The following is a 65,766-nucleotide window of genomic DNA, read 5'->3' on the forward strand; positions in this document are numbered from 1 at the left end:
TCTGGGATTGTAAAATCAACAATTAAAAACAAACAAAGAAAATATATAAATTATAACTCGTATAAAACGTCAAATAAAAACCAGACCTGCTGGATCGACCTGTCATCGTTAATTTAATACTCCCTCCGGTCCTATTTATAAGAGAAAGTTGACTTTTTAGATACATTGAATAATATAGGGTTAATTATGTTTCTAGTCCCTATAAAATAGCGACCTTGTAAATTTAGTCCTTACTTAATTTTAATAGCATTTTTAGTCCCTATAAAAAAAATTTACTTATAATTTTAGTCCCTGCTAAAATAAAGTTTGATTAATTATCATTAAACTCTTAAATTTTTGAACGATTTTTTTAAGACAAGATTAGAACACTATGAAAGGTTCGTTTACTAAAATTTAGAATTTTCTGACATGAAATGAATTAAATATGAATTTTTTAAAATGACAAAAGTTAAAGATAAAAAGTAATAAAATTTGGATGTAGAAATCAAATTTTGCGATAATTTTTTGCGGAGGAACTTTTAGTAATGTTCTAAACATGTCTGCAAAAAATTGTTCAAAAATTTAAGAGTTTAAGCATAAATTAAACAAATTTGAATTGAGTAGGGACTAATACTCAGTGCAGAAAAACAAAATTAGGGACTAAAAATGCTATTAGGGAAATGTTAACCGGTGCCCCCGAGGCACTGGTTAAGGAAGTAAAAGTAGAAGCTTTTGCATTGAAAATTGTGTAATCAATGCTTCAAAAGTCAAAAAAGTGTCTTTTTCAATTTAATTTTTCCTTTTTTAGATACCTTAACCAGTGCCCCGGGGGCACCGGTTAACACAACCCTTAAAATTAAGTAAGGACTAAACTCACAAGGTCGCTATTTTATAGGGACTAGAAACATAATTAACCCAATAATATATGTATCTAGTCAAGAACTTAAACCAAATACATAAATTATTTAATGTATCTAAAAAGTTAATTGTTTCTTGTAAATAGGACCGAATGGAGTATTATAATTTATAGAATTCGTTGTGTTTTTAATTTAATTATGTGTAGCTCAAAAAAAAAATTAATTATGTGTAAGAAGTCCAACCAACCATGAAATTCAATTCAACTTTTGAATGCCTGAAAGGGTTGTTGGCTTATCTTATCAACCAGACTACCACTCATATGCAGACACGGTCTCTTTTGTCTCATTCATCCAGTGGAATCTCAGTATCTCACATGCTCAAAGATTGGCTGGTTATACTTATATATTATGATATGATAAGTGCAACTAGTTTTAAATAAGTAATATATGTCCATTTTAATGAAGGGTTTTAGAGCATCATGGATGCTAAACGTATCAGCTTAGGAGTTTATAACTTATGGTTAAAGATTGTATTTGTATCATATAGGACCAATGGGCATACTTTAATCTATGTAAGTCTCAATATCAAATAGGTATTTCATTGCAATTCATGTGCAATGTAAGACCTACGAGAGCTGCTATATAGTACGAAATCAATATGACGAAAATTCACGAACGCAGCAACGCTTGTAATGAATTTGCATTGAATGAATTGAACTTGTCAATTGTATTTGGACTATTAAGCAAGATTAGTTTCCATCTCTAAATTGAACTTAGCAATATTATTATTGGACCAAAGGAAAAGGTAGTCAGCACCGTTTGAAAAGTCTAGCCATTAAAAAGAGAGAAAGATTACATAACTTTTATAAAAAGTTCTAGCCTTTAGAATCTCTATTTTATTAATTAAATCTCCCATTTTTTTAAAAACTAAAAACAAAAAAAAAACTAACATTACCGAGGTGAGAAATAAAGAATAGAATGGTTCGTGAATTTTCGTTGGCAAAGCTATTGTACTATTCAACATTTTCCAAGACCTAATTAGATGAAACAAATGCGAATTTGAGCAAATTTAACGTGCGATCGTATATATAGGGTCTTATTTTTTAAGGCACTAATATAAAAAGATATGTATAATTTTAAAAAATGAAATATAAGAAAAACTATAGGTGCTATTTTTTTAAAAAAAGAAATGTGGGCCCCAAATGTTGGGTCTTTTAAACCTCAACTTATAAGCAAAACTTGGACCTTTGTCAAAAAACAGAAAAACTTGGTTTAACATCGGAGATAAAGTGCACACCACACTTATTTTTCTTCTTAATTAGTTTCAATTACAATTTTCATAATCAATTAACGCAATTTTTTGTAAAAATATTGAATAGAATAAGTGGCCTGATTTGAACCAAAAAAAAAAAGAATAAGTGGCCTGATAGGAGTCTATATTCCCAGTTTGTTTAAGGCAATTGACTTGATCTATCTAACTTGTTTTTGTAAAAAGACAGTTTAGAATTTTTTAAAAACCTAATTGTATAAATAGAAATGGTTACCGTCACCCCTAATTTGAAGTAAAATTTTTGGGTTCAATGTGTACATATATGAGACCAATATTTGGGTTCAGTGATAGATCTTTTTAGAGCTGATTGGGCAGGTAACAATGGAGGGTGGCGTTGGAGAAGAAATTTTTTTGTTTGGAAGGAAGAATTGTTGTTAGAATTATGCTCTTTGCTTTCTACATTCTTTTACATGAACATGTTTTAGATATGTTGGTTTGGAGGCTTCATCATAATGAGACTTTTTATTTATGGGTATTTATCATTTGCTCACGCATAATGTGTTAGATGAATTTTTATCCTTTTAGGATTTGATTTTGATCAAACTGACTCCTTTAAAGGTTTTCCTATTCTTTTGGAGAAGAATTCAAAATCGGCATCCGATAAAGACGGATTTGATTCATCGTGACATCAATAATGCAAAGTCTTCGTTTTGTCTTCATGGTTGTGGATTCGAAGAAAGTTCCTGACTCTTATTCTTTAATTGTGTTTTTTTTTTTTGTGTGGAAGTGTTAGGCACGACAGTTGAATTGGTTAAGTACCTCATATCCATTGTCAAATGATTTCGTTCTTCATGCACAACAACTTATTGACTTTTTCCACTTAAAAAGGAATTCCGTAATTATTTCCAAGCCATTTGATTCACTTGCACTATGATCATTTGGTGATTTGGTCCAATTGTAATAAGAAGTTATTTAGTAGCAAGGAATTGTATCAAATCATTGACCGGTTGAAAATTCAGGCTTGGCTGTGGATTAAGGTCAAGTACACATAGTTTTCTTATTGTCTTAATCTTTGGTGGATTAATCCTTTTGGTTGTTGAGGCTTTTTGCTTCTTGTTCTTCGGTTTGATTGGAACTTTTTATCAAACTCTTTTGTATCTCTCCTATTTTCTATTCTTTGCGCTCCTTGTGCTAGCATATTCTTTTAATATATTCCTTTTGGCTTTCCGAAAATAAATAACATATGAGATTAAACAACCAGAACAATTTAAGTGCTTCTAACCTCAACCGCAATATCTGAAGCCAAAAGGTGGAAAAATTCGTCGCTGTTTTCTTGCAATGTATCAAATCTCATTTGATATTATTAGTGCAAAGGAAATTTAATTTCCATGGAGATGATAACATTTTAAGTACTAGGAAAACAAAACAATACCTCGAAAAATAGAAAAAATAACAATGACAAATTTTCTTGACAAAGAAAAAAGTACTATGAACATCCAAAGCAAAAACATTGTTACATTTACCCTAAACATCTAAATATTTTCTAAATGCTCTTTGAACACCTTCAAGATATTAGAAAAAGTAACAATACCAACTAAGCTGCAATCATCCTCAATAACCCACAAGTAGTTCACTCTATGAGCAATTGCTTGAATCATCACAGCAATCAAAGAGCTCTTGGGATGACAAACTATAGCCTCTACATTCCTCACAAATCTTGCCAAATAGTTCGATGACCTTGCGTGCTTTCCTGACCTCGTCGGACTCTCCTCGTCAGAGGAAGACGAGGCCAACGCCTCACTGGTCAAGGAAGTCAAAATTGTAAACTCTTGTAGCAATTTCTCCAAATTCTTCTCCTTCAACCTTGACTTTACAAGTCTCACAAGATCCTCTGGTGGGGCACCATAGTCAATGTAGGCCATCAAGTCCCCTGCAGACAAAGTTGTGATCGCGGCAGCAACCGCTTCATCACAACAAGCAAGCGTGAAGGGCGATATCTCACCGACGAATGTCCCATCACTGTCGACAATTGCAACAGAAGTTTGTTGTGCAAGCGACTTTGAGATTGCCTCAACGGACGAAGACGCAGGGGAATAGTAATCGATGGCGAGCACATCAGGGCTGATGATATCGAGAGAATCAATGGAGTATGCTGGGAGTGGACTGAAGTGGCCAATGGAACCAAGCAAGAACCTGATCACATCCTCTTGTGTTAACCAACAGAATTCAGCACCGTTGTGGTTGTTGGTTGTTGATGACTTTTGTTGATGTTTTCTCCTTGAAATGCCTCCTCTTTTTGTTTGCAAAATTGGCACCACAAGATTCTGTGCTCCCTGGAGTATAAGATCAATGGCTTCTAATAAGCTGAAACATCAAAATAACAATAATGAGGGTTAATTAATTAAAATTCTTAATCTTGATCATACTAAAACACATTAAAACATAATTTCAAGATTCAACAATAAATTCTAGATAAATAAAAAAAAGTACCTAGAAGAAGATTCAAGCTGAACAACAAGACCATCAACCTTAGGCAAAACTACAGAAACCAAAGCTTTAAGAGCTTTAGAAGGACACAAAAGATTTTCTGGTTTGCAAAGGTAACAAATAACATCGACCATGCAAACTTTCCCAACACATTGACAACGACCGCATTCAGAATGGTCACAGCTCCAAACACTGACGAAAGTTTCGTCGGAGCTTCTGAGGACTTCAATTGCCTCGGCAACGGTAGCCAACGTTGAAATAGACTTCAACGGGGGCTTACCGAGACAGAGTTCAGATAACTCATGTGTCAAAAAGGATACTGCCATACAAAGAATGAACGCGGAGGCGTTGAGAAAGTTGAAACGGCTGTTGATATTGAAACACGTTTTTGTTAGAATGAATGAATGAGAGGGAAATGAAAGCGTGTACTTATAGAAGAAAATAACATCGGAGTCAAGTGGAAAGAGAAGGCTATACCTCAAATAAAACATTTTAGAGTCATTCAATTAACATTAAAAAAAAATTAGATTCATTTAAGTAATGATATATATGATCTTTATTATAGAACATATACATTATTTAATGAATGAATCAAAAATATTGATTTTTTCTTATAATAATGATTAGATGATGTATGTGGCATTAAAATACATGAGAAATATATTTGTTCACTATTTTTGGATAATTTTTAAAACTTTCTCTCAATATTGTTGTTGTCCTTTCTTTTGAATAGTAATGCTAGCAAGACTTAGGACCCGTTTAGATTAAGCTTATTTTGAGCTTATGCAAATAAAAAAGTTTTTATTTATTATTCGTAAGTTTGTAAATATAATTTATGAGAAAATTGTTTATAAAACACTTTTTTATTAATGAGAACTTAATTATTAATATAAAAACTTATTTGAATAAACTCAAAATACAAACGAGTTACTCTTTTATTAAGTGACATACACGAAGGTTCCATCATTTTAAAAATGTGTCCTACATAAATTGGTATGGCTCATAGTCATATGTAATTTATTCAATAAGAGACTGAATATTAAAAAAAAAAAATGTGTTGAAAATAATGTACATTTATTCAATATGTACATTTGAAAATATATTTTGAGTTCATTACCAAAAAAAAAACTCACAATTTTAAAAATAGGGTCTTGCTAGCAAGTCCCTTCAGGGCAATGGTTAAAGAATCTACAAATAGAAAATTTATCTTTAAAATATAAGATGTTGCTTTTGATAAAATAATGATTACACAATTTTTTCATAAAAACTTATTTGTTTTATATGCTTAACTATTACTCTTAAAGCACTTGTTAGCATTCTCCTTAAAAATAAATATGGATTGTATGTGTTTATATGTGGGTCCCACATTGCCACATGTTGAATTTTTGTGTGGGGGTTTAAGGGTGTATGCCATGTATTGATGTCTACTCCATCCGGTCACTATTATAAGCAAAAGTTGACTTTTTAGGTTCATTCAATAAATGATGTATATGGTCTATATATAGACTACATACATCATTTATTGAATGAATCTAAAAAGTGCATTTTGCTTATAATAGTGACCGGAGGAAGTACGTATCAGCACTCATATATTATCGATCACAAACTTTGATCAACTTGCACAATATATTAATGTTTCTTACTAGGAATCATATTATTGTACGTGCATTATTAATTTACGGATAGTAAAAAACTTCTCAAGAACCAACAAGATATTTTAATTGAGTGGAAGGAGGAAAAATATGTGGGTAAATTTGTAGATGATTGGACGTAAAATTTGTTTAACAGTTAAATTTATTTTAAAATAAATGAATATAAAAATATAACATGACAATTAACAAGTGGATGATGATACTACACAACCAAACTTCATATTTACCAGTGTGTTCAACAAATATTTGTCCAAACTTTTTTATAATATATATTTAATTTGTCCAAAATTTGATAAATAATGAATTAACAAGTAAACTACTCCACTTGTTCAAATAAAAAAAAAAAAAAAGTACACTACTCCAGCTAATTTTCACGTTACTAATTAATTTTCAACCCTTATTTATAATTGTCATGCGTGATGGTGACTGATGACAAACATATTGTAAGCAAGAAGCATGTGCAATATATGTCACTGGCTCTCAAGAACTTTAGATAAAGAATAAACGAAAATCTTATACGTGGCATGTTTAATCAAATTGATGCCTCTAAAATTTAAACTTCGGAAGATCTATTACATGACGTGTATACATTATTTTATTAAAAATGATTATTATTAATTTGTCTTGGTGTTGATACTCTAATCAAAGCATCTTTATATAATATAAAAGAATACTTCTATGAGCCAAAGTACACATGTCATTATATTTTTCTTCTAGCATTTATTACTTCTCCAATACAATTCTACAATATTTTTATACTCATATTCAAATTTCAATCTCAATTCAAAATAAATGAAAATGATATACACCTTTACTTATCTTTTATGGACCTTTAATTTCACGATGTATATATGGAACTTTTATTTTGACCAAATATATATATATATATATATATATATATATATATATATATATATATATATATATGGAACTTTTGTTAAAAATGAAAATGGCATTTATAATCAATTATTGTTGATTTTTTTTTCGGGTATTGTTGATTAAGTAGATGGAGCAAAACATCTTCATCATTGATTATTTTCTCAACCAAAATCAAATCAAATATATTTTGTTTTATTTTTTTAACTAATCAAAGTTAAACAAATCATCATATTTTTTTTGGTTACATGAGAAAAGAAAAGGAAGAAAAAAGAAAAGAAAAGAAAAAAAAAAAAGGGATTACATCCTTACAAAGGACACCCCAAGAGCATCAGCTAGCAAAGCTAATGACAAACTAGAAGGAGGCGTTTGGAGCATAATTAAAGGATCTACGTTATTAGCTCCCAACTTTGCTAGCACATCTGCACAAGCATTCCCTTCGCGAAGGATGTCTTTATAGGTAGAATTGTATTGAGCCAATCAGTATAATGTCACTTTTTAAAAATAAATCAATTAGAGTGTAACATGTGTCACCCTTATAGGTTGTAAGTCAATCAAACATTTTATGATTAACCAATTTTGCATCATATTTTTTATTTCTTCATGATTGTTCATGATGTCGTTTGCTTTTATTATTTTCCTATATATAGCATATGTTTCTTTTATCCTTTTCACTTGCACATTTCTTCTAAATTGTGCTGTGAAACTCCAAAAAATCGTCATGACACTAAGATCTGATAACATCTGTGAGATCAACTCAATCAAAGAATTAAAGTAAGTTGTTCGAATCATTCATGTATTGTTTGTTTATAATGTCAACGGTCACATACACCTGTTCTATCTAGATATGATTCTCATGAAGACTTTTATTTGTATATAATGAATTTATTTATTTTTTCGACATTATAAATTAATCTAATTTTTGTATTTTTATTTCTTTGTACTTTCAAGGTAATATAATTCATTCCACTATGCGAAGAAGTTGTTATACAAATTTGGGCAACACCTACAAAAGAGAAAGGTGTATTCTATGAGTAACTTTGGTGGCGATGTAAATCTTGGACTGTATCGAACATAAACAAAACGAATACAAACTCAATTGTATAAGTTTCTCAAGAATTTTTATATTTTCATTTCAATTTCAATACGGATCAGTTATAATTATATTGTGATAGACAAATTGTGTATTTTGCAATCTCTTCTTTGTCGTTTGCTCATTTTAATAATTTAGTGATATGTAAAACGTATGTCGAACTAATTTAAATGATAAGAATCTTATTTTAACTTATAATGTAATTTATAATCTATTAATATGAATTTAAATATATTTAGCCTATTTTATTCAAGAGAATTATACGGTTCAATGTTTGGCCGATAATCCATCCCTCCCTAACTAATTATAAGCCCTATTTGAATAATTTTCGTGTCCTTAAATATAAAGCTCATTTGCAATTTACTAGGTGCATTTTTTTCTACTATCAAATATACTCCTTATTAATGTTATTTTTTTGTAGAGAATACTATTTGAATAACTTTAAATCCGTCATTGATCACAATTAATTTATATTGATTTTTAATATCACTATTACACATATATACAATGGTTTCTAAACGCTCTTCTACCATTGTACTTTTTGCGATGTATTTTTCAAGACCATCCTATATGATTGCTGCAAAAAAAAATGGTGAATTTATGATTGGGGCAAATTGGTTCTACTCTATACGGTTCAATGTAATAGATTTATGAGTTTCCATATTCTAATCATTCCCAAATAATATAGTTACTTCATGTGTGGAGTAGAATTTCTCTTTAATTTTTGTTATGGTTAGTGAGTAAATTTTTTACTTTCCACAAATTGAATTATTTAGATTGCAGAAGATATTAATCAATACACATATGCATTACATAATATTTGTATTTGATTGTGTACATTTTTTGAATAATATTTTATTTACAAAAGTTATTACCTTATTTACTACCAAATTTTTGAAATAATCTGCACACAATATATTTTTTCCCTTACATACATATATCATAAAAATAAAAATAAAATCATATGAGAGGTTTTTTTTTAAAAAAAAAAGACTAAAAATATGCTATTTTTTTCCGTACAAAACAATGCTAATTTCTTCGGTTTAAATTAAAATAAACCAAAAATACGAAGTGCAAATTAATTGAAATAATTCAAAAGAGAAAGTGCAAGTTAATAGCATTTATGTACCATAAAACCATTTCATTTTTTTTTAGTCAACTATTACAATTTAAATTAAGTTGTTTGGTGTTCAAATGAGAAGAAAATGCTTGATGAAAAACAATATGCCTAGAAGATGATTTACTTCATAAGGATGCATTCATAAATTAAAATACTCTGTAAAAAGTAATATTTTAATATAAAAACATTAATTGATTTTGTAAAAAAAAAACATTAATTGACTAATTGCAATTTTTTAAGTGTCCATATGTACTATTTCATGTTTACTTCAAACCAAATCCAAAATACAACCATGTTATATAATTTATAAACATCATTATTGCAATTAATTTTAATCAAGAGCAATGCGAAACAACATGACACTGATTATCCTCTAAAAAAATGACACTGATTAATCACAAAATTCGACGACGGTGTAAAGACACTTTCCATACATGGGCAACGTGGTAAAAAAAAACGTTTTAAGGGTAAAAGGTTAATAACAAATAAATAATAAGTTCATTCGTTGGTTTTTGTGAGTAGTAATAGTTTCTAATTAACCGTAGATAAAACATCAATAACAAATCAACTTTGCTTGATTTGTTTTAAATAAAAAAAATTATGTTCTAAACACATAGACAAAAAATCGATAAAAATTAAAAGTTTAAGAATAGTTAAAAATAATGGTTTTAGCACAAATTAATTTTTTTTATTTGGACAAAAAAGGAAAGTTGTTAATTTTATAGGGATGAAAAACATATTCAACTCTACTTTTAAATCCAATGTTTACAGTATAATATAGATTCATCAACAAAAAAAAAAATAATATAGATTAATTGAAAAATAAACATTCATAAGTACACTATAAAAAACGAATAAACACAATATAACCAACAAATAGTTAATAATTGGCTTAATTGCATGTTTGATCCCTTATGTTTATTTTAGTTTTTAAGTTGGTCTCTTATGTTTTAAAAGTTTCAATTTGGTCCCTTACGTTTTAAAAGTTTCAAGTTGGTCCAAAACGTTACTCACGTTGAGATAAGTTATTCCCTTCCGCGACATGATATTGAGTTTAAAAAAGCAAAAAATATTAAAAAAAATGTTTTAAAATTGATTTTCTATATAAGTTAAGTTCCATCACCGCTATTGTTAACCTGAATCTTTAAATGTTAAGTGATGGAAGGGACTAACTTACTCCAAAGTGAGACCAACCTGAAACTTTTAAAACGTAAGAAACCAAATAGAAACTTTTAAAACATAAGGGACCAACATGAAAACTAAGATAAACATAAGGGATCAAACATGCAATTAAGCCTTAATAATTAATGTATAACTAAGTAGAAAAATAAATTAATAGTAGAACCCTTAGATAAATTACATGGTGGTCATCCAAATAGTTGACACTATTAGGATAATATTAAAGTTTACAGTAATATGTTTTCGTTCACCTTGATATAGTGGTGGATTGTTTTCTTAAAAAAAAAAAAAAGATAGAGGTGGACCGTCACCACTCATTCTTATTGGTGAAAACTATAATTGCAATGGTAGTCTGATGTTAGGTTCTGATTATGCACCAACAATTGAGTTTAAGAGTCAAATGAACATTTTAAATGCAATATTTCTCTATACAGTGCGAATGTTGACGGTCAAGATCTTAATGTGTCTTTGGTTGAGAGCTTAAAAAATACATTGATGAGCATAATGTACTCGCAAAAATGATTTTCTATGTTATAGATCACGTCGAACAAAAAGACCCGACCAATTTGTATTTTAGATTATTATCAATCTTTCAAAGGGTGCTAGAATGCATAATTTACTTATGTTATGTGTGATGATGTTGCAAAACTAATAATCAACTATGGTAATGCAGTTGAAAAAGGTCGAGACATTAATATTGAAAGTGTGTGTGTAGAGTTCAAACAAATATATGAGACATATATTTTATTTGTGCCACTTTAATATTCATTGTTGTTTCCTTTATGGTTAAGATGAATATTATGTAGATATAAAAATTAGATTGGAGGACCACAAGAATGTTGAACATAAAGGAAAAGGGTTTCAATGATGGGGTTTATTTCGTATTGGATTGAAGAGAGATATGTTGAGTATGGTAACATCACATTCAACCAAGAGCAACCACATAAATGAGGATAACACTAGACATGACAACAAAACTCATACTCGCGGCTACCCGTCCAAATCAACCCCGATTTGACGAGTTTTCCCCTTTTTGACTGGGTTTGGCTATGAGTTTGTGTTTTCCCTGACTTCAAAACATGGGTATAACTTAGATATAGGTACTCACCCCGAACCCATACCCAAACCCATCCCATTGTAGAAAATTACTTTATCATCCATTGATATTTGACATTTTATAAAATTTGCAATTGATATTTAAAGAAGCAACCAACTAATTCACTCAATGAAATGTTAAAATAAGCATATTATTGGATAATGCATTACAACATTTTCCTCGAGGTTAAAAAAAACTTATTTTTTATTGAAAAATAATAATTCATTATGGGGACAGAGATGAGGCGGGGATACCAAACCCGTTGGGGACGGGGATGTGATTCAATTCCTCATCCCTGTTGGTATGGGTAAGGTAGTGAGTAAGTATATGAGAGCCAGGAATAGGGATGGGGAAGGTAAAACCCGTCCCCACCCCGCCCCAATGCCATGCCTAGATAACTCTATATCTTCACCCAAAGGCTTAAGACATTAAGTATATGAGCCACCTCACTTATATGTTTCTCAACATTTACTCTTGCATTTAATGTCGAATTTTAACTCACACTGGACACATTAACATATATACATTAAGTATGAGACTCTTTGTGTCAATGGTCCACCGCCAAGAACCACTTCTGCTCCCCTCCAATGTTGAACCGAGATATGATACCACTTTAAGTCCTTCTTAGGTAGCTAACATTAATGCGAATCGATACATTGCAAAAAGAGCAACCACATGTGAGAATGATACCGCGTCTTCTTTCAAAATATTTAGGCTTAATTATACGCGTTCATTTACTTATTTGTTGTACAACCTCTGCTCATTTATTCAATGATGAACTTTAACTAACAATTGATACATCACAATATTCTCTCCCACAAGTATGTGAAATTTTAGCCCGTGCTTGGCACGGGTGTCCATACTAGTAATTACTTATACGTGAAATATTCATATTTCATAATTGAAACCCAAGGCAATGTATTTACTCCCTCTGATCCTTATTATAAGAAATAATTGACTTTTTAGATTCATTGAATAATTAATTATAAGAAACAATTAATGTATCTCGTTATAAATGTAGACTAGATACATCAATTATACAATAAACCTAAAAAATCAATAGGAGGGAGTATAATTTATTTATAGCAATTTAATCTAATTTACCTACATGTTAAATGGACGATCCCAAGAGGAAGACATCGATGGCTAACCAAACTACATATATATATATATATATATATATATATATATATTTTGCACAAACCAAAATGATATATATTAATAACAACAATGATCCACCCTGCACAAGACGTGCAAAAAGTGAATCATCGATCGGAATTTACAAAGTCTAGGTGCCAAAAAAGAGGGGCACCATCATAACCAATCGAAAATAAGTTACCGGTAAACACCCATATAAAGTAACGGGTGTTTCCACCAATCATAATAATTGTAAACAAAGGATGGTTGTTTGGCTTTCACCCACAAAAAAGATGTCATCTTGATTTTTTCAATGAGAACATAAGGATGTGATGCCGCATTTTTAAAGATACGGTTACTCCGATCCTTCCAAATGACCCAAACACAAGCAAACCAAATACCTTTTAAAAAAGATTGAGTGCACCGCGGTAATCCCGCCATATTGGAAAACTGAAGATGATGTTCACGTAACTCACAAGGCGACACCGAGTATAAGCCTAACCATTTCCACACATGATACCATAAAGTAACGGATGTTTTGCATTCCAAAAATAGGTGTCGAGCTGTTTCCAAGACCTCACAACCAGCCGCACACAAAGAGTCTGTTGCTGAGAGTATATTCCGCCTAAATAAATTTGCTCGCTTCGGTAATCTGTTACGAAGAAGGCGCCACACAAAGAGAGATACCTTCGTCGGAATGGTCCTATGCCATACATCATCAACGAGACTCCTATCCGCATGATCCCCAAAATTGGTAATAAAGCGATAGGCATCCCGGACCGAATATCCATGTGTAGGATCTAGAAGCCAGCTCCACCTGTCATTAACATCAGCCTGCAAAACAATGTTATGTAATAATACTACACACTCCCTCACGCTTTCCTCCTCCCAAGCTAACAACCGACGTCTCCACACCCAAGTCCTTCCCCCATCACCCGACTCCTCTCTCACCATCTCCTCCACCGTGCACTCCTTATGAATATATATATATATATATATATATATATATATATATATATATATATTCATGATCAAAAGAAAACAAAAAATTAAATATTAATTTCCATTGCTTCTTTGGTGATTTATACATTTGTTTGAGTTATTAAGATTGATGGACTATTTTTTTTTCTCAACTCTTCGGGTTTTAAGAAAGATCGGTGTTGTAAACTGATCGGATGTCTACATATTATTTAATTTTTTTTCTCTTCCATATATGTTTACTCTGCATGAGTTAATATTATTTGAGACATTGTCAATACCAAATGCGGACACATTTTTCAGTGGAAATTTGAACTTTGATCATGTTTTAAGAGACTAACCCTCTCACTAGACTCAACCTTGATGGTAGTTCTGGTGTGGTGAGTAAACGAACGAGAATGGTTAATACGGAGGAGCAGGACGATCAGCTGCATATAATCCTCATGTTTTGGCGTGTCGGATTAGCCAACATAAGATCTTTTAGCTTTGAGCAACCGGATAAAGAGCTAGGCCATCTTTTATTTGATGATTTATATATCTAGAGCATCTATGCCTAGGAACGTTTTGATAATAGTTTGTTTTTGTCTCCTGTAACGCCTACTTTTAATATTTATTATTTAATTGATTTATTGCATTTTAGTACAATATTTTATTATTTATTATATATATATTTTGGTGGAATATATATTAATAGTAGATATTATAAGTATTAATATCATTATTATGTGGGGGAGGAGTATTATTTAGTTACTTTATGTTTTATAATTTGAACCATGTGTAATTATACTATATATATATGTGCACGTTTTTTTTATAGAGAATTATAGGTATAGTAATTAATTATTTTCTTATGATATAAATGGATTTATTTAGAAAAAGAAGAGATATAGATGAGCTGGGAGCGTTAGTTTATACATAGGTGTATACATAGGCTAATAGGTTGAAAATATGACCTAATTCTAGTTTCCTCTCCTCTGTTGTATACTGCGCCGCACCACAAACCTACAAATCATGATTCATGGCATTCTTTATTCTCCTCTAGCTATACACGTAAGTTTTGTTGACCCTATGGCTATCGCTTGAAGGCTTCTAGACTTTCTACTATCACCGTTTTGTATCACTAAACGAAAATCATCACATATGCCGAGCCAATGACTTATTTACCTCTCATATCACTATGGGCGGTGCCAAAGTAAGACCTCCTTGTCGGTGCTGCAATACAACAAACCAAGCTCTCTTTTGTTGAGTAGTCATGCGTAGGCCACGATGTCCATTGGAAAGGAGACGTGAACTTGCTTAATTGTTCGAGGCGTTGCTTCGATTCAGGTAAGGGTGGGACTAATTTTCAATATTATTAAGGGTATAATTCTATAGGATGAATTTAGCATGATTAGGTTAAGTTTTGGTGAGAATTGAGAATTAGGTTTAAGATCAATTTTGATGATTGAATCATGAACAGATGTTAGATTGATGCAAAATTAGTGTACAGACCTTAGATATTACTTAAGATGATAATTAGATGCTATTTGGATGAAGGAATCATGAATATAGGTGAAAAGTTGTGATTTTTAGGTTTCTGGCCGTACTGACATTCATCGCTCGCATCTGCGAACAAGGACACTCGCAACTGCGAGCTAGAACCCAGAGCTCGCAACTGCGAGCCAAGCAACTCGCAACTGCGAGTGACCTGTAAGCTCGCCCCTGCGAGCAGAATAACTCGCCACTGCGAGTAAGGACTTAGGAACCCAGAATGCACGCTTTGCTCGCCATTGCGAGCAAAGTTACTCGCCACTGCGAGTTAGGCTGATAGTTGCCCAAAATTGTCCCGATGCGATCCTTTTCGCACGTGTAGTCTTGAGTTGACCTTAGAAGTAAGTAAGAGAGCTGTTTAGGATACTTTCATAAGCGCCAGAAGTTTGTTCAGGTGACTGAGATTAGTAGTGTTGTTGCATGAATGTTATAATGATGCTTTATAATACTTATGTTGAGGTAATTCATTCCTTAGATGATGTTAACGCATTCAAGTGTTATTAAATGATGTATCTTGTTGCTGTTCCCTGCTATTGACTGTTAGTGTCCTGAAGTTGCATGAGTCGGTCTATGTTGTTGGAATTTAAGAAGTTGTCCATGATTATAAGTCGTATGAGTTGTTCATGTCGTTGTCTAAGTTGTTGGAAGTTTGAGTTCATTGCATACTCATTAAAGTTGGGGGCTTTAGGCCCGGCAGCCTTTGTGCTCATTAAAGTTGGGGGCTTTAGGCCCGGCAGCCTTTGTGCTCACACGTTGAAGAGCCTATTATGCTCATTTTGTTGTTGATTGGTACCACATGCATTTGCATATCAAGAAGTTTCATAATGTTTAAGTTGTCAAGTTGTTGTTGAGTTGATAGAGTTGCATGGTCTAAGATGAGTTGTGTTGTCAAGTTGTTGTTGGGTTGATAGAGTTGCATGGTCAAAGATGAGTTGTGTCGTCAAGTTGATTATGATTTGTGATGAAAATTAGTAATGATATTTGATGATTGTATTTGTTATGAAATGAAAAATATGCTAATTGTTAATTGTTGATATGATATTAATGTTTAAGTTGTTAAATGCATTTTATTGGATTATATGCTTAATGTATTGATTATGAAATCTCACCCCTTCTGCGTATATGTTGCCTCGACCGTGGGTAATGTGCAGGTAATAAAGATTAGAGGCGTTTTGAGTGGACTCTCAGTTGGTGTCTAGGTGCTCTGATACGTAACGGGATGGGGGCTTGCTTTTACTTCTGTTCCTTACGTGTCTCTTTTATGAACTAATTTATGAGATTTTCAATAAGGCCTGCGTGCCAAGACTTTTAATTGTTGAACTATTTTCCGCTGCAACAGTTTAAGATTTTTCATGATGTTGAATTCGAAGGATAATTATTATTATCTGTTTTGAGATGTTAAAGTAGTGTGTAGCATTCCGTTACGAATTAAATACTCTGATTTTAAATGAAATTTTTATGTTGGGAAAACGGGGTGTTACAATTGGTATCAGAGCAGGTCGGTCCGTCCGGCCAAGTAGTTGAGTCGCGTTGTGTCGTATTACAGTTTTGTACTGTATTTAAGTTGTACTTATTGTTGATTGTTATGTAGAGAACCAATACCTGGTATGAACTGGTTGGAGTACAACCATGTTCGTATTAATTATTTTAGTAAGTCGGTGTATTTCTCTTCTGCCGAAAAAGAAAGTGGAGCAGAGTTTTGTCTACTAAGCAGCTGAAGCAGTTAGCACATGATGGAATTTTGATGTTTTCGTTGATGGTGTCACTATCTATTGAGAATCAAGCAGTGAGTGATAAGTTGCAAATTGTGTGAGGATTTCCCGAAGTTTTCCTGAAGAGATTGTTGTTTGATCTTACCGGCACATCAGGAAGTGTCTGCCGCCGGAGAGAGATGTTGAATTTTCTATTGATCTAGTTCCGGGAACGAAGCCTGTGCCTATGACACTTTATCGTATGTCAGGTTCTAAGTTGGCAGAATTGAAGAAACAGTTGGAAGATTTACTTGATAAGAAGTTTATAAGACCGAGTGTTTCACCTTGGGGAGCGCCGGTACTGTTGGTTAAGAAGAAGGATGGTAGTATGAGGTTATGTATTGACTATCGACAGTTGAACAAAGTAACTATAAAGAATAGGTATCCACTTCCTAGAATTGATGACTTGATGGATCAGTTAGTGGGTGCACGTGTGTTCAACAAGATTGACTTGAGGTCGGGTTATCACCAGATTAAAGTAAAAGATGAAGATATGCAGAAGACGGCTTTTAGGACGCAATATGGACATTATGAATATAAGGTGATGCCTTTTGGTGTTAGTAATGTGCCTGGTGTGTTTATGGAGTATATGAATCGCATTTTTCCTGCATTTTTGGATCGCTTCGTGGTTGTGTTCATCGATGATATTTTTATTTACTCTAAGACAGAAGAAGAACATGCGGAACATTTGAAGATTGTCTTGCAAGTGCTGAAAGAGAAGAAGTTGTATGCTAAATTGTCTAAGTGTGAATTCTGGTTGAACGAGGTAAGTTTTCTGGGCCATGTTATTTCTGGTAGTGGTATTGCAGTCGATCCATCTAAAGTTGAAGCAGTATCACAATGGGAGACTCCTAAGTCAGTTACAGAGATTAGAAGCTTTTTGGGTTTGGCAGGATACTACCGAAGATTTATAGAAGGATTTTCTAAGTTAGCACTTCCGTTAACACAGTTGACGTGTAAAGGTAAAACCTTTGTGTGGGATGTTCATTGTGAGAACAGTTTTAATGAATTGAAGAAGCGTTTGACGACGGCTCCAGTTTTGATTTTGCCAAAACCTGATGAACCTTTTGTGGTGTATTGTGATGCGTCCAAGTTGGGCTTAGGCGGTGTGCTTATGCAAGATGGTAAGGTGGTTGCTTATGCATCGAGACAGTTGAGATTTCATGATCTTGAATTAGCTGCAGTTGTATTTGTGCTTAAGATTTGGAGACATTACTTGTATGGTTCGTGATTTGAGGTGTTTAGTGATCACAAGAGCTTGAAGTATTTGTTTGATCAGAAGGAATTGAATATGAGACAGCGAAGGTGGCTCGAATTGTTGAAAGATTATGACTTTAGTTTGAATTACCATCCGGAAAAAGCCAATGTTGTTGTGGATGCCTTAAGTAGGAAGACTTTATATATGTCTGCTATGATGGTTAAAGAGTTTGAATTGCTTGAACAGTTTAGAGATTTTGGTTTAGTTTGTGAAATGTCGTCTCGGAGTGTTAAGCTAGGAATGCTGAAAATTGATAATGATTTCTTAAAAAGTATTAAAGATGCGCAGAAAGTTGATGTTAAGTTTGTGGACTTGTTGGTTGCTAGTAATCAAACTGAAGATGGTGACTTTAAGGTCGATGATCAAGGTGTGTTGAGGTTTCGAGGTAGGATTTGTATTCCAGACAATGACGAGATAAAAAAGATGATTCTTGAAGAGAGTCATAGGAGTAGCTTAAGTATTCATCCCGGAGCTACAAAGATGTATCATGACTTAAAGAAGTTGTTTTGGTGGTCTGGATTGAAACGTGATGTAGCACAATTTGTGTACTCTTGTCTGATTTGTCAGAAGTCGAAGGTAGAGCATCAGAAACCTGTTGGATTGATGACACCGTTAGATGTACCAGAATGGAAATGGGATAGTATATCCATGGATTTTGTGACGAGTTTGCCGAATACTCCTAATGGAAATCACGCTATTTGGGTGATTGTTGATAGATTGACGAAGTCGGCACATTTCCTTCCGATTAATATTAGTTTTCCTGTGGCTCAGTTGGCAGAGATTTATATTCGAGACATAGTGAAATTGCATGGTGTTCCTTCAAGCATCGTGTCAGATAGAGATCCAAGATTTACTTCTAGATTTTGGAAGAGTTTGCAAGAGGCTTTAGGCTCTAAGTTGAGATTGAGTTCGGCTTATCATCCTCAGACAGATGGTCAGTCGGAAAGAACGATTCAGTCACTTGAGGACTTGTTGAGAGTTTGTGTACTTGAGCAAGGTGGGACTTGGGATAGCCATCTCCCGTTAATAGAGTTCACTTATAATAACAGTTATCATTCAAGTATTGGAATGGCACCTTTCGAGGCTGTGTATGGTCGGAGGTGTAGGACTCCGTTGTGTTGGTTTGAAACAGGTGAAAGTGTGGTTTTAGGACCAGAAATTGTTCAACAGACTACTAAAAAAGTGAAGATGATTCAAGAAAAGATGAAAGCGTCGCGGAGTCGACAAAAGAGCTACCATGATAAGCGTAGGAAGGACCTTGAGTTTCAAGAAGGAGACCACGTGTTCTTGAGAGTTACTCCGACGACCGGTGTTGGTCGTGCATTGAAGTCAAAGAAGTTGACTCCGAAGTTTATTAGTCCGTATCAGATATCGGAAGGAGTTGGAACGGTGGCGTACCGAGTGGGTTTACCACCGCATTTATCGAATTTGCATGATGTGTTTTATGTGTCGCAACTGAGGAAGTATGTTCCAGACCCGTCCCATGTGATCCAGAGAGATGATGTGCAAGTAAGAGACAACCTTACGGTGGAGACTTTACCAGTGAGGATCGAAGGTCGTGAAGTGAAGAAGTTGAGAGGCAAGGAGGTACCTCTTGTGAAAGTTGTTTGGGATGGAGCGACTGGCGAAAGCTTGACGTGGGGGCTAGAGAGTAAGATGCGGGAATCTTATCCAGAGTTGTTTGAACAAGGTACATTTACGAGGACGTAAATATTCTAAGTGGGGGAGAGTTGTAACGCCTACTTTTAATATTTATTATTTAATTGATTTATTGCATTTTAGTACAATATTTTATTATTTATTATATATATATTTTGGTGGAATATATATTAATAGTAGATATTATAAGTATTAATATCATTATTATGTGGGGGAGGAGTATTATTTAGTTACTTTATGTTTTATAATTTGAACCATGTGTAATTATACTATATATATATATATATATATATATATATATATATATATATATATATATATATGTGCACGTTTTTTTTATAGAGAATTATAGGTATAGTAATTAATTATTTTCTTATGATATAAATGGATTTATTTAGAAAAAGAAGAGATATAGATGAGCTGGGAGCGTTAGTGTATACATAGGTGTATACATAGGCTAATAGGTTGAAAATATGACCTAATTCTAGTTTCCTCTCCTCTGTTGTATACTGCGCCGCACCACAAACCTACAAATCATGATTCATGGCATTCTTTATTCTCCTCTAGCTATACACGTAAGTTTTGTTGACCCTATGGCTATCGCTTGAAGGCTTCTAGACTTTCTACTATCACCGTTTTGTATCACTAAACGAAAATCATCACATATGCCGAGCCAATGACTTATTTACCTCTCATATCACTATGGGCGGTGCCAAAGTAAGACCTCCTTGTCGGTGCTGCAATACAACAAACCAAGCTCTCTTTTGTTGAGTAGTCATGCGTAGGCCACGATGTCCATTGGAAAGGAGACGTGAACTTGCTTAATTGTTCGAGGCGTTGCTTCGATTCAGGTAAGGGTGGGACTAATTTTCAATATTATTAAGGGTATAATTCTATAGGATGAATTTAGCATGATTAGGTTAAGTTTTGGTGAGAATTGAGAATTAGGTTTAAGATCAATTTTGATGATTGAATCATGAACAGATGTTAGATTGATGCAAAATTAGTGTACAGACCTTAGATATTACTTAAGATGATAATTAGATGCTATTTGGATGAAGGAATCATGAATATAGGTGAAAAGTTGTGATTTTTAGGTTTCTGGCCGTACTGACATTCATCGCTCGCATCTGCGAACAAGGACACTCGCAACTGCGAGCTAGAACCCAGAGCTCGCAACTGCGAGCCAAGCAACTCGCAACTGCGAGTGACCTGTAAGCTCGCCCCTGCGAGCAGAATAACTCGCCACTGCGAGTAAGGACTTAGGAACCCAGAATGCACGCTTTGCTCGCCATTGCGAGCAAAGTTACTCGCCACTGCGAGTTAGGCTGATAGTTGCCCAAAATTGTCCCGATGCGATCCTTTTCGCACGTGTAGTCTTGAGTTGACCTTAGAAGTAAGTAAGAGAGCTGTTTAGGATACTTTCATAAGCGCCAGAAGTTTGTTCAGGTGACTGAGATTAGTAGTGTTGTTGCATGAATGTTATAATGATGCTTTATAATACTTATGTTGAGGTAATTCATTCCTTAGATGATGTTAACGCATTCAAGTGTTATTAAATGCTGTATCTTGTTGCTGTTCCCTGCTATTGACTGTTAGTGTCCTGAAGTTGCATGAGTCGGTCTATGTTGTTGGAATTTAAGAAGTTGTCCATGATTATAAGTCGTATGAGTTGTTCATGTCGTTGTCTAAGTTGTTGGAAGTTTGAGTTCATTGCATACTCATTAAAGTTGGGGGCTTTAGGCCCGGCAGCCTTTGTGCTCATTAAAGTTGGGGGCTTTAGGCCCGACAACCTTTGTGCTCATTAAAGTTGGGGGCTTTAGGCCCGGCAGCCTTTGTGCTCATTAAAGTTGGGGGCTTTAGGCCCGGCAGCCTTTGTGCTCACACGTTGAAGAGCCTATTATGCTCATTTTGTTGTTGATTGGTACCACATGCATTTGCATATCAAGAAGTTTCATAATGTTTAAGTTGTCAAGTTGTTGTTGAGTTGATAGAGTTGCATGGTCTAAGATGAGTTGTGTTGTCAAGTTGTTGTTGGGTTGATAGAGTTGCATGGTCAAAGATGAGTTGTGTCGTCAAGTTGATTATGATTTGTGATGAAAATTAGTAATGATATTTGATGATTGTATTTGTTATGAAATGAAAAATATGCTAATTGTTAATTGTTGATATGATATTAATGTTTAAGTTGTTAAATGCATTTTATTGGATTATATGCTTAATGTATTGATTATGAAATCTCACCCCTTCTGCGTATATGTTGCCTCGACCGTGGGTAATGTGCAGGTAATAAAGATTAGAGGCGTTTTGAGTGGACTCTCAGTTGGTGTCTAGGTGCTCTGATACGTAACGGAATGGGGGCTTGCTTTTACTTCTGTTCCTTACGTGTCTCTTTTATGAACTAATTTATGAGATTTTCAATAAGGCCTGCGTGCCAAGACTTTTAATTGTTGAACTATTTTCCGCTGCAACAGTTTAAGATTTTTCATGATGTTGAATTCGAAGGATAATTATTATTATCTGTTTTGAGATGTTAAAGTAGTGTGTAGCATTCCGTTACGAATTAAATACTCTGATTTTAAATGAAACTTTTATGTTGGGAAAACGGGGTGTTACATCTCCTGTCTTGTCTTTTATCTTTTATCTTTTGTTTGGGCTTTTGGCTCTTTCTTGTTACAAAAAAAATTTAAAACCTCTCCTACTTTGTTTGGTAGCTTTGTCTCCGGCAGGAGACCTTTTTTTTTTGTTTGCAAAATAAATATGGACCATTGGATATATACATATACATACATATAAAAGGGTTGCATAAAATTTTATAACCACACACAAGAAATTCTCATAAATTATTTATCTCTTCACACTCATAAAAAAAGGGTTGGTTTATGCCTAGCAACAATATACTTTGATTCTAAATAAAATTCAAAGAAAGTGAGTGGAGGGAAAGAATAAAGATGGGTTTAGACCTCTCAAATTGAGAAACGTCTCTCTATATGTAGGAGTCAATGATTTTTGAGAGAAAAGTGGAATCTTAATATAAATCCAAAAACAAACGGGGAGAGAAGAAAAAGGTCAACATAGGCGCACATGATTGGGTCAGAAGGGAAACGGTGATGACCTGTGGTACTACGTACATTTCACATGCAACAAATAAGTAGAAGTACGTGCATGCAAGTTTCATCATAACTACTGCGAACTTGCCCTTGTTAAATCTGTCTTTACCTTATGACGTTGCTCTTGTTCCTTTGCTTTATGTGTTAATGTTATTGTGTCTACTAGCGGTGGACAACGGCCGGGTTCGGTCGGAAATCGGCCTGAAAACCTCAAGCCGTAGGACAACCGCGGGTGACAGAACGAAATCCACTGCCGTCCATTAGAGCACTCGGTTACGGCGGTTTTCGGGTTGGGCGAAACACGGTTTGGCGGGTGGGTTGATACGGTTAACCATAAACTCAAATTTAAGCAAGCCAACTTTCAAAGTTTTGGACGGAAAATTTCAAAAATTCACAACAGCCATACGCCAACATCTGAAGAAGAAGAAGAATGCAGTTCACCACAACAACCATATGTCACAACAGCCATAACCATAAAAAAAAATGAAGAAGATTGTCAAACAAGCTTGTGTTCTTCTTTTCTAAATCAAATCTGAAAGCTTGTATAAATCTAAAAATCTTGAATAGATTATGACTGTGCTGCACTGTGTGTTTGGAGAAAAAGCGGAATTGTGGGAGAGGGAAAAGAGAAGTGAAAGAGTATGGAAAAGTGGAAGTGTGAAAGCATTATGATGAATTTTGAGCAATTAAAATTGTGAATAGAAAAGTAAGAGAAGAATTATGAAGAAGAAGAAAACGAGGAAGGTGTTTGAAAGAGAGAAAAGAGAGTAGTCAGGAAGTAAAAGTGTGAAAGGGATTGGAAGAGAGTTGATGGGAAAGTGGTACTGTGAAAAGAAAAAAGTAATAGTAAGAAAAAGGAGTTTTGGCATGTGAAGTGTCTGAGTTGTGGGTCTCAAGACTTAATAATCTGACAATTTTTATTAGATGGGACCCTGCATATAGAAGAAATAATGGTTTATCTATTCTAGACATTATTAATCGGTCGGATATGGGTTACAATGGGTGAATATTACACAACCGCAACCGTCCGTAATCACCCATTCATGTCCGTTTTTACCAATCCGAATAACCCGAGTGACCCGCTTTAACCGACCCGCTTGCGTGCGGGTTATTCGAAACGGGCGGTTTGGGCGGTTTTACGAAATGTTGTCCAGCCCTAGTGTCTATGTCCAAACACGTTTCTCATTCTGAGCAACAAGGATCCTCTATTTTTGGAAGAGAAAAATAGAGGGTTTTACACAAAAATAAGGAGAAATAAAAAAAAAAGATGATGATGTAAAAAATAGAGGGAAAAAGTGAGAGAAAATAAATTAAGAGATAGATAAAGAGAATAACAGAGAATACTCTATCTAAAAAGAAATATAAACTAAAATGATACTCCCTCCTGTCACTATTATAAGCAAATCTTCACTTTTTAGATACATTGAATAATCAGTCTATAATAAAGACTAGATACATTAAATATTCAATGTATCTAAAAAGTGGAGTTTTGCTTATAATAATGACCAGAGAGAGTATTTGTTTTCTTCTCTATAGCCTTTTCCCGTTTCTATTTCTTTGCTCTCTCAGCCTTAGTTGATGAATGCGGACTAGATATTTAACCACATACATTGATCTTTCAACCACTTTTATTTATATTTCATTCTTGAAAGATGAACTTGTTTGATTAAAGAATAAAGAGTTGAAGATCCTCAATTCAAATTCAAATGAAAAAATAAATATTAATTTAACGACTAACATTTGTCATTTTAAAAAAGGAATTGAAAGGTTAAAAAACCCTTTTTTTTCGATTTAGAGAAACTCTCGATACAAGATATTGGGTATAGTGGTCAAAGTTTAATGATTACACCCTTATGTTTCCTTTCTCCATGCATACTTTCAAGATGGAAAACCCATGCCATGGAATATGCTTTAAACATACTCCCTCCGGTCACATTTATAAGCAAAAATGTACTTTTTAGATTCATTGAATACATAATATATTTGGTCTCTATATTGACCAAATACATTAAGTATTGAGTGAATCTAAAAAATGCGTTTTTGCTTATAAATGTGACCGGAGGGAGTATTTAAGAGCATACTAATTTGATATCTTTAGTACTGCTCTAAATATTAGGAAAATTAGGAGTAAATTATACTCCCTCCGTTTTAAAATGAGTGTCGCTTTAGTCAAAAAAAAATTTTTCAAAATGAATGTCGCTTTACATTTTCAATACAACTTTAATTTTCTTCTTCCAACTTTACCCTCTTCAACTTTTCTCTCACACAATTTTCAATGCAACTTCAAGTTTGTCTTTTTCTTATAAAGTAAAGACAGTTTAGTAAAAGTGTTATGTCTGATGATTATTTCATTTCATTCCTTAATCTGTGTGCAATCAGTTAAAGCAACACTCATTTTGAAACGGAGGGAGTACTCTTCTTCCATTAAAGATGTTTGATTACATTCTCATTTCATCATGTTAAAAGATTTTGCTAACAAGTGCCATAATGAAATTGTTTAAAGAATCTATAAAAAGAATTTTTGTCTTGAAAATACAAATCAAGCACTTTTAAAAATCATAACTACATAATTCCCAATGTAAAATCTACTACTTTTGGATGCTTAAACAATGTCATAAGGACACTTGTTAGCATTTTTCCTATGTTAAAATATACAAACTTCCATTTTATGCAAATAGATATTATTTGAAGAACTTTTTTTTGGGCAACTTATGAGACAACCAAACACATGCAAATAAATGTAGCTATTAACACGAAAACTAAAACAATAAAGAGAGTAATAACAACAAAAAAAACAGTATGAGAGAAAAAATTGTTCCAAAAGTTATCATAAAATGGTTGTATACATATTGAAAAAAAAATATTGTCCCTCACCGAGAGAAGTTTGAATTACATCCCCAGACAAAAATCCAACATGCAAAGTACAATGAAATATTGTATTTTGGGTTAACTTTAATGTAATCAAAATTTGAATACATATTTTTTCAATTTTCAAGTCACAATGTCATTAACATGTTATTTTAAATTGTATTATAAAATATGAAACAACACAAAATAAAATTAAAATATGTGAAAAATTTACAAAAGGAGATGAATACATTTGTTAAGATAAGAGAACAGTGTAATTCAAACTTCTCTTGTAGGAGATGATTGTAATTTGCTTACCTTGACTTATGTGAGTCCATTTTCCTTTTTTTGATATATATATATATATATATATATATATATATATATATATATATATATATATATATATATATATATATATATATATATATATATATATATACTCCCTCCGGTCATATTTATAAGCAAAAAACATCTTTTTGGATTCATTGAATAATTAATGTATCCGGTCATATTTATATGTTAGATACATTAATTATTCAATGTACCTAGAAAGTTATTTTTTGCTTATAAATGTGACCGGAGGGAGTATATGTTAGGAAAAGACCGTCATTTCTTGCATATTTGTTCCTTTTGCCAACATTGATTGATTCATGGAAGCCATATGTTTTATAACCCATGTTTAGTTAGAGGACGAGTATCAAGTTTTCAAAATGCATATAGGAATTGAGAATTTTTTTTTTTTTTTTGAAGAAAGGAATTGAGAAATTTTTAGATGATGCATATCAATCAATCAATATTTTTGCCATTGAATCTTTATTTCGAAAATTTTTTTTGGGGGGGGGGAGTGAGGTTCTCAGTAAAATTAATTGGATTGATTGGAAAACTATTTGTTTACGTAAGGAGGATGGAGGTTTGGGGGTTAGGCAGTTAAATGAGTTTAATTTAGCTCTCTTAGGGAAGTGGTGTTGGCGGATGTTGACTGATAGAGGAGGTTTTTGGTATAGGGTGCTGGTTGCTAGGTATGGTGAGGAGGCAGGGAGGTTGGAGGATGGGGGCCGGAGTGCTTCTTGTTGGTGGAAGGAGGTGGTGAAGATTAGAGATGGGTTAGGTGAGGAGGGAGAGGGTTGGTTTGCAGGGTCGGTTTTGAGGAAGGTAGGTGATGGGGAAAATACTTCTTTTTGGCTTGATAGGTGGGTCGGAGATGTTCCTCTTTGTCGGCGTTTTAGTCGGTTGTTCCATTTAGCGGAGAACAAGCAGGCTACTGTTGCTTCTATGTTCTCTTTAGATGTGGGGGTGGATCGTGGAGCTTGGCAGTGGAGGCGCCGGTTGTGGGTGTGGGAGGAAGAGTTGCTAGCGGAGTGTAGGGCTATTATTACTAATATTTTTCTGCAGCCTTTTGTCTCAGATAGCTGGCAGTGGCATCCTGATCCTATTGGTGGCTATTCGGTGCGTTCGGGGTATGCAGTTATTACATCTCATGATCATCAGCTGCGGGATGATGCTCAGAGTTTGGTTTGGCATCCTCAAGTGCCGTCGAAGGTGTCGATTTTAGCTTGGCGGTTACTCCGAGACAGATTGCCAACTAAAATTAACCTTTATGACCGAGGCATCCTTCCTGTCACAACCATATCCTGCGTTGGAGGATGTGGCCATCTTGAATCTGCAAACCATTTATTTATTCATTGTGATTGTTTTGGAGTTATTTGGCAGCAGGTGCGGTCCTGGATAGGCTTCTCAGGAGTCGATCACCGAGATATTGATGCTCATTTTATTCACTTTACTAATTATTTAGGTGGAACCAAGAAGCGACGTTCTTTCTTTCAGCTCATTTGGTTATTATGTGTTTGGACCATTTGGAAAGAGCGTAATAATAGAGTCTTTAATAATGTTATTAGTCCTATTGAGGAGCTAGTTGAAAAGGTTAAATTTCATTCTTATTGGTGGCTGCGTGCTAATAACGCCGCTTTTGTGTATGGTTGTCACCAGTGGCGGTCGGACCCGTTGTTATGCTTGGGTTTCGACTAATGTCTGTTTTTGTTTTTTGAACCATTGCTTTGTAACAGATATTGTTTCCGTTTTGCGTCTCTGTGGCACGCCTTGTGCTAAAGAGGCGTTGGGTTTGGTGTGAATATATATCATTTTAGTTTCTTCAAAAAAAAAAATATTTTTGCCATTTATATACGAAAAGAAATCACCACTCCCCATAAAACTGTAGATCGATAAAATATTGATGATTGCTCAAAACGGAAAAATAATTATCATGATAAGCTTGCTTGTAGTGCATTAACGGCAAAAACACTATGGAAGATTGCTTCTGGTAGGATTTGAGGGTATACATAGTCTTTCCTCTTGTTATATCTATTCAGAACTTTTCACTCTAATAATATTGGGCCTATTCAATGGGTTGAAGCTTATTCTCAAAGCAAATTTCAAGGGAGGCCGGTATATACAAAAATAAGAGTTTGCCTTTTCCACCCCCTTACTATTTTAATTTTTTTTTAAGAATTTGAATATCAGACAATTTTTTTTTAATACAATTTGGTACTAGAATTTATGTTACACCTAAAATATCATATAGTAATATTAAATTGTATTTAAATCCATCTCTGAATAAACTCGAGTCAAGGCTCCTCAAATCAAATGAATGCATGGTCCAATAAAAACTCTCAGCCTTATATATCCTTTAAAGGAAGATGATACTAATAATATTGGAAGAGATATAATTAAAATGAGTAAATTTATTGTTAAGTATGATGAATAGAAGGTAACTAGATACACTCCAAAGACTTGAATAGATCCTCTAAAAAGACCAACACATAATTGGTATATTAGAATCTTTTCTAACATATAAAGAGATAAAGCAGAAGACAAATGGTCGAGAGCACCAAATGAGAATGGATTTTATTTCTTGACAGATATGTTGGTGTTTTTTTTAAATGATTTAGCCGAATACTTGAGACTTAAGAGTGTAACTAAATTAATCATCTTCTACTCAGTTCAGATGTGCACTCTATGGGATGAATTTTAAATTTGTTACAAATATTTAAATAGTAAATTTAGTCATGATAAATCATGATTAATTAAGAACTGGATTCATACATTTGAATCATAAGAAAAAGAAGTAGAAAAAAGACCTGCCATTCATATTGCAGTGCACCAACTGAAACAAGTGTTGTTTTGGAAAATTGGTTTGTGAAGCACTGAAGGGGGTACGAAAAACCTGTCATGGAAAATATATACTGTTCTTTTTTATTTTAATGATTTTGGCTATTGACAAATAAATAACAATGTTGGTGTGGATGATTTGGCATAATATAAATGAAGTAGTTTGGAATAATAACATGAGCAACTCACAGCAAATTGGAATTAAAGCATTTCATCTCTGACAAAATTGGTATACTCTGAACAGATGCAGCGGTGATATATGTGTAGACCGTAATTTACTTTGTGTGAAGTGAGAGAAGCCTGGAATGGGATTGCTCAAATGTAACGTGCATGCCGGCTTTTTTAGGGTTCCGGTACTAGATGTTCTAGAAATTGCTAAACATGAGTTTGGACCGAAAGTTTGAAGACTAAACATCAAGTTTGGGAGTTAAATCTAATGTTGTGTAAGTTGAAAAAAGTGATAGTCTCACATTGGAAAAAATACACACTTTGATAGTGTTTATATATATAAGAGATGTACTCTTGATTTGTGATATACCCTCTAGGTCATTCACAAAAACAAAAGTGATGAGGTGACTTTTATTAAGATTAAGAACGACTGTTGAGGTATTTTTTGTGTGTGAATGGATATCACATGAGCTGCCACCATCCGGCCGGGCTTGAGCTAAATGATATTTTATTACTACCCAAAAATGTTAAATTACCTTTTTAACATTATCTTAAAGAGTGTTTTCTTAACACCGTTGTGAACAAAGTAAGCATTCACGAGTATATATCACACATGTGTCGTCCCGACTGATCAAGCTTGAGGCTTGAGCGAAATTATATATTTTTTATATTATCCGAAAATCAACTTTTTAACATTATTTGAAAGTGCCCTTGTGAGCTTAGCTCAGTTGGTTGGGACAATGCATAAAGTATGCAAGGTATGAGGTTCAAACCCCGGCCACTACTAAAAAAACATTATTTGAAAGTGTTTTCTCAATGAACATCTTTCTTAAGGTGTGTGTGTATGGGCGTGTGTGTGTATAAAATTTTTTAAAATATTTTATTTTTTTTATAAGAAGGATGGCCTACGCCTAAAAGAGAAAAGAAACTACACGAAAATCAACCTAGGAATGTCGATTCCAGCAACATCGGCTAATAATAAATGACTAATTTGAGTCGGACATGACTCATAACAAATCAAAGTAGAACCCAAACTGCAACCTAATTTTTGCAAGAGCATCATCACACAAGTTGACTTCACGGTAGGTATGGCAAACCTTCACCTACCACTCTAGTTGAAGCAAACGATGAATCTTCTGACACAAACTCCACCCAGTAGGGCAACAATGAGTTGATCCAACAAGCATATTAACCACAACCTGCGAGTCAATACGAAGTTCCACATTCCGAAACCCCAGTCTCCATGCATATTGTAATCCTTTTAACACACCCTAGAGCTCAGCCACCAATACATTACAATCACCCAAGAATTTAGCAAAACGACCCAACCACTCACCATTACACCCTCGGATGAACCCTCCACATCCTGCCCAACATTTATCCTTTATCGCTCCATCTGTATTAAGCACAACCCATATTCCTTCAGGTGGTCTCCATTTAATATGCACCAACATTTTTGGGAGAGTAGTTACTATATTATCCACTTTAACGGCTAAGTCATAGTCTCTGGCATACCTAGAAATTTCTATATGTGGTCGCATTGGCCTCTGATAATTTTCTTCATGAACTTCCTTATTTCGCCACTTCCACAAAGAATGACAAGCAGTAGCCCTAAATGCTTGCCAGTTAGAAATACCAATCCCTTCAACCTCTCCATGTAAGTTCAAATTGATCCACTGTTGCAAATTGGAGCTAAAAAGTAACTCCCTCGACTGGGATTCAACAACATGCAACCACAAGGCCATGCATTGAGAGCAATCCCGCAATACATGTAGTTCTGTCTCGATAACATCAGTACATAAAGGACAATAGGGAGCTCCAAGGGTCATTCTGCTTTTACGATCATTCGTCATGAACCTTCCATGTCTAAGAAGCCATGTGAAATACCTCACTCGCTCTGGAGTATTGAGTTGCCAAATCTTGTTCCACGAGCCATCGTCAACTATACCTAAATAATTACACATCACTTCTCCACAATTTAATTGTGTGAGCTCTAGCCACTAGACTACTTGACCAAAAAAAATATAAGATAATTTTTTGAAAATATTTTAAATGAATATTAAATCAACTATTTATTTATCACACAATGATCATGTTAAATACTATCACACTGATGTGATTTGTTCATTGCTTACATAATACTTGGATAATAGCAATTTAAAATATTTATAATATATATATATATATATATATATATATATATATATATATATATATTAAATAGGTCATTAATTAAAAAATTATAATAGTATTAGATAGCAAAATTGAATCACTTTATTACATGTATTTTAATTTAGATAATTTACTTATTGTGAACATCGTAAACTTTCAAGATCCTTATTATGTTGAATGATTGAAAGTTTCAACGAAAACATTGGAATAACATGGAAACTTTACACATAAGGATCTTGAAAGTTTATGATATCACAAACCAAATTCGATGAGGAAGCCATAGTAGAAAACACACACAAATTAGTTTCTCTCCCCTTCTCCCTTACCGACACACACATAAAGACATAAAGATGGAATGTAACGTCGGGAGAGGATCAATTTAAAGATGGCGTCATTTAATTTGAGACGTCCATCATATCTCACTATCAACACAAGAGATTGATTCGTTGTAGTCGTTTCTAAATAATTATTTTCTTAATAATTGTCATTTACTTAATGCAATTAATTTAGAGGTTAGATAATAACAATAATTGACATTACTTTGTTTTATTTTAGACCATCAATTAGAATATACAAAATTAGGAAAAGACCCACCATTTTTTCGCATTTGTCCCTTTTGCCAACATTGATTGATTGATTCACGGAAGCTCCTATGTTTCGCAACTCATGTTATGTTAGAAGAGAAGTAACAAGTTTTCAAAATGTAGAGAGCAATTGAGAAATTATTAGGCGATGCATGTCAGCCAAACCATATTTTTGTCTTTTATATACGAAAAGAAGTCACCATGTCCCATAAAATATTGTAGACCAATAAAATATCGATGATTGCAATTTCGGCCTCTTGCTATGCTCAAAACAGGAAAAACATTATCGGAAGCTTAATTGTAGTGCATTAACGGGAAAAAAACACTATCGAAGATTACTTCCGGTAGGATTTGAGCAGCATCCTAAGACAAGCACTACTTTCCACTTTGCTATATCTAATGTCACCGATGAAATTATGGATACGTCTATATTGGTTGGGCAGAGACCTATTCTTGAATCGGTGCAGTCTGAGACTATTGTTGTTGAATCTCCTTCTGTGAGGCAGTCTCCCAGATCCACTCGTTTTCTACTGTTATTCTTCATAGGTGTCTGTTAGTAACATCGGATCTCGAGCTTATACAACAAGCACCGGCATCATCAAACTGTTCCAATGAGAAGGAATCAGTTTTTTATTCAAGGTAAAGATGTTGACGTCACTTTAACACCTTATATAATGAAGAAGCGGAGGAAAGAACTCAACAAACTCAATTCCTACAACACTCGATCCAATGGTAAACCCAAAGGGTGGTTTAGCATCACCTCTTTCTTCTTGGGCCTTTTTTCTTTTTCTTGTTTTTTCTTTTTTGCTCCTTATTTTTTTTATCTTTTTTTTAGGGTTTTGTTGTGCACAACCCCCTCCCCCTCTTATATAGCTTTTCCTTTTTTTAATAATATATTTATATGAGTTGGTGGCAGAGGATGAGAGTTCTACGCTTCTCCCTGATGTTCTTCTCACTAAAAAAAAAGGTCTTATGATCAGATCAATTCAATGGCCTATATAAAAAAGAGTAAGACACCCTATATAGTTGTTTGGTTTGGAAATTAAAAGACACACAATGACTCGATGCAAACATTACATACTTTTCTTAAATCCAAGAGTAACACACTCAAAATCCTATAGAAAAATCCTAAAATAAACAATAAATGACTTGATTAAACACTAAAATGTATGATATAATAATGAGAAGTCATCACAATCATAAACTTAAATTGTTGTTTGTCATCACGTAACAAAATATTTGTACATTTAATATACAATCAAATAAAGTAGCATACCTCACGAGCTATGGTCAACCTTAGTACCATTATCCTTCCCACTTCCACCTTTCGAATGACTTTCCACTTCCATTCTCAAAGTTGTCTGGTTAAGGTTTTCATCCACACCAAATTTCTATTCACTCTCGAGCAAGTGTGATGGTTAAACCACTCCGTCAACATGTTAATGTCATTTTAGAATGGGCTTGCAAATATTCTAAATAATCATTCAAAGCTAATACAAACATACACAATGTAGAGGACTTTCAAAGTTATGACGTGACTTAGGTAAATGTTAGATACATTTGGAAAAAGTAGGCTAAATATGGAGTTAGATGTCCGCTACTCATCCTTGTCTATTCAACTAACCAACCTTCCCACTCCTTGCCAAAACAACTTGTATTACTTGATCATAGGCAATATGAAACTTAACTATTCACACTTTAAATCCAACAATCTCCCCCGAAAAGTGAGTTACCTATAGGCAATGTGAGACTTAATCATTCATATTTTAATTTGGAAAATGCTAAAAAAAAGTTATTTTCAATTATAAAGACACTTATTATTCAAATATAGTAATAATATATCTTGGAATTGTGTTATTAATTCTTGAAAAGTCTAAAAAATGTAATTTTCAACATAAAACTTCCTTCTTGAGTCATTATTCAATTTTTTTCATAGACTTTTTTATACATGAATATTTTTTGTTTTTTTTATAGATTTATATACGAATGTTAGTAGTTAGTAATTAGTTGTTACAGTAGAAACTCTTTGAATTAATACTCGGTAAATTAATAAACTCTCTAAAATAATAAATTTGTCCGGTCCCGACTTGGGCCAATGTAAAAAATTGAAAAACTCGATAAAATAATAAGATAATAATTTTTCGGGAGATCCCTTTATAATTTTCGGTCCCAAGAAAATCATAAATTAATAATTCATAGAAACTGAAAAAATATATTAAGAATACATTGAACACATTTGTTCCTCTTATTTACATTTACTGTACTTCAAAAGTAATTATTGATTTCTAATGCATATGAACACAGTAGTTACTAATTTACGTTGAGTCTCAAGGTTCGCTGCAACGTAATTCTAAGAGGCATAGACTAATTTGCCTTTTTGTTTGGTATGTACAGTATAATTACTTAAAAACTCATTAAATTAATAATTATTAATTTATCGATAAATTAATAACTCTCTAAATTAATAAATTTCTCCGGTCCTTACATTATTAATTTATAGAGTTTTAACTGTAATTAGTATATTGCAAAATTTTCTTCTCCTAGTTCAAACATGAAACTTTTAACTCCTAATTTGAGTTATTAGTCCCGTAAAGATTTTAATTTGATTTTTAAAACTTGTAAAGTAAACGAAGTTAGCCACATTAATTCTGATTCTATGTCCAGCTTTTAAAAGGAAAAGATAATTATGTGATCCTCTCAAAAAAAGAAAGTTATGTGACAAATTATTCAAGAAATACTCTAAATACTCAGTCAACATAGAGAAAGTTACAAACTCATAGAATGTTAAACAAAATACTATGGACGTGACTTTGTGTTATAGGCTAAGCATATTGAAATTGGTTCTATTTTGAAGAATCGTATTAGCCAATAGCCAGTGACTAAACTTTGCTTGATTATAAAATACAATTAAAACAGAAAAGAAACATAGAAGATAATCCTTTTTGAAAAGGGAAAATTCCAAGTCGAAAGCTGGAGCTGGAAGAAGGGTCATTTGGGCAGGCTGCTTACATAATAATGTGACTTTGGTGACCAACCAAGGGGAACTAGTTTTCATCCCCCATAGTAAAAATACGGTGGGTTGGAGAGTAGCTGATGATTGTGACCTCGTGGGGCCAATTAAATATTGTCTCGACTAAAAAAGAGATTAAAAATGTTTGTTGCTTCATATGACGTCTTCATCTCTTATAATCTTTAAATATTGATTCATTGTTGCTTCTGACACTCCTTCAAATTCTCTAACAATTGACATCCGAATTGAGTTTCTGATCAAAGAAGGAAGAGAAGAAGTGTCATGTAACGTGTCATTCATTTAATCAGATCGGTTCCCATATTATTTTCTCTGTGTTATAGTTACATTGAAGTTTGATGAACTTCGTCTTATGACAATTCAAAAGTTCCTAAATTTGCTAAGGATTTGCAAAGCCTAAAAAAGAAGACGTAAATGTTAAAGAGTATTCTTTTTGCAAATGTGGTTAGTTATGAGATTGATTTTTTAATATGTGAAGATGAAATTGATGATAAAGTGAAACAAATTTAGATTTTGGTTGGAGGGAAAATATTCATGTCAAATAGATACTCATCCAAGTCCCATATTGAGTAGTATGAAAAAAAAAAAAGTGAAGTTTTATTTTTATTATAAATATAAATACTTAATTTAAACTTTCTTCACTTTGAGGTGTAAAGTGCGTAATATTAATCGTTAGTTTAAAAATTAAAAGTGGATATCATAGGTACTCCCTCCGGTCCTTATTATAAGAAACAATTGATTTTTTGGGTTCATAGAATAATTAATGTATTTTGTTATAAATATAGACTAGATACATCACTTACACAATGAACCTAAAAAGTCAACTTTTTCTTATAATAAGGACCGGAGGGAGTACATCATAATAAATCATAAATTAACTACAATTACAACCATGGGCGGAGCCAAGGCCCAGTTAGCCTGGGCAGATGAAAAAAAAATTAGGGACTAAAAGCTGGAGAATTTTTTTAAAGAGACTAAAACAAAAAGTTGACATATTTATAAAAACCAACAACATATTTAATCCTAAAATATTTTACTCGGATAAGTTTGATTTAGGTATCCCTTCCCCTTCAAACCGCAATTTCAATACGTCTTCCCTTGGTCCCTAGGCATCATTTGCCTTCCAAAAGAAAAACAAATACTGTTGGAAAACTCTGGTTGATGGTACAAGACTGATGGTGGTTTTTCTTTCTTTTGATGAGATTGGAATTTTATCCTTGTAAAAAAAAAAAAAAAAAGAGATTGGAATGTTATAAAACAATGTAACTGTGATGGTTTCATTGCAACATGAAGAGGTGTCGTGTAATTAAAAAATAATGGGAAGGGATTTTTTTGTTATTTTTTATCATGTCGTATATGGTTTGGTGACATTAGGGGGTGTTCACTTATACGTTAAATTGGAAAGAAAAAAAAATCATAAGGATTAGAATAACTCCAAAATAAAAAGAGTGTCCAAAACCGCATAAAATGAGATACTTAGGGTCAAATAAGTCTTTGCCAATTAGTTTTGTTTATTTTAAAATAATTTTTTTGAGAGGTAGATTTTAAAATAATTTGTAATTAAGACTCTAAACTTCTATATAATGTATAATTATCCTTCAAAAAATATATAATGATTTAGCTTCTTAAAAAAAAAAAATGTATAATTATGTTCCTAATTACAAATTATTTTGCTCTAATTTCACGAATTGAAGCAAACAAATTAAATATCTTATCCTTTTTGTTTTTGACAGCAATCTTATCCTTTTTTTGTAAAAAAAAAAAAAAAAAAAGGAATCTTATCCTTTCTTTTATCAATAACATTTTTTGGTTGATTTGAAAGTTTAGGAATCTTATTACAAAATGGTTTGGTATTATTTTTCTAGTGGCCTTTTGTCGATGGATTTCTCTTTACCTGCTGGCGGCTGTTAGTTTGCTCTACATTCTTTTTATTATTGTCATAATACAATCATCCTATTGTCATATGATCTACATTCTTTTTTTCTTTCACCAAGCAAAATTTACCTCTTTGAAATTTTACTGGTGGGTTTTTAACTGAGGCTGGTATTTTAAATGGTTTTATTTTTCAAGAATGTTATTTTCAATTGTATCATTGAGTTTTTGTATAGTCTCTTCATATCTCTTTATTCGTATTTATTTAATAATAATTATTGAGACGTTGCAAATGATATATGTAATGTGCCGACATAGTTGAGATGTCGTTTCCATTATGTGATGTTTTATATTTTAATTTTACTTTTTGAAAAAAGAAATGAAAAATTTAAAATTCAATGATCCGATCAAAAGTTTTCACTTCAGGAATATAACAACAATTTTTTTGGAACTTAATTATAATTTTTAAAAATTATCCAATATTTGTATATTGTTTGCATTAGAAAAGGAAAAAAATTGTCAAAAGTTCTTTCTTTCCATTTGATTGAATGAAAAGAATAAATACAATGTATTTGTTTTTTTCTTTTGTGTGGAACAAGTATTTATGTTCCTCTAAAAAAACATTATTTATGTTATGAATTTAATTTGTATGTATGAAGTGGTGTAAAACGTTTTCACACAAGCATTCAAACAAATCATTTTGTATTGCCATTTTTATATGATTGTTTTTAAAATATTTTTACAAATATTTTACTTAGATTGATTTGTTTGAGCGCATGTGTAAAAAAAGTACTACATTGTCGGTATATAACAATTAAACTCTTATGTTGATCAGATTTTTCTGTGTAATGGCAGGAAGTGATTATATAAATAAATTGGTTATTTTTCTAAAATTTAATTTTTTTTCATTTCATAAAACTTTTGTTTAATATGTAAGGTCTAGCTCAAGTGACAATGTTGGTATTGTTAAACTGTACAAATTCATTCAGTTCGAACTTGAGAGCTTATAGTTGTGTGTGTGAGTTTTAATGTGATATTTATCATTTAGTCTACAACCAAAAAAATGTATTTATGTTATGAATTTAATTTGTATGTATCAAATGTTGTAAAACTTTTTTACACATGCATTCAAACAAATCACTTTGTTTTGCCACTTTTATATGATTGTGGACCGTCATAATATTTCTAGAGGCTTAAAAGCCCTCTAGAAAGGCTCAGACGCCCTCCAGAAGGGCTCATGAGGCCTAGGCGCGCCCTTCTTAGGGCGCCGCCTTTCTTAGCTTCTAGGAACCGCCTAAAAGACCAAAAGCCCGGGTTTCTTGGGGCTGAAGTCACGCTAAAACAAGCCCACAAGGAGGCTATAAATACCACCCTTGGGAGCACTCTCAAGGCATCTGATAAACAGTCTAACCCTAGATTTTATTACCGTACTTTTGCAAGTACATATTGTTCTTAAAATATTTCCAGAATGTCTATATTTCTTGATTTGTTTGAGTGGATGCGTAAAAAAGTTCTACATCTCCATTGTATAACAATTAAACTCTTGTGTTAATCATATTTATCTTTGTGTAAAGGGAAGGAAGTGATCAGAAAAATAATCAGTTATTTTTTAAAGTTTAATCTTTCTTTCATTCAATAAAACTTTTCTTTGATTCATAAAATATAACTCAATTGGCAATATTGATATTGGTAGATTGTACACTTTCATTTAGTTCAAACTCAAGACCTTATAATTGTGTGATAGTCTATACTCTATAGACAAAAATAAATTTTTTATTTTGACAAAATTATGTTTTTTTATGAGATTTGACAAAATGATTTTATAAAACCTATTTTATGGTCAAATTATAATTTTTCTTCCTCCTGTTTTTTGTTCAATACTAAACGAGAACTAAAATATTTATATTTAAAAAATTAAAAAAATTCATGGAATATATACAGTTTTGATAAATAAAAAAGAAAATAATATTTATACACTTATTTTATGATAATTTTTTAACAATTTTTTTCTCAAAAACTCACTTTATATTTTTATTTTCTATCTTTTTTTTTTTCTCTCTATTGTTTTTATCAATGAAAAAGAAAGAAAAAAGAAATTATCATAAAAATTATCTTAAATGGTTGCTCATATATTACTGCTCACATAAAAATAGTCACTCTGAAAGTATCTAAACAAATTTCTCATGATAAGATCAAAGAAGAAGATACTTGTTGAAGTTTCATACTTATCCATCATAATAGGACCCACCCATTCAACTTAGAAAAAGACAAGGCAACCTTAACCACTTTTGTTCACTCTGGGGGTACGTTTTATGTAAATCTCTCTCATATAAATATCACAATGAATGAATAACCCTGCTTCCATTTTTAATCCTTCATATTCAATACTAAGTAAACAAAGTTATTTTTCTTAGAGCTTAAGATTTTGGTGTAGAATCAAAAAAATGTTGGCAATTTTCCACAAAGGTCTTGCTCATCCACCTGAAGAGCTGAATAGCCCTGCATCATACAAAGGCTTAAAGAAACCTAAGCTTTCTGAAGAAATTCTCAGAGAATTCATTTCTCATCATCCTGATAATACTTGTTCTATGAACTTTGGAAAAGCTGCTCTTGCTTATGTTAGACCTGATAAGCCTTTTTCTCTTCATCAAAGGTTATATATATTTACTATTATGCAACAATATATCATTTATTTTAGTACACCTTTTTTTTTTTTTTGTTACTACAAGCAGTGAAGTAGTACTTGATGTTTCAATTTTTGTAGTGATTCTTTGATATTACAAATAATCGCAATCATATGTGTTCTGATTATAGTTTATAAAGAGTGACATCTTTAATTCCTTTTATAAGGATGAATTCTGTCCAACATAAAAGCTTAATATGGTGTAGGAGTATGGTTTTGATCCAGAGACATGTGTATTATGTTACAGTTCAAATTACAGTTGCATAACTTTTTTATTGAAAAATTTGATGTTGCTGACCAAATTGAAGGAGATTAGTAGAAAAGTTTGCTTGAGCCAATAACATGGTTGCTACAAAATTGTAATATTTTTTTTAAATGTTGTTAGTGCTAAGAGATGGTATTTTTGCAGGTTGTTTTGTGGGCTTGATGACATATACAGCTTGTTCTTGGGGAGTTTGAACAATTTGTCCTTACTGAACAAGCAATATGGTTTGTCAAAGGGAACTGATGAAGCCATGTTTCTGATTGAAGCTTATAGGACACTCCGTGACCGTGGTCCATATCCACCAGATCAAGTTGTTAAGGAACTTGATGGCAGTTTTGCCTTTGTTGTTTATGACAGCACATATGGAATTGTTTTTGCTGCACTGGTATATATATATATATATATATATATATATATATATATATATATATTGTTACTCTACCATGTTCTTTGTTAACAATTCTTCAAAATTTCAATCAATCAATCAATGAATGATGTTTGTTTTTTATGCAGGGTTCTGATGGTGGATTGAAGTTGTATTGGGGTATTGCCGCTGATGGGTCTGTTGTGATCTCTGATGACCTTAATGTTGTACAAGAGGGTTGTGCTAAATCCTTTGCTCCTTTTCCAGCAGGTATCAATTGTTTAGCTATCATTCATACCCATTTATCTTGAAAACAAAATCTCTTCAAATTGGTGAAATTACATCATAACCAACATGTGGTTGGTCCGAGTGGTAAGACACCAAGGGATTTAGATTGCATGCAGTCACAAGTCTCACACATTAATTAATGTACTTAACACATTGATATTTGTTAGATCAATATGATACGGTTTGGATTTCAAGATCCGTATTTAGAGTTAAAAAAATAGCTTGTTTTCTGTTTCGTCCGATCTCGATCCAACAATCATTGATGTGTTAGCTGTGTGAATTTGCGACTAAAGCAAATCCAAATTAGAGACTCAGACACTTCAAACAAATTGTCAAAGGCTTGATTCTTATTTTTAAAATCATTGAATGCAGGGTGTATGTTTCATAGTGAAGGAGGTTTGATGAGCTTTGAGCATCCACTGAACAAGTTGAAGGCAATGCCAAGGATAGACAGTGAAGGAGTGATGTGTGGGGCCAACTTTAAGGTTGATAAGTTCTCAAGAGTCAACAGTATTCCTCGAGTTGGTAGTGAATCCAATTGGATGGAATGGGAGCAACATTAGATCAAGATGTAAATACATAAAAACTACGGTTCATGTAAAATAAAAATGTACTACTGTACTTCATCAATGCTACTTTCCTAGCCAACCCTACCACCACCACCACCACCACCTACCTTGCCTTATCCTTTTGAATTTGTCGTGATTCAGTTTTCTGTGTTTGTGTAGTTTTCCTGTTTCCTTCTAAGAAACAAGGTAGTGAAGTGCTTTTGGGTACATGTATAGTGTTGTGATAGTATCTTCTTTTTTTTTTTTTTGAGCAAGTGATAGTATCTTCTTTTCTCTCGTTTTATTGTTAAATTAGTTCTCACCAAGGTTATTTATACTTCCAACATCTTTATGAGCATAACTCACTTGACAAATATGTAAGAGTCGAATATCACCGAATTCTTCATTTATTTACTTTTAGGAGGAATTTTCAGACATTAAACTATTTATCAAAAATAATGTTATACCCTCAATATTCCACGATAACCACCCTGTAAAATCTATTGCCGGCCAAAATACGGATGACATGTGTAAGTGTAGTTTTTTTTTTTTTTTTTCTTTTAAGAATGTGCAAGTGTAGTTAAACTTTCATCTATGTAGTTCTTCATGAGCATTTCGTGATCTATCCCTTCGCTATGTTAAGTATTTTTAGTTTTTGTGTCACTTATAATTAGTGTGCGACTCTCATTTTCACGAGGGCATTACTATTGTTTTTTGTAGCTAAAAACCTTCTATGTAAGAAGGCGTTAATACTTAATGGGTCTTGCTAACTTGTGCCCTAAGAGCAAAAGTTAATGACCTTAAATAGAATTAAGTAATACATTTAGGTTTTAACAGTAACTCTTATCTAATCAAAGCGTCGGAAGTCACACATGACATTTTTAATAAGTTTGTCTCCTTTTTTCTTTCAAAAAAATAAGTTTGTCTCCCTTTTCTTTAACGCCCAAATTTAATTAAATGCAATTAACATACAACCTTTTTTTTATTTGCCTTTATTGTGTGAATGAGATATCCTTTATTAGATTTTTAATTTGAGTAGAACCACAATAGATAAGAATTTTTTTTTCTCATGAGCTAGATTTAACATTGTTATATTTTCAGAGCTAGATTCTAATCAAAAGTTTTGATCAAATCGAAAGAGATCTCTTATTATCTCATGAGAATGATTTTGTGTAAACCTTCTTTTGTTTTTTTTAATATGATACTTAATTCATTTTCAAGGCATACATGATTTATAGACTAATATTAAATATTCATGTCATTGTTGCATCTATTTAGTTTGCTCTCGACTCTCAAAATCTCATGAACAGCTCCAAGGTATACCAAATGAGAAATCTCTTTATGATTTAGACTAAAATAGTTGTTCCGGCCCTTTGAATGTGTAATAAGTAGTTATAATAGTCTTTCAATGTATCGAAATTTCACAATAGTTCTTTATTGGTATTTCGTTAGTCAAAATAGTCTTTGACATTAAAATACTTCGTTAATAATATATTGTTATATTAGTCATTATAAATACTTATTCTAATTTCAATCTCTATATAAAAAGAGTTGTTGTGGTATTGACGATTATTTTAACATCTGAGACTATTTCGACTAATAAAGTGCATAATCATTCATTCAAAAAAAAAAAGTGCATAATCAAAAACTATTTTAGAATTTTGATACATTGGTAGATTGTTATGACTACTCTTTACACATTTAAGAATCAAAATGATTATTATTCTTGATATTAAATATTAATATTAAATCTTTTTAAGATTTATAGACTGATATTTAATCTTAGTATTTCCCTAATATTTGGGAAGAAAAAAAAAAATCACTTCTGTTTATCGACCTCTCTAGACGGTAACTGTCTGTCTTTAGCCGGAGATGTCTGATCGGTTTTTTCCGAACAACTTGCCACCATTCATGCCAGAGACAACACTTGAAGAACAAGAAGCAGAAGCAACCTCTTCTCAAACACCAACACCACACTCTCTCACCTCACTCCTTTCTCTACCTTACCAAACACTCACCTCAAAACTACAAACTACAGCACTTCACTTCAAACAATTGGTACTCCACAATAATTTTCATTTTTTCTTTGTGGGTTTCTTTCAATTTCTGTTTTTCATTTTGGTTAGGTTCAAGTTAGAAACTTTCACGTTGGTGCAATAATGGGTCGGTGTTTATTTGCTCACAAAGTGTTTGTGCTGTGTTTTCTAATTCTTCTTAGGCCTAATTGAATTGCATTTTTGCATTTATCTACTATTTGAATTGCTGTTTTTAGCTTATTTTCATACTCGCATGACTTATGAAAACAATTCATAACTTATATGATGTATAAATAGTTTGAATTTATTGTATCTTTTGTTAAAGAAATAACCTATACATAAGCATTTATGTGATAGACGCTTATCTTATAAGTATTTAACTAAGTTGTTTATGTATTACTTTTAAGGTGGTGAGTGAGACATGGGGTTCTAGTGGGAACCGTGTGAAGGACTATACGCTTTACACGGGGGTTCTTGGAACGGCATACTTGGTTTTTAAGGTCTACCAAGTAACCAAGAATGTGGATGATCTTAGTTTATGCTTGAAGATTGTTAAGGCTTGTGATTCTGCTTCAGCAAATTCAAGGTACTCTCTATTTCATGCATCTGGTAAGACTTAACTTAGCCGTTGTAAGGCGTAGTTTTAAAAGAGAAATGATTTCTGTACAATTTAATGTGGACAACTTTCGCGGTAACTTTTTAAGTGGTTAATGCAATTTAGATGGTTTATGGATATATCAGGTGTTGAAACTCATGTACCACCAATACCAATGTAACTTCATTAACCACAAATTTGAACGTGGTTAACCATTATTTTCAGATGTTCAACTCCATGTAGATTTGAACACCTGGAAATTATGGTCAATGACATCCAAATTTATGGTTTATGATGAATTTTGAAACATGGTATGTCCATAAACCATCTGTTTAACGTAATTAATACCTATTCGAAGTGCATTAACCACTTATAGAAGTTGTAGCCAAAGCTGTCTAAATTTCGTTGTTCAAAATGTGCAACTGTTTTAAAATGCTCAGTTAGAGAATTTTAATTGTTAAGAATAGCTTGCTATGAATAGTTAGATTTTGAAGTATAATGACAATAGAACTGCTTGTGTATTAGCTTATCTGTTAATATATTTTGTTGTCTGGTTATGTTACTTGAGAAATTTGCTCGTGTTTATCCTTAGGATTAAGTTAGGAAATGGCTTAAACTGTAGTTTCAAACTTGTGTTTTGAAATCACCTAAATTGAACAATCAAAGTTTCAGCCTGAAATGGGAGGATGGGAAGTAAGGTGGTTTTAGTTTTATTTGCTAATGTATTGAGTTGCAGCCGTGTGACGTTCATCTGTGGCCGTGCCGGTGTTTGTGCTCTTGGTGCTGTTATAGCTAAGCATGCTGGTGATGAGAGATTACTTGACTATTACCTTAGACAATTCAAAGAGGTATTTTGTTGTATTTATTTATGAATCACGATCTTATGATAGTCCAATTTACACATGAATTTCGGGTGTTAAACTTCTTTTTCGTATTGGTGCTTTTATTTTTGGAACAGATTGAGCTACCCACTGATTTGCCCTATGAGTTATTGTATGGCAGAACAGGTTACTTATGGGCTTGTTCATTCTTAAACAAGCATATCGGTAAAGACACAATACCCACTACCTACACGGTAAGGCATATGTTCTTCATCATGGCGTTCTTCTTTGCAATTTAACTTGTCAAAATCATGTCGACTTGCCATGAAAATTGGCTTTTAATTTAATTTTTGACAGAAACCAATTGTGGATGAAGTTATAACAGCTGGTAGAAAATTAGCTCACAAGGGAAGATGTCCTTTGATGTATGAATGGCATGGGAAGAAATACTGGGGTGCTGCTCATGGACTTGCAGGAATTATGAACGTTTTGATGGACATGGAACTTAAGCCAGATGAGGTGGAAGATGTCAAGGGTACGCTACGCTACATGATTAAAAATCGTTTCTCGAGTGGCAATTATCCCTCCAGTGAAGGAAGTGAATCTGACCGTCTTGTGCATTGGTGTCACGGTGCTCCTGGAGTAACTCTTACGCTTGTAAAAGCAGCCGAGGTAATATTTCCCTTTTTTTTTTTTATAATGAGGCAATTTTCTCATTCGTTACCATATTCAAATACAAGCTTCAGGCCGAGTCAATATGATGTAAAGGAACCGATAAATTTGCACAAACCTGATTGCAATGGATTTTGCAGTGTTCATTGTATGGTGTATTTAAACAGTTAAACTGAAAGTGATCTTGACAATTCAATGAAAATTAAGATCACATGACTAATTTCTTTACCATAATTAGGTTTTTGGGGATAGGGAATTTTCGCAAGCAGCGGAAGATGCAGGAGAAGTAGTGTGGAAGAGGGGTCTTCTTAAGCGAGTTGGAATTTGCCACGGCATCAGTGGGAACACCTATGTCTTTCTTTCTCTGTACAGATTGACAGGAAACAAGGAGTACTTGTACAGGGCTAAAGGATTTTCTTGCTTTCTACTTGATAGAGCGCAAGAATTGATCGGCCAAGGAAAGATGCATGGAGGAGATCGCCCTTATTCCTTATTCGAAGGTCTTGGAGGAATGGCATATACCTTTCTAGACATGATTGGTCCACAAGTGGCTAGGTTCCCTGGCTATGAACTTTGAGTCACTTGATAGATGAAGCTCCGTATGTATATTACAAATGTATAATCGCATCCTCAAAACCACGCAATATATCAGGTTGCCAAGGAGATGTAATAAATTTTGTAAATATGAAAGTAAAAACTGCAAATTTTGAACTGTGGTTTTCGAGTGCAATATGATATGTTAAAAGAGTAAACTGTGATGCACGGTTGTTCCAGATCGTAGTGCTCCATAGTCCATAATACTTGTTATAGAATGTTGGTTTTTATTTTTAAATTTGTACATTAAATTTCACTCGCAATGTATGCATTTTGTCTTGAAGTATTTACTATTTAGGCTAGAAGCTCCTATCTAGGAACAAGTCATAGCTATATGTCGATGATGACATGGTTATTATGCCCACCAAACCTTTGTTTTTGTTATAGGTTCATTTCTTATATATGCTTACAAATAAGAGTGAAAAATAGAATTAGATTTGTATAACTTATATGAAAAACTCATCCTAACTTTTTCACTCTGTCGTTTTGTTAATATTTGCATTCAAATAATAAGAATGTTACCTCTTTCAAAGGAATAAACTCTCATAACATCATGAATTTCCTTGTTAGGCCTGGATAGTTTTCTTTTTAAGAAGCAAAATCTTAGTAGTTAAATTACGGTGGAACCGCGATTTCGTTAATACTCAAGTGTAACTTTTGTTAAAATTGTGATGGTTTACCATAATTCTGATAAACTCACCGCCGATTAAAACATGTGCTCTCACCGCCTATTAAGCACAACTTCGGTGTGTTAATAGCTTGAAGACCATAGTTTCAAACAGATGGTTATGCCAGAGTTAACTAAAATGATTTATAGTGGAAAACTTGAATAAGATTTAAGAGGAATTTCACTATGCACAGTTATTTCAGAAAGTCTACAAGCACTTAGCCAAACAGTTGAATGATTTTATTGATTCATCGACTCCTACATAAAAACAAAAAAAAGGTTCCTATCTAACAAAACAACAATTAATGCACTCAACATGATATCATTTTCATTCTTCTAGGACATCATTTTCCTTCCATGGCAATGGCAATGCCTCTGCCTCTAACTCAGCATAGATGTTGGAGACTCTCAGCTTAGGCCAAACCAACAAGCTTCTCACTAACTTCCCACACCTTGCGAGCCTTCTCTACATCACTTGCCTCTTGGGATAGCTGGTTTTCAAATGAAGCAGAAGCTTTATTCCAGCTCCAGTAAACACCAGATTTTGTTAAGCTTGGATCACTTACAACCTACATTGAAAACAAACGACCATTTATGAGAAATGAAGATACTTCCAATGATTCATGCACTTTTCAGAATCACATTCCATGAGTGTTATTGCTATTTGCCCCTGTCTAGATAAGCAACTTATCTAAACAGTAAAGAGTCATGACATAACTGTTTCATATCAGCTATAAGCTGTTTTCACGAGCTGTCCTTGATATCTTATAAAAATAATCTGAAAGAAACTTATGGACATGTCATAAGCTGTTTTCATAAGCTCTCCAGAACAGTCTTACAAGTGCATATGTCAATAGATAAACTTAAATAAGTCAATTGAAACAGTCTCTTGTTACCTGAGCAAGTCTCTTTCCAGCTTCATCTTCTGAGACGTAGCCTTTGGTGATGTACTTCTGGAATGGGGGGAATAGAGTTTTAAACAAGGGAATGTGCTCCCTAAACAAGCCTGTTGTGGCAATGCAACCAGGGTAAAGGGAAGCAAATGTGATTCCAGTTTCCTCATGGTATCGTCTATGGAACTCTTGCATTGTGAGCATGTTACACACTTTGCTGTCCTTGTATGCCTTGGCACCATCAAAATCTCCACCATCTATCATGGAGGAACTGTTGAGCCCATTCAAGCCACCGGCAAGTCCCCTCAAGTCACCAAGGTTAGCCTTTGGGGGTACATTTCCAGCCAAGGTGTTTGTGTTACCTGTTTAATTCATACACAATCAGTACAAAATGCAGCTAAGGTAACAATCCTTGATATTGCAGAGAAACGCGGTTAAATGTGACATCAATCGCAGTCACATTTTGGTCGCTGATACATCAAAAACCTTGACATTGCGACCTGATAGCAGTAAAAAACCATTTTTTAACCACTGACAGACAGCCATACTAATGAACTATACCTGTGATTGAGCCGACAATGATCAAGCGCTTTGAAGGGTAGTCAGATTTGCCCAGGTCCTCAAGCAAAAGGCGTGAAAGAAGAAAATGCCCAAGATGGTTTGTCCCAACACTAAGCTCAAATCCTTCAGCAGTGAATCTAGGTTCCTTAGCAGTTGGCAAGTAAACAGCAGCATTGTTAACAAGCACATCCAACGGCATTTCAGATCGCCTGAAGTTATCAACGAATTGGCGAACGCTGTCGAGAGAGGAAAGGTCTAAGTGCATGATTGTGTAGTTTTCCTTAGCCATGCCAGCAGATTTTGCAGCTCTTGCAGCTTTGAGGAAATCCCTGCAAGCCATAATTACATGCCATTTTCCTGTCTCGGCCAAAGCCTTAGCAGTGGCTAGGCCTAATCCAGATGAAGCACCAGTGATCACAACACTTCCTTTCCTCAATGTTTTCTTGCCATCAGGTGAGGATTTGGTAACTGCTGGAGTGGCTGTAGCCGCTGTCTCTGCCCTCACAGCACCGACTTTTTGTCGCAATTCCCTCTGGTAGAGATAAACAAAACAAAAATTAGACAATGTCCACGAAAAATAAAGGGTATAACATAACACTAGTAATATACATATGCATGCGCACGGGTCGCGCTGGTTACTACATTAAGATATACATATATAATCAAAATATTTAGAAATTTGTTATAAAATATTATTGAAGTATAAGTGAAGTTATTCACAACTATGAATTTGACTAAACAATAAATATCAATAACCCATGTACTAATATTTTGAGGAATTGGATCCATTTTCTGAGCTATGCTTCCACAAACATAACACTCACATCTTTTATATTTATAAATTAAAAACACTCATAATTTGGGAAATTTCACTCCTCCTTCCTCAATTCTTTTGAATAACACACACCCTTTGGAATGACGGTGAATTTGACAAAATCAAGGTGACACCGTGATCCTGACAAACTCACCTGAATTCTTTACATTTATACAAACTATTTTAATATACTCAAAGATAAGTTGCAACAATTCAAAAAAATACTCAAATATTTTAATTTACAAACATAACAATTAACATACTAACATTTATCGCTAAAAAAAAACTTGAAATTAGGAAAACCAAGCTTTTGTTTTCAGTTACCTTGCACCTCAATGCAGAAGAGCTAAAATCACCTTTCAAAGAATCAGACAATGAAACACCAAAAAATGTTGAATCCTTGAGAGATGCACCAATCTTTCCCTACAAAAACATTTTCCAAATTTTCAGCTCAATTATCAACTTTGAAAAAAGTATATACAATATAAAAAATACAAGAACAAGAACAAGAACAAACCTCTTTTGGAATGGAGAAAGAAGCAGGAAGGCAAGAAGTAGCTTGAAGAGCCATTGAAACTTAGCAAATTAAGGTGAGAATGAACCTTAGTATATGAAAATGAATGTAATAAAGTGTTGTAATTAAAATTGTGGGTTTGAAAATGAATTTATAAAGTTAAAATGTTACACTTGATTTGTGAGGATAAGATAATTAGCAGCATGTGCATATGCCACATCCTTTCATACCAACCAATAAGGTTTAGTGTTTTAGATTTCATAAGAAAAAGATATTTTAATTTTAGTGTTGCCAATAAGAGCCACTCCGTGTCAGAGACCCCATTATGGTTATATGGTATGTCATGATAATATCAAATGCAAGAAAGCGATTGGGTGTGGAGATAATTTTATGGATAGAAGGTGAATTTCATGATTTTATAGATTCTAGAATGTACTTCCTCCGATCTCAAAAGTAAGAAACTTTTCATTTTTAAATTCATTCAATAAATAATGTATGTGGTCTTTATTATAGACCACGTCATTTATTGAATGAACCAAAAAAGTGAAATTACATTTGAGACCGGGGGGAGTATAACCGTCAATTACAATAGTCTTTTAATATATTAAAATTTTAAAATGGTATTGCGTAGTATGTTAGTTAAAATAGTGTCATGTTTTTGTACCCAAAAAAAATAGTGTCATGTTTTTGTTAATATTGTTATATGAGTAGTGTTGACTTGTACCCAAAAACGCCTTTATAGTATTTGTATTCTCTCTCTCTCCAACAAGCCGCCTCTAGTTTTTTCTCTCTAGGTTTTCTCTTCCCGTTTCTTCATTGAGGGGTGGTTTTAGGTCAATTTTTGACCTGAAATCACCCCTCTTCATCTTTTTCTCTCTATTTTAATTTAAATAAGTGATTTTTCACATAGATCTAGGTTTTCTCTTCGTGATTTCGCCATCCAAGTGTGGTGGTGTGTTGTTCGTCGTCTTGTGCGACGCTGTTTGATTTTCCGTCTTGTTGCGGTGTTCATTTGATTCATATTGAAAGATTGATTATTCAATCAAAGATTTAGGCATCAACATTGCAGATCCGGAGGCATGGGTATTCTGGTTACTTTAATTTTATCATATATTTTTGTAGGCATTTTGCCGTTATATGCTATTAACTTAGATGTTGTGAGACTGTTCGTATATTTATCATTTACGTTTTTAGAGGTATTGAATGATGTCTTTATCGATTTGAATGAATGAATATTGTTTTGTTTTTGTGAAGAAAAAAAAAGTTGAAGCACCCACCATAAGCAAAATTACAAAACTTTACATCTTGTTTTATATTGGAAATAAGTTAAAATATCATCGCATTCAATTTGCGTTGGGACTGTGAACTTATTTCAAAAAATAGAAAAATTAACGCGAGATATTTTTTGAATAAAAATATTATATGTATAGTTAAATTTGATGATTTTTACTTATATTTGAAACCGACGAATTATAATAATTATTCTTTGCTTATAAATCGTTGTTGGTTTCTTCTTAAAAGAAGATAGTAGAAAGTTTGGGATACTACGTATTTAGCAGTTGCAAGTAGCATATGTGACAAAAGGCCTCAGTACTATATTGTCCTTACCTTACCCACTGTCTGATTGGGCCTACTTTTACTCAATAGATTCATTTGGTGTAGGGGGAAATATTAACACCTCTTATATTTGTCAACACACTCACCTCTTTTATTTCTAGAGGTTGAATATTATTTTCATACACATTTTGTGGGTCTTTCTTAGAAGAAACAAAAAAGGATGTTAGTAGCTTCCCTTTGTTAAACGAGGAATGATATTTGTAGAAATATTTTTCGGACAACTTTTGGAAAACCATTTCTCCCCTCTTCTTTTAGGACAAAAACAATAGAGAAAAAATGAGAAAGAAAGAGTAATAATACAATGTAAATATGAGTGAGTTATTTCAAAAGTTATCAAAAAATGATTGTATAAATATCATCTCTTTTGTTGTGTCTACGATAGTACTACCAATGATATGCCCAAAAACAGTGGCTTAGACTTCTAGGAATAACGATTAATGAGCTGGTAAATCACATGAAAAGAAAGATAATAACAATTTTACAAAATTAATCTTATCAAATATTGATGTATTCTCTATTATCACAAATATAAAGTTTCAGCTTTTTTTTTTTTACAAAGAGGGTATTACAAAGAAATTAAATGCGGAGTACTAATTCGAGAAACATTAGCCAAGGATTTTTTTCATTTATTTTTTGAAGGAAGGATAATTTTTATTTGTGATGCGCATACTATTTTTTTTTTTGACCAAAGCAAATTTAACTATTATCATTAATCAACCAATGTTCAATACAAGAAGGATAAGAATAAAAAATATGTTGACTAGCCCAAGAACAGGCCGCCTTAGCTAAAGTATGAGAACCATGTTCGCTTGTCTCCTAACAAACTTCACCACGAAGTTGGAATGTAAAGATAACTGATAAATAATACTAGAAACAATAGCATGGAACTCCGAATCACCATGGCCCGAAGACGATAGAGCTTGCACTAGAGTAACTGAGTCCGACTCGAAGACAACCCGGTCCCATCTGTTCCCCTCAGCAAAGTGAATGGCATCGAGTAAGGCTAATGCCTCCCCCTCCAAAACTGTCATATTTGCCCTCTGCCATTTCGTTTGAGCCCGAATAAATTGTCCACGGGAGTCTCTAACACAACACGAAAAAGATGTAATATGGCTACGGTCATGGAACACGGCATCCACATTGCACTTCAACCATGTCTCGCGCGGTTTCTCCTTAACTGAGTTGTTACCTTGCACTCTATTTTGCATGCGTTGCACAATCGATGGTGAGGGCTGTTTATGAACCTCCTGCCATTGCTGCCATGCATCTAGTGATGTCCTCCCAATGCTTGTTGAAGTATGATGAGCGTCATTCCAAATGACATCATTACGTGCAGCCCAAATTTTCCAAAGAAGTAAAGCCACCCGACCAGCAATGTCTCGGCTTTCGGAACAACATATGTCAAAAACTAAATCTGTCAAACTGCTCACAGTGTCAACTCGTGATTGCAGCACAGTCGAAAGCCCTACCCAATACCAACTCTCACGCGCCACTATACATCCCACAAAAGCATGTCAATCATCCTCAACAGCCGTATCACACCAGGGACATATCACCTCACATTGTACATGTCGAGTTTGTAGACGGAGACGCGTCGGAACACACCCCCTGCAAATCCTCCATAATAAGTTACGTGCTTTATGAGGGGAGTTCACCTTCCAGATTCTATGCCACTCTCCTTCAACATGGAACCGATTAGTATGTAACAACTCCGTCATAGCCAATTTATAACCAGTTTTAACAGTATACCTCCCACTACGTTCCATCATCCACGCTATTCTATCATTATGAACTTCTGCAAATAGTGATGTGTCGAGAATAGCTTGCATCATATCATTTGGAAACAAAGATTCAAGCTTATCAATATCCCAAACTCGCTCATCATCAACTATCAAATCAGACATACGCAAATCGTGCACACCTTGGCTTTGTGGGGATTGAATCCAGCTACCATAGACACCTCGAACCCATGGATCATTCATCACGCTGACCTGCTGCCCATTTCCAATTGTCCACCTACATCCGTATAAAAGTAACTGACGCGAATTCCAAATACTCTGCCAAGCAAAGCTCGGGTTATATCCGAGTTTTGCACCCATAAATGCAGAACGGGGAAAGTACCTCGATTTAAATATTCTGGCAATCAGAGAATCAGGATTAGACAGAAAGCTCCATCCTTGCTTAGCTACCATTACGAGATTAAAAGCTTTGAAATTTCGGAACCCCATTCCACCAAATTCTTTGGGGCATGCCACGTGTTCCCATGCCATCCATTGAATCCCTCGGTTGTTACTCCTTCCTCCCCACCAAAATGCATTGATCATCTTCTCAATATCATCTATAATATTGAATTCGGTAGAAGATAAATACTCATTATGTATGAAGGAATAGATTGTAACACATATTTGATCATAATTTCCTTGCCCGCCTTCGATAATGCTCGTCCCCTCCATGCATTTATTCGTTTCCAGATACGATCCTTGATAAAAGAAAAGATAGACTTCTTATCTCTCCCAATCATCGAAGGTAATCCCAAATACTTTCCGGTACCCATCACATGTCGGACACCAATAATGCGTGACAAATCTTCTTGTACCGCCCTACTCATATTGCGACTGAAAAACACCTCAGACTTTGATAAGTTAATTTCTTGTCCAGATGCTGATGCGCATACTATTAATTAAATGGAATAATTTTTTTTTGCAAAAAATAGAGGTTATGATTAAAAAAAATATTAATACCACATTAAAAACCGACAATAAAACTATTTTAAAACATTTTTTGTGTGGTAAATATAACATTAAAAATGAGACTGTGGATGTACTATAGTTTGGTGAGGCAGCATGTGTTCAACTGATTTTTAAGATTGGGCTCCTATGAAACCTCAATATCCTATATTTTAGAATCCAAACTCATAGCGTTATTTTTATTAAAAAAAAATATGAGCAATGATATTTGAACAACTATTTTTGTACAATTTTTGGGACAACCTTGTTTTTCTCTCTTCTCATTGGTCAAAAACAATGGAGAGAGAAAAAGAAGATAATGTAAGTATGAGAGAGAAAGTTGTACAAAAGTTGTACAAAAATGGTTGTACAAATATCATTTCTCAAAAAATATCAATTGGATTGTAATTTTAAATTTTTTAACAGTGGTTTACCTTAGCAAGCTTTTTTAATTCGTTACCGTGATGAAAATTTAACTGTCCTGTTCTATTATTATGAATTCAAACTCATAGCGTTATTATTGTTATTTTTTAATAGACCAAATGACAAAACAAGTCGCACATAAGTGACGAGGATCGAATCCCGATCATGACATCACTTTTAACAATTTCAGCATATTTAACAATTGAGTTTTTTTTTTTTTTTTGACAGACGCATATTTAACGATTGAGTTAGGACTTCCAGTTAGGATTTCTAAGACTTCTGGACATGAACCTGTTATTATTATGATTAAATAATTGATTTTTTTAGAGATTTAAATAATTGAATTTCAACAATTCCATTCTTAAGCTTAATTGAATTTTAACATTTCCACTCCATAGCATTTCAGATGCCTTGTGATCAAATTCCATCAAGTCTTTCATTGAGTGATCAGTTTTCTTTTTTTTTTTGTGAAAGCACACTAATTTTGCAGTGCATAAGATCCAAATTGTTTAAATTTAAATAAAAGAATGTAAAATCAAATTTCTTATCCCAAAAGTATCACTATCACTTAAAAACTTACAACTACAAACTTGAGCCTGAGTTTTTCTATACACAAGAGAATTTTGCAAATCTATTTTATCTTATGCTGTTATAAATAAATTTCTAGACTGAACAATGGCTTTAGTGACACTAAATTTTGCATCTATGCTATATATTAGAAACTGATTTACTTGGACAACAACATATTGAATTCCACAACAACAAAAAACTCAAGGCAACAAGTATAAAAGAATCATCATTTCTAATTTCAATAAGCTTTTCCCATACTCGCGTTACTCTACATTTCCCGATTACATTAATCGGTTTCTAAATTCCTGGTGTACATTTTTTTTCTTCTTTTTTCTTTTTGTTTAACAATGTTTCCCCCCTCCCCCCATTTCCCCCCTAAGTGCATGAATGGAATGATAACCTATCTTCATCCAATAAGCACAAGAACAAGGAAATAAATGAAACCCCGCTAATATTACAAATCTCACTCACTTTTCTGTACAGGTTTTTGCCAGCTTATGGAGAAGGTGATCTCAACTGCCTTCTGAGCTGATATCAACTCGCTCTCCGCTGTGACATATAGTCATACACATATTCTATGGTCTCTTATATTCGAAGTGGCAATCCAAAATTTTGGAAAGTTCTAATCTCACCTCGAAGACCAGCAGTAACAATCACCATACCCCAGGCTGACATTTTTTGACTTACCCCATTTGTGAAATCCATACTGACACGAGGGCTTTGATTTCTTGCAGCTAGAAGAAGTTTTTCTTCCGGCCATGTTGCAGAAATTCTATCGAAGAAGTAACTGTTTGTCGCACTCGCAATGGTTGCATGGTGTGGACTATTATAACCTGAAGCAGATCGTGAACCCTCGACACCGAAGTTTTCCTCTACAGGTGTAGGAGGATGATTGGCTGATGCGATTTCGTCGTTGTTGCTATCAAGCTCGGTTTGTGCTCCAGAAAATGTATCATGCATGTCCCATGCATCACCCATACCAGGCCAGGGAATGGCTACTGACACATCTTTACAGTGAAAATGTTCATAGGACTGTGTCACGGTGACACCTTTACTTCTGTTGGGCCTGCAATCGGCTTCATTTTTCCAGATGTATACATGGGAATCCTCACTTGCAGCAACAATATATTTACCATTTGCTGTGAGGGAGGCTGAAATCTGGCTACTTGCATTTCGAAAGCCTGCAAGAAACTTACATCAGTTTGATCAGCACGAATTGGTTTGAGCATATAATTAAATACAATTTATCATACAAATGGTCAATTCACTTGTTATATGATCTTTTAAATAAATTTTACTTGTTGTTTGCTCGTGTTACACACCTTTAAACTTATGAACCAGATCAATACCATCAACAACCCGTATTCGAGAATCAGCAGATGTGATAAGTACTTCTGATGAACTTCCTGGGGCAAACTGTTCATAAAATGCAAATACAAAGACAATCATAAGCATCATAACTTTGGTACAGCTGTAAGCCAGTAAATCATTAAATTACCTGGAAACCAGTAATTTTCTTGTGATTTGATTTCTTTTTCTTGTTCTGCAGATTGATCTGACTTTTCTGTTGCAACTTATTTTCTGAACAGAATATAAAAACAAGATGTTAACCAGTGGCCACAATTGTCAGAATAGAGTATAGATAAATAGACACAATTATTATATAAAGAAAAGAAAAAGCCTCTGACAGTACCAGATGTATTATATAAATGACAGCTACCCTTGTATGAACCAACTAGTGCACCCTGCACAGACAATTTAACTAAGTTGTAAGTTAACTGTTGAATTTCTGAAGTCTGAAATGGATGCATATTAACCTTGAACCAACCTGACCATCAGGTGTATAACAAGCAGCAGTGACCATCTCATGAAGATCGATCCAATCAACAACTTGTCGATCCGGAATGCTCCATATGCGAACCTTAGCATCCAAAGATCCACTAATGAAGTATCTATCATCAACAGGATTAAACTGGATGCAAGTTACTGTGCCAGACAGAAAGCAGATAGAAACGAAAAAAGGTATAATTAGCAAAGAAAAAAAACGGAGGGAACGAGGGTATTAAATTGCGTTAACTCCTAAATTTTAACCACCCTATAGGATATTAAAGAACTCCTGTATAACTTGTCCTATATGCAGTGAAGACAAATATTATGATAAAATTGTGCCTTGCGCATAATTGGTCTCAAAAACTATATCTTGAATCAGATTGGATAGGGATAGGACAGACTTCAAATCTAATTCAATTTTTAATAGGGAAGAGGCAGCAGAAACTTCGATAAAAACACATAAAAAGTACACGGGTGCTCTGTTATATATACATGCACATTAGAGTGGCCTACATGACTGCAACTCAGGTTTAGGGAGTCTGAAGATAAGTTTATTGCAAGATGATAGAATGATTACATTTACTCACCATAGTCACTGTGTGAAAAAATCTTCAAACAAGACTTGCTAGACAAATGCCACAGCCGCACTGTTTTGTCCATTGAAGATGAGAGCAAGTGCTGTGCAAAATGCGAAGTATAAACATTACAAGGATGATCTAAACACTGGTATTTTAATTAGTATTTCAAGAACAAAAAGAACTGATTTATGAAAAATATTTCAATTTTAAATATTATTCAACAGACATTAATAGAAAGAAAAAAAAAAAGTATCTAAATAAATAAACCAATAAACCCCTGCCCAAAGAATCTATTCAAAATTCAAAGAAATTGTCTCAGCTAGCTATGCTATCAATCATCATAATTCATTCTTCAAATTTTAATAACTACCAGAGGTGCTCATGCTAGTCCCACCGGTGTTACCATAACAATAAGGTATGAATCAAATAGGATGTTGCAATGCCTAGTTTACATAAACATCCTCTCCAATGTAAACTAAAGGGGGAAGTTTGGCAAACTAAACAAATCAGTACAAAACTTTCAAAGGTTTTTTCCCCTCTTTAATAGGATCCAAACCTTTTATGTTAAATATGGTTTCATAAAACAATATAAACTAGAACCAATTACAAATAACTTTTGTCTATCGTAACATTGAATGTGAAGTGGTTTAACAACAAAAATAATTTGGTAAGTGAGCAAGTCATTAAAATTTCAAACACATTTGTTGAGCTGGGGAAATAAATACAATTTTAGTTTTGTGGTAAAAGGATGGATTACAGCCTACTTAATCAGAAGTTAATTTTAAAACAATATAAATTTACTCTTCCATTGTAAAGACATCAACATATTGTCTAGTTTAGCATTTAGCAACTCCCCACCCCAAGTTACAAATAACCATCCTAAGTAAGTTACCGCTTTATTCAACAGACATCTTAATTTCTCCACATCACAGTTCACTAAAGCAATTGCAGTAAAAAATTAAGATATACTCAACCATGTTTCCTTGTCAAAGAAAATATCAAACATAAAGAAATCTCTAAACGCACTGCTACCATGTTGTGTGTAAGTTGCCTCCCTAAATTGTTCATTTTAAATGCCGTCTTTCCAAGAAAGGCCTAGAATCACAACGTAACTCCGTTGGAAAAATAAACCATTTTAGACCCATTAAAAACGAAGTTTATAAACACAAATTTGAGTCTGATTGAGTAGGAGAGAAGAAAAAAGATCCAGAAATCTTTTCACTGTGACAACTTTTCCTACTTGTTCCCACAGTACAGGTTTTTAAGACTGCAATAATGCAACCGAAAGGAGAGTCACTAAAACTAGCAATAGTCCTGTATGTACTCTAATAACTAATAACTAGTACAAGACATTTTTAACACTTAAATGTACTCTTATACAACTTGGAACCAATTTTAACAGTTAAATGTACACTTATATGCAACTTGGAACTAATATCTGTCCCTTGATGCCTGTTCAGCCACTTGAAAACAATTCCACCCAATTATAAAATCAATACTGAGTTTTGTGATATAAGCACAAAAATAAAACTAAAAATTGTTCAACAAAAGCCAATTCATCAGTTCATCGGTCAATAATAGAAAACCTTTTAACAAAAGCCAACGATGCCATATAAGAGTGAATAGTAAATTTTACAAACATAGACACCGAGTCATCGAAAACACTCAGCAATGCCAAAACAAAAAGACCTATCCAAAAAACAGAAGCTAACCTGAGACTTAGACCAAGAGAGGTCAAGCACATCATGCAAATGACCTTTAAAGGAGCAAACGGGTTTTTCAGTGAGTGCAAACACATGTTCGGGAACCACAAACTGGTCCAAACTCAACGACTTCCTACTAACGGACGACCTCCCCTTTCTCTTCCTCTCCAGAAGATTATCCGCCAAAGGAGACAACGTCACGGGTTCCGGCGACCCATTAACAAGAAATAACATATTAACATTAACATCCTCCTGTTTCTCCATAAGCAACAACTCCCCTTTCCTCTCAGACTCCACAACCTGCCAAACATGAATCACACAATCCTCACCAGCACTAGCAAGATATTTCCCATCTAAACTAAACTTAATACTCCAAATTGATCCATTATGAGCTTGAATCTCTTGACTCTTATACAATGCAGTTAACTCTTTACATGATTTCCCATATTGTCTCACTCTCACCCTCTCAGGTCCATGAAATGACCCATCTTGACTATCATCCGTAGCCGAGCTCGACCTCCTCCCGCCTTTCTCCGACGAAGTATCTCTCTCATCACTACTCCTCCTCTCCTTATGACCCGCCATTGAACTAGCAACACTCTTGATACTCTTCAACCAACTCCCTCCTTTCTTCTTCCCCTTAGAACAACCTCCATTACCATTACTCCCATTTCCAACACCACCACCGGCTACATCACCGGTCTCCTCATGATTCTGCCGGCGCATAAGCTCCTGCACAATCGGAGATTGACCAACCGTCATCTCAAATTCCTCCATAGTCAACTGTCTCCCAGTACCAACCTCCTTCACTTTATTCCACATTCCATCTTCTCTAACTTCTTTCACAACAAATTCTTTTCCATTATCAAGATCTCTTATGGTACAAGCTTGTTCTTCCCCTTTTTCAATTTCATCGCATTCTATTTCACCCGTGTCCGGCAAAGTAGAAGAATTCCCCGGCAAGAAATCAACACCGGAATGACTTCTTCTAGAAGAATTCTTTCCGGACGGAGGTTTAGCCGGGGATCCGCCAGAATTACCGGGAACAGTACTATTTACATTTACAGTAGAAGAAGAGATAAAACAGGAGTTGTTGTTAGAATTGTTGTTGTTGTTATGACCGTCAGATTTGGATCGGAATATGGCATTGTAAGGTGGGATTGGGTTACCACGTGAAAGGGCAAAATCGGAAGAAAGACCAATAGTTTGAAGAAGACGAGTACGACGTTCTGAAACGGAAGAAGGTTGAGAGATCCATATGTCGTAACTGTTAAGGGCAAAATTGTAATTACAATTATTGTTGTTGTTGTTTTCTTGGTCTTCGTCTTCTTGGTCAGAGTTGGAGTTGGAACAAGAGCAGGAAGAGGAGAGAGAGAGTAAACGGTCGTTTGATTCGTAGAAGAAATCTTGTTGGTCTAGTTGTTGGTGTTGATGTTGTTGTTGGAGTTGGTCTTCTTGAGAAATGAGAATGGGTTTGTTCATGGTTTTAAGGGGTTGTTGAGATTGAGATTGGGATTGGGCATTCCCATTTCAATGAAAATGCCCTTCCCTGAGCAAATGTTAGTGTGGTTAATCAAAATCGATCTGATCAAGTTTTTTAGAATGGAGGATTTTGAGATCCAATTGGGGGAGTGTGAAATTTGAGAGAGATTTAAGAGAGGGTTGATTTGTGAAGAATGAATGAGTTAAGGTTTGTGTATGGTGAGAGATTGGAGCGAGGTGTTGGGGTTCGGCCAGAGAGCAAATGTTTCTGTGTAGAGAGAGAGAGAAAGAGGAACATAGAGAAAGAGAAGGAGAGGCTTCCTTTGTTATTATTAATTTTTTATAATTTAAAAAATAAATTAAATATTAAGATTCTTACCATAATAACTCCATAACTTTTTTTTTGTTGGGTCTTGTTAACCAGTGCCCCCGGGGCACTGGTTAAGGAACCTAAAAAGGGAAATTTTAAAGTAAAAATAACACTTTTTATGCTTTTGAAGAGTTGACAGCACAAGTTCCAATGTAATACTTTCTACATTTGATTCCTTAACCAGTGCCCCGGGGGCACCGGTTAACATTTCCCTTTTTTGTTAGGAGAACTCCATGAGTTATTGAGTTGCTAATTTAAAATACAAAAATTATAACTTTCAATATATTAAAGTGTAATCAGGATTGGGTAAGTTTTTTTTAAGGGAAAAGATTAGATAAGTTGAAAATATAAATCAGATAATTTAAATTGATTTGGTTATTTTATGGTTTTGATACAAACTAAAACAAATTAAATAAGTACAAATTTTATTGGGTTTCACTTTTGTGTCCATGACCTTGATGAATAAGTGATGTGTTTGGAATTTGAGTTTCGGCTCTGCATATATTATGTAATGTCCTTACCAATGATTTAAATTCACGAGGACTTAATTAAGTATTTTTCTTATCTAAATCATTTATTTTAATTATTTATCCATAATTATCATTCATGTAAATACACTACAATGACAACAAAGCTTTATCACATTAAGTGGGGGTCGACTACATGAATCAAACGACGTCGTGTTCTATCCAAAATCATGTCTTTCTCCAACTTATTTATCTTTATATCTTTTATAATAGTTTCTCTTGTAGTTTTTCTATATTTACTCTACCTCTAGCGACCTAACACCCTTTCATCTGATCTACTCTCCTTACTACCAAATCCACATGTCTTATCTCTACATGCTCAAACAACCTAAGTCGAATTTCTACTATTTTTTTTTTACTATAGGTGCTACCATAACTCTCTCTAATATCGACATTTCTAATTGTATCTCATCTAGTTTCACCACACATCCAAACAACATCCTCATCTATGCCACTCTTACTTTATATTCGTGTTGATTATTTACCGTCTAACACTTTGTCACATACAACGTCATCGGTCTTACTGTTGTATAATAAATTTTTCCCTTTAACTTAAGCGGTATTTTTGCATCGCGTAAAACACCTTAGACACTTCTCCATTTCAACCACCCAACTTTAATTTGATGGTTTATATCTCCTTCTATTTCTCCGACGTTTTGTACTATATATCCAAGATATCTAAACCGTGTAAATGTTGGTAGGATATGATCTCCAACTTTCACCTTTACGCTAAAAACACTTTGCCTCTTGCTAAAATTACATTTCATATACTATATCTCCGATGTTATGAAAAAAAAGTAAAATCTTATTAAATATTATTCTAATGATAAATTGAACTTAAGTACTATGACTAAAACTTTTTTATTTTAAAGAGCTCTGACTAAAACTTATTAACCAACTTTTCTTTAAGATGTTATCTAAAAAATAATACTGTTTGTATGTATTTTTCTTATCATGTGGTGCTTATGTACATGTTGCAGTGTATAAAATTTAGATATTTCAAAAAGCTATTTATTTTTAAGATTTAATAAAATTGTTTTCTTAATTTTTAAAAATATGAATTTGATTGGACTGAACCAGTCAAACCTCTTTTTCAATTGGTATGAATTTCGTGAGAAAATATTACAAAAATCAAATTAAATCAACCACATTTAATTGGTTTGGAGTTTTTCTCTCTCAAAAACATAATCAACACATATATGAAGAAATTAAAAATATAATATTTGATTAAAATAATTTATTTTTAACTTTTTTAATAAATAAAAGTATTCAGAGAGGGATTTTTTATTACTATTTGACTTGTGCTTTCAAGTCCCACTGCTTTGACTTGTGCTTTCAATTGTCCTACTGCATTAATCAGTATTTGTAAAGTATTCCTTTCATAACAAAATATAAACAAAATAATCCAAAATTTAAATTTATTTGGGTTAAATTTTTGAACCACATACATTTAGCTTTTTGGCCATCTTTAGCTTATATTTTATCACAAAGGAGTAATTTATTGATGCTTTTATTGATATTTAATGTTGAAGATAAGTGCGATAAACAAATTTGAATGTTCTCAATTAATGGATGATTATCTGTAACTCTAGATCATAAATCATCATTGCGTTTTAGTATATGTTTTTTAATGATAAATGTTATTATGTCAATTGTTATGTTAGTTTTTTTCTTCTTTTTGTCGGGATTTGAATCTTAAATCTCATGCTCCTTATCATTTAGCTCAAATCAGTTGAGTTAAAGAACCTTTAGCTTTACATCATATGTGAATCTCTAATATAATTTTTTTACTGTACTAAAGTTATACCATACCCTAATATCCTTGTCATAAAATGGAATGAAACGCGTTTATTTAGTTACATACATCTCATTACTTCAACTTTTGGCACTAGGCTGTAGCTGTAGATATATTGATAGATCAAAGCATTGTTAAGGAGGTATTCTTCCATGGTCATAAGACCAAATCAATAATGTTTGGACACACACATAAAAAGATTCTCCTCAAAATACTGAATCATCTTTTTTATCAATAATCTTCTTTATTATTAAAAAATACTTCTTCATATGCAGCGGCGAAGCTCGCGAAAAATTTATGCAGGGGCCAACTATAAAGAAGGATTTTTTTTGAAAACAGACGTATTAAATTTAAGGATAAAATATATTTTTAGTCCCATAAATTATAATTTTTTAGGTTTAGTCCTTAAAAAAATTATTCAATTTTTTCTCAGTTTTTTAAAATTTTACAAAAAAAGTGTTTTTAGTCTTGAATTTAATCTCTAACAAAAATTAAGGACTAAAATTAACAAATCTTAGAAACTTAACATAAAAATCGCTATTTTAAAATGTTGGGCAAAATGCATTTGAAGAACCTAATTTCATCAACTGTCTGTTTAATAATAGATTAATAATGTCTTTTCAAATATAAATAAATAAGTTATTTGCAAGAAACTCATTGTCCATTTAATTTGTCTATGACTATTGTCTTGATAATTTTTATTGTTGAAAAAGGTTTCTCTATTGTTGTTATTGAGACCGAAAGTATCAAACCAATACAAATAAATCTATCAATTTTGTATTAGTTTTTTTACTTTATTATTTATGCTAACTTTTGCAACTAATTTTGTTTGGGGTAGCTCAATATTTATTATTTGGGGTAGCCGGATATAAATACATACCGACTAATTCAAGAATAATATTTTTTTTGGGGTAGCCAAGGCTACCCCTCCCATATGAAGGGCTACGCCCCTGTTCATATGTGTGTGACCAAACACTATTTCTTTGATCATGTGACCATATTAGAATTTCTCATTGTTAAGTCTATTATATTATTTCATTTTAAATTTTTTTCTTGGAAGGAGAAAAATATTAGTATAGTACGTTGAATAATATAAGCATGTTTCATGCTTTAATCTTGGTTTTCAACATTCCCATTTACATAATCTTTTGCAATTTTGTTTGTCCGACTTTGGTATTTTCTTCCTCTCAATCTCTAATATTTTTAATTGTAATATTAATTTTAATTAAACGTGATTGCCATTTGTTTCAATGCTTTTTTCGGTGCCATGTGAATATAGTAATATATGGAGTAATTAATTAGTTAAACAGATAAACATTGCTTTCAATGTAACAACGCTGTAGATTTCCAACCAACAAAAGTTTTCATGTTTCTCAAATTGTCCCTTAAATAGTTTGTGTCTCTCCAAGTGTGTTGCAATTTTTTGAGGCATTATAATTATGTCTTGGATTAGCACTCAACGACATATTTGTTTTACCTTTGCCAATATTTCAAAGCTACCATCACTAAAGTCATTTAAGATGTTGATTTTTCGGGACATTTGATTATGCTAATAGGGGACAAATTAAAAGATAAAGGTATGCCATTATGTGATAAACACTGTAACTTTGAAAAGTAATGACTTCTACCCTCCTTACAAGGCTCACCTGAATCATAGTATAGGTAGGGGTCACTCACTCACTAATCTTCTTTCACAATTAAGGAGTAGTTCTTTAAATAAATATATGTCTCCCCTTTAACCTTTTTGCATATTATTCTAATGTTGATCGTGATTAATGAACCCTTGTAAATAAATCATTCTTTTTCTTTAATAACCCAAATTGCAAATATTTTTTTTAATGGCAATATATATATATATATATATATATATATATATATATATATATATATAAATAACGGAGAAAAACTAATACACTAGAGGTCGCCCGTAGACGCCCCACACCAACAATATAAAGCACTCAATTTTTTTTTTTAAAGAAACTTTTTTTTTATATTGTCTTAAGGTTATTTATGCATACAAATTTAATTTTGTTATTTTATTAAAAATTGTCAATATTTTCCTATAATATTCTTAACTATTTATTATATCCTTCATCTTTACTTAAAAAAAATTATCTTTCATATACATTTATCTCTTTACGATAAATAGTTAAGTGTATTATTGACAAAATAACGGTTAACGTTGCATTAAACATTGAAAATAATAAATAAATAGAAACAATTTTTTTACAAAAGAAATTGTCGACTTTGTCTCTCTAACCAACTTTCCTCTCTATTATCTCTAACTTTCGAAACCCTCAATGCCTCTCCACAACTCTTCGACAAAAATCCAAAGTTCAGCAACTATGTAGCCCATGTATCATCCTGGTGGTGCGATGAGTGCTTTACTCCGAAAACCTCAACACAAACCCAAATTTTTTATTTAAAAAAATAACTTATCTTTACTTTACTTTTTGGAGTCTTAACCTTTCTACTTTTAGGATAAAGGAGGTCATGATAATCTAAAGTTCAGGCGAGGGACAAATAAACTATAAAAAAAAAATTACTTTCAAGATTCGAATGAGCTATTCTTTAAACTTTAGCTTTTAAATTTTAGGTTTATTTTTCATTGAGAAAGTTTTGGTTTGGTCCCCTTTCTCATTGTACTTTCGTTTTTCTATATTAATGCATATTTAGGGCTATAAGCACCTTAGTTAACCCCTTGTTAGGCTTTAAAATTGAAGAATGACTTGCTCTTAACTATTAACCACTCGGGTTGTCCTGAAGGGTCACTAGGGATAGAGAAAACCTTAAGATACAAAGAACACTAATAAATGTATTTATATATTGTTTGGTCATCAAGGAATGCCAAATGATCATCCACATTGGAACAAGAGCAACAAAAAAAAAGAGTTGGGCACTGCATTTAACCCAAAACCTCAAGGCATCGAGTTTATGGATCCTCTCATTTATATACTTC

At 33.3% G+C, this 65,766-nt stretch overlaps 6 protein-coding genes across 11 annotated transcripts; 2 read left to right on the plus strand and 4 right to left on the minus strand.

The window, feature by feature from the left end:
- Window positions 1–3,547: 3,547 nt before the first annotated feature.
- LOC146949796 (CBS domain-containing protein CBSX5-like) lies at window positions 3,548–4,995 on the minus strand. The gene is made up of 2 exons (XM_085745774.1): window positions 4,597–4,995; window positions 3,548–4,470 (listed from the first exon to the last, which is right to left on the minus strand). The coding sequence occupies exons 1-2, from the start codon at window positions 4,917–4,919 to the stop codon at window positions 3,639–3,641; spliced, it is 1,155 nt and encodes a 384-aa protein (XP_085601900.1). The 5' UTR covers window positions 4,920–4,995; the 3' UTR covers window positions 3,548–3,638.
- A 31,959-nt stretch (window positions 4,996–36,954) lies between these two features.
- Window positions 36,955–41,249, plus strand: LOC146949797 (aluminum induced protein with YGL and LRDR motifs). Of its 6 annotated transcripts, none has more exons than XM_085745777.1 (6): window positions 36,955–37,021; window positions 39,063–39,174; window positions 39,286–39,524; window positions 39,964–40,204; window positions 40,333–40,453; window positions 40,844–41,249. In XM_085745777.1, the coding sequence occupies exons 3-6, from the start codon at window positions 39,316–39,318 to the stop codon at window positions 41,032–41,034; spliced, it is 762 nt and encodes a 253-aa protein (XP_085601903.1). In that variant the 5' UTR covers window positions 36,955–37,021; window positions 39,063–39,174; window positions 39,286–39,315; the 3' UTR covers window positions 41,035–41,249. The 6 variants fall into 6 exon arrangements, with proteins under 6 accessions (XP_085601903.1, XP_085601905.1, XP_085601904.1 ...); XM_085745779.1 differs by having other exon boundaries at window positions 39,306–39,524; XM_085745778.1 differs by lacking the exon at window positions 39,063–39,174.
- A 1,575-nt stretch (window positions 41,250–42,824) lies between these two features.
- LOC146949798 (lanC-like protein GCR2) lies at window positions 42,825–45,916 on the plus strand. The gene is made up of 6 exons (XM_085745775.1): window positions 42,825–43,077; window positions 43,463–43,641; window positions 44,387–44,498; window positions 44,609–44,725; window positions 44,829–45,143; window positions 45,382–45,916. The coding sequence occupies exons 1-6, from the start codon at window positions 42,892–42,894 to the stop codon at window positions 45,718–45,720; spliced, it is 1,248 nt and encodes a 415-aa protein (XP_085601901.1). The 5' UTR covers window positions 42,825–42,891; the 3' UTR covers window positions 45,721–45,916.
- A 706-nt stretch (window positions 45,917–46,622) lies between these two features.
- Window positions 46,623–49,309, minus strand: LOC146949799 (protochlorophyllide reductase, chloroplastic). Its single transcript, XM_085745782.1, has 5 exons — window positions 49,190–49,309; window positions 48,997–49,095; window positions 47,859–48,390; window positions 47,301–47,659; window positions 46,623–46,973 (listed from the first exon to the last, which is right to left on the minus strand). The coding sequence occupies exons 1-5, from the start codon at window positions 49,241–49,243 to the stop codon at window positions 46,818–46,820; spliced, it is 1,200 nt and encodes a 399-aa protein (XP_085601908.1). The 5' UTR covers window positions 49,244–49,309; the 3' UTR covers window positions 46,623–46,817.
- Window positions 49,310–51,237: 1,928 nt separating this feature from the next.
- On the minus strand, window positions 51,238–53,256 carry LOC146949800 (uncharacterized). Its single transcript, XM_085748568.1, has 3 exons — window positions 52,437–53,256; window positions 51,672–52,295; window positions 51,238–51,245 (listed from the first exon to the last, which is right to left on the minus strand). Exons 1-3 carry the CDS (start codon window positions 53,254–53,256, stop codon window positions 51,238–51,240), a joined length of 1,452 nt encoding a protein of 483 aa, XP_085604694.1.
- Window positions 53,257–54,735: 1,479 nt separating this feature from the next.
- Window positions 54,736–60,413, minus strand: LOC146949801 (uncharacterized). The gene is made up of 7 exons (XM_085745783.1): window positions 58,643–60,413; window positions 56,940–57,030; window positions 56,351–56,508; window positions 56,216–56,267; window positions 56,021–56,103; window positions 55,845–55,938; window positions 54,736–55,703 (listed from the first exon to the last, which is right to left on the minus strand). The coding sequence occupies exons 1-7, from the start codon at window positions 60,113–60,115 to the stop codon at window positions 55,108–55,110; spliced, it is 2,547 nt and encodes an 848-aa protein (XP_085601909.1). The 5' UTR covers window positions 60,116–60,413; the 3' UTR covers window positions 54,736–55,107.
- Between the last annotated feature and the right edge of the window lie 5,353 nt (window positions 60,414–65,766).

Source organism: Medicago sativa, chromosome 2 (assembly GCF_051527215.1).
Source record: "Medicago sativa cultivar Bolivia chromosome 2, Bolivia_mono, whole genome shotgun sequence".
Lineage (NCBI taxonomy): Eukaryota > Viridiplantae > Streptophyta > Magnoliopsida > Fabales > Fabaceae > Medicago > Medicago sativa.

Excerpts from the sequence above, each read along its gene's own strand:
- LOC146949798 (XM_085745775.1), top strand. The coding sequence starts at position 42,892 with ATGTCTGATCGGTTTTTTCCGAACAACTTGCCACCATTCATGCCAGAG. Across the intron at positions 43,642-44,386 it reads TCTGCTTCAGCAAATTCAAG|CCGTGTGACGTTCATCTGTG; the intron begins GTACTCTCTATT and ends ATTGAGTTGCAG. Across the intron at positions 45,144-45,381 it reads CGCTTGTAAAAGCAGCCGAG|GTTTTTGGGGATAGGGAATT; the intron begins GTAATATTTCCC and ends TACCATAATTAG.
- LOC146949797 (XM_085745777.1), top strand. The coding sequence starts at position 39,316 with ATGTTGGCAATTTTCCACAAAGGTCTTGCTCATCCACCTGAAGAGCTG. Across the intron at positions 40,205-40,332 it reads GAATTGTTTTTGCTGCACTG|GGTTCTGATGGTGGATTGAA; the intron begins GTATATATATAT and ends TTTTTTATGCAG. Across the intron at positions 40,454-40,843 it reads CTTTGCTCCTTTTCCAGCAG|GGTGTATGTTTCATAGTGAA; the intron begins GTATCAATTGTT and ends CATTGAATGCAG.
- LOC146949796 (XM_085745774.1), bottom strand. The coding sequence starts at position 4,919 with ATGGCAGTATCCTTTTTGACACATGAGTTATCTGAACTCTGTCTCGGT. Across the intron at positions 4,471-4,596 it reads CAGCTTGAATCTTCTTCTAG|CTTATTAGAAGCCATTGATC; the intron begins GTACTTTTTTTT and ends TTGATGTTTCAG.
- LOC146949801 (XM_085745783.1), bottom strand. The coding sequence starts at position 60,115 with ATGAACAAACCCATTCTCATTTCTCAAGAAGACCAACTCCAACAACAA. Across the intron at positions 56,509-56,939 it reads TTTTTCACACAGTGACTATG|TAACTTGCATCCAGTTTAAT; the intron begins GTGAGTAAATGT and ends TGTCTGGCACAG. Across the intron at positions 55,939-56,020 it reads AGAAAATTACTGGTTTCCAG|TTTGCCCCAGGAAGTTCATC; the intron begins GTAATTTAATGA and ends TTTTATGAACAG.
- LOC146949799 (XM_085745782.1), bottom strand. The coding sequence starts at position 49,243 with ATGGCTCTTCAAGCTACTTCTTGCCTTCCTGCTTCTTTCTCCATTCCA. Across the intron at positions 47,660-47,858 it reads CATTGTCGGCTCAATCACAG|GTAACACAAACACCTTGGCT; the intron begins GTATAGTTCATT and ends TGAATTAAACAG. Across the intron at positions 46,974-47,300 it reads CTGGAAAGAGACTTGCTCAG|GTTGTAAGTGATCCAAGCTT; the intron begins GTAACAAGAGAC and ends TTTTCAATGTAG.
- LOC146949800 (XM_085748568.1), bottom strand. The coding sequence starts at position 53,256 with ATGGAGGGGACGAGCATTATCGAAGGCGGGCAAGGAAATTATGATCAA. Across the intron at positions 52,296-52,436 it reads GAACTCCCCTCATAAAGCAC|TGGCGCGTGAGAGTTGGTAT; the intron begins GTAACTTATTAT and ends TGGGATGTATAG.